The sequence below is a fragment of the Nelumbo lutea genome, chromosome 1 (assembly GCF_056320005.1).
Source record: "Nelumbo lutea isolate HS-2025 chromosome 1, American lotus-T2T, whole genome shotgun sequence".
NCBI lineage: Eukaryota > Viridiplantae > Streptophyta > Magnoliopsida > Proteales > Nelumbonaceae > Nelumbo > Nelumbo lutea.
Genome location: NC_142684.1, coordinates 209,379,523 through 209,442,988, shown reverse-complemented (window position 1 = coordinate 209,442,988; position 63,466 = coordinate 209,379,523). Strand labels below are relative to the sequence as shown.

Below are 63,466 nucleotides of genomic sequence, written 5' to 3'. Positions count from 1 at the left end.
GTTAGTAGAGTGTAAACTGGAACACAAAACTACAGACGAGACACACTTGCACCAATTAATCAAAAAGAAGACATTGTTCATTGTCTTCTACATTATGACTGAACTAGTCGAGGTGTTTGAGATTTTGGAGCAATGAAGACACCATTCATTGTCTTCTACGGAAAGAAGAGAGAACTAGGTTGGGCCAAATGACACTCTCCTCGCCAAAGAAAGGCTCGGCAAAAGGACGCTGCCCTTCGTAGTCTCAGCCGCCAAGTCAAGCTCGGTCAAGGATCACCCCACACGACCAAAAAGGGAGGCCATACACACTGCAACCCCAGACAACAGAGGTGTCAAAATTAAAGAGCTTCGGCAATGCCTAGAAGAGTTAAAGCGCACTTCCACCCATAAGAGTGCAATTCCTATTGTAAACCAACCTATGTAGGCCATCAGGCATATCACCAAGGAGACACCCTTCATCTAGGATATAGTGGACGAGGTACCCCTTGTCAGATGGAGAGCCCTCCAATTCAACAAGTACGATGGGAACTCCGACCCTTTCGACCATGTCGCAATGCTCAAAGCTCAGATGATGCTACATGGTGCGCCGAAGGGACTGTTGTACAAAGCCCTTGTAACCACACTGCAAGGCCCAGCCTTGGCATGGTACTCCTCCTTGTCATCGAGGTCTATAGCGTCATGGGCTCAACTGGATACCCAGTTCGTAGCATAGTTTACAGCTAGTCAGAAGCATTGGAAAACCTCGGACAGCCTTATGCAGGTCCAACAGAGAAAGGTGGAGTCCCTTAGAGACTACCTGGAAAGGTTTAACAAAGAAGCACTTCAAGTCAGGGACTTAAATCATCAGTCGCAGTGACGGCCATACAACACAGACTCCGCCCTTCCCTGTTCAACTTTTCCATCTCCAATATCTCCAAGAATCCTCCTCAAACGTCGGTCGCGCTAATGAGCCACGCGCAAAAGTATATCAACGCTGAAGAGGCCCAGACGCAACTCAGAGACGAGGATGAGAAGCTCGATAGAAAAAGGAAAGAGAACAACGAGCGGAAGTCCGAGAGGTCGGACAAAGACCACAAGAGGGAAGATCACCAAACCGACCATAGACCTTGCACTCCTTCGCCGACCTATCAGAATTTCATGCCACTTAATGTTCCGTGGTCTGAAGTTCTGATGCAAACCCATGACCGCAACTATGTCAGGTGACCCGCGAAGATGAAGACGCAAAGTAACAAGAGGAACCAAGACAAATATTGTGAGTTCCACAAGGACCACGACCACGGTACGGAGAATTGTTTTGACCTATGCAACCATATCGAAGAACTAATTAGGCGTGGTTATCTCAGCGGCTTCGTAGATAGAATGGAGAAGTCATCCCAAGAGGAAAGAAGAGCGGATGAAGCTCGGTAGCCTCCGCCCCGAGGCCCTCCAGTGGAAGTCATCCACGTGATATTGGGAGGAACCGCCTCCGGAGGGGAAAGCAGCTCGGGACGGAAAAGATATGCTCGGCTAGTGAGATCAACGACCGAGGTCACGGGAGGAGGCATGACACATCTATTACCTTCACTAACAACAATCTCCGAGGGGTCCAGACACCGCATGACGGAGCCTTGGTCGTCACTACCGAAGTGGCCAACTTTGAGCTACGACGGATCCTAATCGACACTGGGAGTTATGTTGACATATTGCTTGAAGATGCGTTTGAAAAGCTCGGCATTGCTAGAGAGCGGCTTGCACCAGTTAGCACTCCCCTGATGGGATTTTCAGGAGAGTCCCTCCAGCCCACTAGGAGGATAACTTTTCCCCTATTGATCAGAGACGAAGATGTGACTGTGACGGCCATGGTAGACTTCATCGTGGTGCGCTGCCCCTCCTCTTACAACGTAATCCTTGGTAGGCCGACCCTCAATGCCCTGTAAGCCATAGTATCAACATACTACCTTGCCATGAAATTTCCAACCAAGTATGGCATAGGGGTGGCGCACAGGGACCATAATTGCTATCATTTATCCTACCGAGGACCACGTCTAGTGACCAATACATTGATGGCGGAATCATATGACCTGCATGACAAAGTAAAGGCACAGTCGACCGACCCGTGGAAGACCTCGTCCAAGTCCCCCTATTTGAGGAAGACCCCGAAAAAATAGTCCAAGTTGGCTCCCTGCTAGGCGACCACCTCTGATAGGAACTTGTTTGACTACTGAGGAATAATGCCAACGTATTTGCTTGGTCGACAGAGGAAATGCTTGGAATCAATCCCGAAGCTATCACACATCGGCTAAATGTCGTCCCCCGTTACCGATTTGTGAAGCAGAAAAAGAGAAACTTCACCTCAGAACGATGGCAAGTGATCGCTGAGGAAGTACAGAAGTTGCTCGACGCTGACTTCATTAGGGAAGTCAAATACCCCGATTGGCTAGCCAATGTAGTGATGGTGAAAAGGCCAACAAAGTGGAGAATTCGCATTGACTTCACCAACCTAAATAAGGTCTGTCCCAAAGACAGCTTTCCCCTTTCACAGATTGACCAGCTCATCGACACAACAGCAGGACATGAGCTCCTAAGCTTCATGGACACCTTCTCAGGCTACAACCAGATCCAAATGCACCCGAACGACCAAGAGTGAACGGCTTTTATCACTGACCGCGGCCTGTACTGCTATAAGGTAATGCCCTTTGGCCTCAAAAACACCGGTGCTACCTATCAGCAGCTGGTGAACGATATGTTTGTGAAGAGAAAAAAGGCCGAACACCACCTAACTGACCTCCGTGAAGTCTTCTACACACTTAGAAAGTACAAGATGAAACTAAACCCAACCAAGTGCGCCTTTGGGGTTGGCTCCGACAAGTTTATGGGGTTTATGGTAACACGGAGAGGAATCAAAGCAAATTCGTAGAAGATAAAAGCCATTCCTGACATGCCATCCCCCTGGACCCACAAAGAAGTGCAACGACTTACTAAGAGAATAGCCGCCCTTGGCAGGTTTATGTTCATGTCCGCAGACTGGTGCCTTTCCTTTTTCAAAGCACTTAAACGGCCAAAGGACCTCCATTGGACAGAAAAGTATGAGCAGTCTTTCCAGGAACTAAAGCAGTACCTAAGCTCGCCGCCCCTCCTGACTAAGTTGAGCCCAGGAGACGAGCTATTGTTCTACCTTTCGGCAGGGGATGAGGTCGTCAGTTAAGTATTGGTCAAAGAAGAGGACCTAGTACAGAGGCTGATCTACTACACCAGCAAGGTCCTCAATGGCACAGAAACCCGGTACTCCAATCTCGAAAAGTTGGCTCTAGCCCTCGTCACCACAACCAAAAAACTCAGACCCTACTTCCAGGCCCACAACGTTCAAGTATTCACTAGCCACCCCCTCAAGCAGGTGCTACGGAGACCAGAAGTGTTGGGCCGCCTAGTCAAGTGGAGCATGGAACTGAGTGAATTTGACATCAAGTACGCTCCCCGGTCGGCAATCAAAGCCCAGGCCTTGGCAGATTTCATCGTAGAATGTACATTCACTGTGGAGGAACCAGCCCCACTGCCCCTAGCATGGACCCTCCATGTTGATGGCTCGTCGAACTAGCAGGACAGTGGCGCCAACCTTATCCTCCTCAGCCTAAACGACGTAGTGTTGGAACATGTCCTTAGGTTCGAGTTCAAAGCGTCCAACAATGAGGCTGAGTATAAGGCCCTGATTGCTGGCCTCCGCCATGCTTTAAACCACAAAGCACGATGAATCAAGGCCTTCAACGACTCTCAGCTCGTGGACAACCAAATCCACAACCAGTTTGAGGCTCGGACTCCCTCTATGGAGAGCTACCTATAGAAGGTGCATGAGCTTATTCAGTAGCTCGAGCACTTTGACAACCAGCAAACCCTCGAGTCAAGAACGATTGAGCCGATGCCCTTTCAAAGCTCGCTAGCTCGCCGCAGACCGATCTTAACTCAAGTGTTCAGCTAGACACACTGGCCCTACCGAGCATCACACCGCCAGTCATCCTCATCCTTCCAATGCAACATGGCTCATCTTGGATGGACCCTATAATCGAGTATCTTCGAGAGGGCACCTCCTCGGAGGGTTGGGCAGAAGCAAGAAGACTCCAACACAAAGCAACCAGGTATTGCCTGATACAGGGTCAATTCCATCGCCATTCCCACACGCTTCCCTACTTGAGGTGCCTCCCCCAGTCGAGGCAAACTATGTCCTTAGGGAAATACATGAGGGCATTTGTGGAGATCACCCCAACGCGCGCGCACTGGCCGATAAAGTGCTCCGACAAGGGTACTTCTGGTTGACGATGAAGCAAGATGCCACCCAGTTAGTCCGAAAGTGCGATATTTGCCAACATCACTCTAATCTACATCACCAGCCTGCGACCCCTTTGAAACCGATCGCCAGTCCATGGTCATTTGCCCAATGGGGAATGGACATCCTCAGCCCCTTCCCCACCGTGGTTGTGCAAAAGAAGTTCCTTCTCATAGCAGTGGACTACTTCACGAAGTGGGTAGAAGTCGAAGCCCTAGCGCGCATCACCACTCATAATGCCCAGAACTTCCTTTGGCAGGGAGTCATCTGTTGTTTTGGTATTCCACGCGTGCTCATCATAGACAATGGAACACAGTTCACCGACAAGAAGTTTGAGGCCCTCTGTACCGACCTAAGGATCGATCACCAGACTATCGTGGTACACCAACCTCATAGCAACGAGTAGACTGAGGTACCCAACCGCATCCTACTACTCAACCGGAAAACACACCTGGATCAGGCCAAGGGAAGATGGGTTGAGGAGATGTCGAGCATTCTCTGGGCTTACAGGACGACCCCGTGAACTACCACTAGAGAGATCCCTTTCAATCTAACCTATGGGGCTGAAGCCATGATCCCCATGGAGATAAGTTCCCCAACCCTTCAAACTGAGCTCTTTGACAAGGAACAGAATGACGAAGATCTGCACGCAGAGTTGGACCTAGTAGAAGAAGCTCAGGACCGAGCACATGTGAAGATGGTTGCACAACAGTAGAAGATGGCATGACATTACGATTCTAAGGTAAGAATACGCGAATTCAAGACAAGCGACTTCGTTCTGCGCAATGTCATTGTACCCACACCAGGAGAAGGAAAACTCGGACCAAACTGGGAAGGGACGTATAGGGTCACCAGAGTCCTTGGACCAAGTACTTATATACTTGAAGACCTCAAAGGTCGACCAATTCCAAAGACTTGGAACTTGGGAAACCTCTGAATGCACTACTAGTAGATCTACAAGCAATGAAAGTCTCCTTTTAAGCTACTTCTTCACCCAGAGGCGCGCCCATGACCACTGCGCACACTACACACGCACATGCTAAGTCACGTTGCCAACTGAGCTGACTCTGCTGATCCCTAAATGGCTGAGCCCAATACACCCAGCTCGGTAGCACATTGCCAAGCAAGCTACCAAACTTAGCTGCCAACGGCTGAGCCTAAACATGGAGGAAGAACGCCCCTTCCCACCAAGGCCTGAGGGCGGTCGAGGAACTCTGCACTTCTGTTGGCTTAACGGCTAGCCCTAGAAAGGCCCCAAAGGCTCCTGAGACCAGAAACTGAGCGTCCCATGGCTGAGAGCTCAGAAACTGAAAGATCTCGGACAATGACACCTCGGTCAGCACAGAACTGGGGACGCTGAGGCATAGCCCGACCAGCTACACCTCGGTCAACACAAGATTGGCGATGACAAGGCATAGCCCGGTTGGCCAACGACAACCTTGGTCAGCGCAAGATGGAAGACACTGAGGCTTAGCCTGGTTGGCCATGCCTCGGTCAACTATTCCTCAGCTAACGGATTAGAATTGCAAAGTACGAAGAGGGTGCCCGAGGCACGGCCCAACTCGACCCACACAACCCGACTTGACCCATACAGCCTGGTTCGACCCACATAGTAGATCGGTCGGCCACACCTTGGCTAGCAAAAGAAAAATTGTACAAGTAACAAGATGTTGAGGCATAGCTCATCTCGGCACGCATAATAGCCCAATCGGGCATGCTTCGGATAAAAAAAATGCACATGCACAAGTATAGCAACAACAACAAAAGGCATATATATAGTCAACATGAGGAAGAATTGATATTCAACTTAAGATGGTCCATTACATTGTTTAAGGCTCGGCATACCAAGCTAACACAAAGAAACAAACATAAAAATAATGAACATATGAGGCCGCCGACCAATCCTTGGCGACAGAATCAGCATCACCAACAACAGCTTCGGCCTCATCCACAGCTCCCTCAGTGGAGCCTTGCGGAGAGTTTGGATCAATGGCATCCCAGCCTTGTTACTCAACCAACTCCGGGTGACAGTGAAGGATCCTTCGTCGGAAAAGATTGAACCCCACCGCAAAGGAAGCCTCGGTGTACTCGTCCATGTGCAACTGCATCTCCTCCAATGCCTTGTACTCATTGATGGCTTCCTCAGCAACCTCCTGCCTCAACCTATCTCGCTCTGCCTTGAGCTCAGCGATCTCCCGCTTTAGCTCCCAAACAATACCAGCCTGCTCAGCCAATTACGCATTTAGCTCGGCCACCTCCTTCTCCAACGTGGCCGACCGCTCCCAATAGCCTAGAGCTCGGCCAACTGGGTCTTCCGCTACAGATACTCGGAGTGCTCCCGCTCATACGATGATCAAACGTCTTGGAGATGATCAACCGGTGCGACCACCGCACAAGCATTCTGTAGACAAATATGATAAGTACACCGAAAAGGAGAGCAAAACACAAGGAATAAGGAGAAGAGGATTCACCTAGGCAGCAGACCAAAGCAGTACACACTCCAAGGCTTTACAACCAACCCCGACCGATTCCCGAGCTATGGACATGGTCATGATTCCCTGCAGTAACTACTCAGGAACCCGGGCATCTCCAGATTATCATCTACACAAATGGACCACCTTGGCATGTGTAGACCCGAGTTGCTTCCTGCCTCAGTTACTGATGCACCCACGGGATGACGGACCCCTTTAGGGTCCATAAAGCTCACCATCCCCAGGGTTAGTTCAATATCGCAGACGATACAATAGGACATAAGGCCGAGCATAAACCTAAAGGAGTTCGGTATCAACTACACCGAAAACACCCTGTACCAGTTTAGCACCTTAGTGAACCCCTCGCTCATCGGGACCCTCAGCCCAGCCTCCAAGCTATGCTCATAAACACACAGCTCACCGGGCTGACCATCAGTGGCCATCTCCCTAGGTAGCGAACACCTCATTTGGCATTCTGCAGGAATGGCATACGTAGCTTGGATCTGAGCCATATCCCCAGGTGTGGTACTGAACCGTCGACCTGCCCGAAGAGGAAGCTCTGTCTCCATCCCAGAGGGACCAGCCTCGGCTTCCTCAATTTCGGCAACCATGAAGTCTCTCAACTCAGGCTCGTAGTTTGAGCCACGAGAAGAGATGGAACCAGATTTACTAGAGGACCCGGATGAAGAAGAGGACCAACGAGATGAAGAGGACATACCAGGCAATTTGCGTAACTGAAGAACGAAATCTACCGAGCTATCTGCCAAGCTATCCGCAGAGCTATTTATCGAGTTGTGTCGAACTATGTGACCGATGAATCTGCCGAGTAGTGGATGCCTAACTCTTGTAAGCGATACTAAGGATAAGGAGGGGGAAACCACTTTTCCCTTTTATAACTATCAAGGGCACAAACCGAGGAGAGATCAACGGTGCAGATGAAGCACCCCTAACAATGCCTTAAAAAGGCCAACCGACGTGACCAATAACGTATGACAGGAAACCTCATAAACCGAAGCGGCACCCTCAGCAAGCAGCGGTTGCACCCATTAATTGTGTCGGTTCAACTACTATATCGGTATAACCTTCAACGCGGGGATTCGCCATATCGGTCCATCCTTCGACACAAATCCTCGGGAACCAAAATTTTGGTTCTTATTTAAGTTCTACAGCCAACGATCGGAGAACTCCTTGGGAACGACCAACACGGCATAGACGATACGCATGCTCGAAAGTTCCTCAGTCGAGGAACAAACTTCATTCCTCGACTTCAGAACTGGGGGAGTGGTGTTCGGGTCATGGCTGAGCTGGCCCTACGAGACACGTGGCCGCCCAACTATCGCCCTGCCACGTTATCCTAACTCGGCCTCATCATCCTAACTGTGTCACCCCATCTTATCCTTCCAACCACGTCAACTACACGTCATATGGATGAGCGCAACTACGGATAAAGAGGAATAAGGAAGACGACTCCGCTGGGGAATGGGACTCTATCCCTAATACCTCGGCGGCTAACCTTATCCCAACAACCCCGGAAGCCCAATCTGTCCAGGACATGGACCTTCGGTTATAAAAAGGTACTCCATGCTCAAGGTAAGGGACCCGACTTCTGAGACCTACACCGCTACTTAGCTCGGACTGACATCCTTATAGCTCGGCTTGATCATCCCACCACCTCTTACTGACTTGATCATCGGAGTTCTTACCCGGGGGTAATTCATCAGGCTCCTGACTTCTTCCTTAATCACAGATATTGAAGCGCGACCTCGTCCTTGAAGCTCGTCTCCAACCTACCAGCGATGACTATTTGATTTCCTTCCTCGATTCGTGCACTACCTTGGATTGAGCAACATCATTGTTATATGTTGGTTTTAATTCATAACAAACATATGGACATCCAACGTAGCGCTCCTCTTGGCCTTAGTTGGAGTTAATTTCCTATATTGAATGGAAAAAATCTCATCCAAATGGCACTCTACTCCTGTCTCTCGCATTGAAAGAGATAGGAGATCCACTGTGAGGGCAGCTCCAATGAAAGGTCCAACCCAGAGGATCCACTGCAGGCCCACAAAACATTCAAAAGAAAACAAGGTTACATTACCCAGTCAGAAACATTAGAGGTGCAATTAAACTGTATAAAGGAGATTAATTAAAAGTTAAAACGTACATGGTTGTAGATGACAACGGCTCCAAGACTCCTTACCGGGTTGATGTTGGGTTCCGGTGATTGGGATGGTGGCCAGGTGAACCATGGTTACCGCGAATTCGATGGGGAGCGGCACCAAAATCTTATATAACGTAACTAAGAAATACTTGTAAATAATTAATTCCTAAATAAATTTAAGGAAATTGTCTAAAATTCATTGTGGGTTTTCAACATTCCTCTTAAACTCACCCCAACTTTTCAAAATGTCTAAAACTCACCATGTCACTAACTTGACATTAAACAGACTAATGATGTTAATGTATTATCATTTTAGCCTTCATAGAAAAATATAAAATACATACATACATATATATAGACATGAAAAAATATAAAAAAATTATACAAATTGAAAACAAAATAAAAAAATTATTTTCAAATTATAAAAATTATAGAAATTGAAAACAAAAATTGTAGAAACAACACAAAAAATTGTAGAAAAACATAGAAATTGTAAATAAATAACAAAAAATATAGTAAAATTTATAGATCGTAGAAAATAGAAAATGTAAAAGAAAAACATAAATTATAAAAAACATTGGAAATTATAACAAAACACTAAAAATACAAAAAAAAAAGAATTTGAAAATTGAAAAATACCCTTTTCCTCTAACTTGCCACTAAAGGGTAATTTGGTCATGAAAAATATTATTTATGCTAACGTGGACACCTCTATTAAGAGGTATTAACAATGCACTAATGGAAGGTGAGTTTTGGAAAACAAAAAATTACTAACATGGTGAGTTTTAGACATTTTGAAAAGTTGTGGTGAGTTTAAGAGAAATGTTGAAAACTCATGGTGAGTTTTAGACAATTTCCCTTAAATATATATTATTTATTCCCACCACCAGCGGCAATAGCTTTGTCATAATGCAAAAATAGGGGGTGGGGCAGACGAGGAGCCAACCATCGAGTGATTGGGGGAATCTGAAGGATGAGAGATCCATCATATGAATGGCCGAACCCGATAGGAAGGTTGGGTGAAATTTAAAAAAATTATCTCTCCCATTTGGGAATCACATTCCCTATTTTAGAAAACTACATTTTCAATGATCAATTTTGAAACAAACCAGACCAGATCTGAAACCAAAAGGGAGGAGATGGATATACCTAATACGGAGTAACAGTAACTCCCAATGAAGGTGTTCACGCCCAAAGAGAAAACCAAAATTTGCTCCCACTGAATATGTCACAGTGTGAGGTGAAGCAAAATCAGCAAGAACCAAATTCTTCAACAATAATGTAGAAAAAAGGGTTGGTGAGTACAACTTCAGATTGTCTCTTATAGAAAGAAGAAATATCAAGAATGCTTATTGATCACTTCCACAGGTGGAGATCAAACTGGGTAGGGGCAACGAGAACAGGAAGAAAAGAGCAGAAGACAGGAACAGTGGAACCGAGTGTTGTCTTCTCTCTTAATTCAGCAGACTGTGAGTGTATTTGGAGGTCCACCCAACTTTCCTATTTATAGCCTTAAAGATAGGCTCTCCTAGTCTTATTAAGAGTTTCCTAATCCAAATCTTATATTTAGATCTGGATTCTCTTTAAGAGATTAAGGATAATCCCTTATCTTATATGTAGATAAAGATCAGCCTCCATAATCAAATTAGGAGTTTCCTTATCCAAATCTTTATTTGGATATGGACTCTTTGAGTGGATAGGATAATCCCTTATCCTATCAGCTGATCCAAATCGCAGAACCACCCCCTTTATTTAATTAATCTTATTAAGCCAGTTCGAATGGGCTTTAGGCCCATTAAGTCTATGTGCTTACTATCCCTCTTAACCTGCTGCCCAGTTGGCTATCCTTGTATGGCATGGGACCCAAACATTGATCTACACATCAACCACATGGGTTCAACCCAATCTTTGTTATTAAGGCCTGGCCGAATTCACTGCAAGAGACAATGAACCCCTGAGTCCATCACCATGAGTTCTTAATGAGCCCAACAATTACATTAAATGGTCATTGGGTCCAGCCACCTTATGAAAACACAAAGACTGTGGGCAGATGCAAGATTAGCCCATCAGACATTACCCTCAATGGTCTTACACTTAACCTCTCTACCCATAATGATCAAACACTGCCCGACAAGAGATGACCTCTCCCTCAGCTGCAAGGAAAAGTGTTGCACTCTTTACTCACATGGATATCGGGAATTAAAACCTTTACTCACATGTCATGGACAAGAAGAAGGGGAAGAAGAAAATGAAGAAAAAAAGAAAGAGGAAGAAGAAGGAACAGAGGGAGAGAATAAGCCAGAAGAAGGGGTATGCTCGAATTAGTCCCGCAACGAGTTGTGGGGGCTATGGCCAAGAGGAACGGAAAGTAGGAAGAAGAAAGAGGAGGAGAGAAAGGGGAATGGGAAGAAGAGAGAGCAGGGGAGAGAGAGAGAGAAATGTGAAGGAATCTGAGGTTGGGGGATTACCACTGCTATTGTTCATGTATCGTGAGGTTGGAGAAGATGAATAGTGCTTTTCTCCCAATTGTCCGAATAGTTATTACAATGGTAGTATGGGGATTAAAAAAATATTGCAACGGCGGGCTTCTCATTTTTTGGACGGAAGGCTAACAGAAGGGGGTCTTTGTCTCACAGTCATAGTACAAGGGGGTCTTTGTAATTTACCCTTTTTATTGTTTTCCCCTTTTCCAAATTTTGATATGGGTATATGGATTTGAGGCAATCAAAGCTGAATATCTCTCAAATATACAAGGAACCAAATCTGAAATATGAGAGATACTCAGATCATCCCCTATTCTTTAAGAGCTTCACAAATTGTCAAAGGTAGATGAACCTATCTTTGATTCCTAATGCAATTGCATAAAGAATTTTCCTGAGATCATCCCCTATTCTCTTGCGGCTAGATAAAATGAGCTATCAGTACATAACTGAATATTATCATTGGAATATAGTTGCAGGCAAAACCTGAAAAAACAAAAATAAATAAATAAAAAGAGAATCGTGAAGTGTGAACTAGATAATAAACAATGCCCTCTGTCTTCCTTTCTCATAAAATATATTTGCAGAGCTACAATGAACAAGTGTAGATGCAGAGATGAAGAAGAGAGATAGAACTATAGACAAGAACCATCCTTCTTTTTTATCATCATCTTGAATTGTCAACAAAAATCTATTAGTCTATTTATGAGACTTGAATTGACTGGCTAGTGCAGTTGGGTTTTATTTTGAAAATATGAGGAGTAATAGAGGGCAAATTTGATGTTTCATTTTTTCCGTTATCACTTGATGATGATGTCAATTATAAAAAATAGTAGGGGTGGTGCAAGATAATGGTTAAACAATAAGGATATATAGTTAGCCAATTAGCTTAACAATGGGGGTAGTTTAAGAAATTTGGTCTATAAATTTTATACTATATATTATCATTATTGAAAATCAAGTTTTTAAAGGACATGTTTCATTTTTTTTAAGGAGGAGAATAAAGAAAGAACATATTCCATAGGTAGACCTTGGAATTGACCTCAGAAGTCAGAACTACCAAGAAAAGAATCGACCTTTAAAGGGTAGGTTTTAATTCCAAAAACTTGGAACCAACCCTATACTACCATAAAACCAAATCAAACTGACCCATGCTCACCCCTAATTGGTATAATAAAAAAAAATGACCATCAGTGGTATTCATTAAAATTCAGGGTGCTTTCATTGGCCAAAGTTCTTCCGTTATTTTTGGGAGAAAGCAAAGGAAAATGTTGGAAATATTAGGCCATATTTGGTTCAATTCTCATTCTAAAATGGTAAAGAATGGGTAAAAATAGGCAGAATGAGAAAATATTGATATGAACCTAACACTTTTTTCCTAAAAATGATTTCTTTTCAGACCGACAAGTGTCATAATTGCTCATTTTCATTATTCAAAAAGAAAAAAAATTGTGTAGGTATTCACAAACCACCGACCTAAGTCTCCAATAGTCAATGTTTACCAATTGGCATAGATATTTTACAAAAATACTTTCGTAAAAATGATTTTATAAAAGTACTTTCACAAAATTATTTTTTTAAAAATACTTTCATAAAAGTGCTTTTATAAAATCAATTTCATAAAAATGATTTCCTAAAAATACTTCCATAAAAGTGAGTGGAAAGCGGAATTAATGCCCCGAATCCGATACCCAAACAGGTTTCGTGATTCCTCCGTTTGGGCCTTTAGACGAGGGGCAGAAAAATTATAAATGAATTCAATCCCAATTCTTCCTTCAGCCTTGAAATTGTTAGACTTCTCCCATTTCCCCATTTCCACTCTCAAATTCCGCTGACTACAACGGCCATAGTTGAACTGATTTCCTTTTCCCTTCTCCCCGGTTTTCCATCCGGTGTTGTTGAAATTGGAGATCGCTCCTTCCACCTCCTCTCCTATCTCTCTGTTCTCCGATTACCGGCCACCGAGAGCGCAATATATATTTCTCTCTTTCTTTTCATTTCCCCGTTTATATTTATCAGAGTCTAGCCAACTAGCATACCAACTGAACTTCAGGCATTCCATCCCCGTCGGGCTTCATTGTCCAGTGAGACCTCTTTCTCTATCTCCCCTTTCTGTGTGTGCTTATATTATATGTACGTGTGGCAATGCCAAATCTTTTCGGCTTTAATTTAGTCTGCTTTTTCTCCTACCCCTTTCTTTTCTATTCCTCTTTTTTGTTCCTCTCATCTAGCCAATATGGCTAGACGTAAGATGCTCTATTTTCTTACCTTTTTCTTCCGTGTTTCAGTTCGTGGTTTAATTACTGAGTTTACTAATTAAAGTAACCATTGATGCTATGTTTCTTGGCATTTCTTTATTGCTAGCTGAACTCGTATCTAAGATTGTATTTGATTAACTGCTGTCTTTGCGTTGTTGCATTGTACAATTTTATTTGTAATAGGTTTACCTATGAGCTCGTGCCAAGTTTTGTGCATGAATTGTTTCATATTATGAGCCTTCTATAACGGCTTTTCCATTTTATTTTGTGTTAGAAATTTCCATGATGCATAAACAAAATCAAAATCAAATGGTATGCATGCTACTCGATGAGTATAGTACATCAGATAATTAAGAAAAATAGCTATTTTTTCAATAATTGCAGTATTTTACAATGAATCCCATTATGCGCTTATGTTGGACTCTCTAACGAATTTCTACTGCAAGACAAAAAGCTCACTGACCAAGAAAAAAAGAAGAAACCTGTAGATCAAGACAGAAGAAAACAATAAAAACTTCAGATCAAAATTCAAAATTCTTTTGATTTTCTTGATTTCCCTTTTTAACCTTCTATATTCTTTTATTTATTCCCCATCAAATACCATGTTGATCGTATTGTTTAGATTTCCAGCATTTTCTTTTTTTCCAGGATGCCACACAATACTTGGGAGAATGGTTACTGCGGAACATTGGAACTTCAACAAATTATTTTTGTTCACACATGACCTTTTCTGTGGTTACTAATGTTGAAAATTACTATGATTTTGTCTATTTATATAGTTATGCAATGAAATGCTGGGAAAAATTCAGAGGTGCATTCTGTGAGATATTGAACAAAATTGATTAAGCCATCATTAATGGCAAGTTTGTTCTATAGATGAAAAAGGTAAATGAATTTATGCAAATCTTGGATGCTTTGCCCTATAAACATGGTGGGACCCCATAAAAAGACAACTACAATACTAATTTGTATATATTCCATGGGTCCTACCATGTTTTTATGGCAAAGGAAAAAAGAGGTGCACAAAAATCATTGTTTACTAGTATTTCACCAAGGGTGTCAACGGTATTTGAAAATTCAATTTCAAATTCAAGATTCGACATAATCAAATTGAATTCAGATAATTCGAATATCTAATCGGTCGAATTCGGATATCCTATTCATATCGAATAATTAATCGGATTCGAATTCGGATATGACCTGATTCGATTCAATAAATATCCAAATTCAACCGATTATTTAACTCTTATATATAATATATAAAATATTTAAATGTTTTATATAATTTATATATATAATAATTAAATTATATAAATAATTTATATATTTATATAAATAAAATATTTATTTTATATATTTATTAATTACCTAAAATAATTGATTAATCAAATTCAAGTCGAATTGAATATTTAATCATATTCGAATTCGAATATTAATTTTCAATATCCATCGGATATCGAATCGAATTCGAATGTCGGATTTTCTAATCAGATTCACATTCGGATATTACCTGATTCGAAATTCGATCCGTTTACACCCCTATATTTCACTATGTAAAATTGCAATAAGAAGATGGGGTTCTGAGCCTTTGCTTGTAATGCAAACAATGCCTGCATGGAGTCATTGTTTACTAGTATTTCACTATCTAAAATTGCAATAAGAAGATGAGGTTTTGAGCCTTTGCTTGTAATGCAAACAATGCCTCCATGGGTCTAGGCGGTTAGGTATAATTTGGCATTGAAGCTGTATTACAGAGTAGTCTCTGATTTCTTCTTGGTGGCTTTTATTATGAACACTGCATAAACAATCCCATTGCCCAATGTTGGTCCCGGTTATTTGGGGTCTTGGGAGGGGTGGACTGGATACAATCCTAACCTTTGGCTTTGCACAAAGTGGTTTCTCTCAGACTTGAACCTGCATTCTCACACTTGACAGCCTGAGATTTTACCATTACACCAAGTAATAGTCCCTATTATGGACACTGCATGCATTTACAAAATTAGTGGGTTTTAATCTAGATATTATCAAGATAAAATCAGATATAATAATGTAAAAGTATGGGTTTTAAGGTTTCTTGTAACAAAGGTTGCAATAGTCCAATGTAAGGTGGGCCATGTGTATGCAATAGTGAATATAAATGTATGAAATTATATGGGAAGGAGAGGAGCTTGTTTACAAAATACCAAAATCTATATATTGATTACATTCTCTTAGAAGAACAGACATGCCATGTGAAGGTTAACATTGAAAAGCAATGGAAATTTATTAGCCTTCTCTCCTTGATAAACTCATTTGCACACTGTATAATGTCTCATAATATTTTGCCTTTTCTTACCTCAATTACCATGTTTGAAGAACTTGTCCCCCTTCCCCCTTCCTCTGTGAAGAACTCTGCATGCTAACATTGTCTTACTTTAAAGTCCTTGTTTCCATCGTATACCTATCTCTTGGGAATCTTGAATTCCTTGTTAAATCAAAATTTGCTTCACTTTGGAAATAGATTGAAATGGCAGAATCTGGGATCTTGTGGAATTGGTTTCCTGGTTCCCTCTTCCAATTCCATTTCCAGCAGAATCCAAACACATTGTAGGTATTTGAGGAAAAATTATCATTTGAAGACCAACAACCATGTTCTGTCCTGAATAGTGTTATACCATATTGTTGGGATGCTGCATTTTGATTCTCAGCTCTGAATGGATCATGAAGCAGTTGATGTTAGTTAGCACCTTCTTTTTGATAATTTTATTAGCATGGGTTTGTTTTTTTGCAAGAGAAACATTTATGAACCGATGCATTCAATTTTTTTGAAATCTTTAGTTCATAGCTTTATAATAATTCAGCAGGAAAATCCAGAGCCATTTGTTATAGGAAAGGCGGAGTTTTACTTTACCTTCTTAAAAAAATCACTTTTACCCCTCCATCTTCAGATTTAAAAGACCTTAGCTTCAGAAATTTATCTGATCATTTTAGTGATTTATGTTTGTATCAGTAAAAATGGTGATAAGTTGTATATTACCGGAGCAGAGACCCTTGCCTTTACTTTTTATTTAGATAATATCATCTTTACCTATCAAAAATAATATTGTTCCTTGAAGGCCAGCAACCATGGTATGTTTTGGATGGTGCTATAAGCCTGTAATGTATTCTACAGGCTTCTGAATTTTCGGTTTCAGCTTTTCATACTTAAATTGATAAAAAGTACTTTGTTTATATTGAGAAAAAAGGTACCCTATGTTTAGTAACACTTTTTTTCTGTTAATAAATTTGTTATTGGATCTGGTTGTTGTTTTACTAGATATTTATGAATCAATATGTTCAACTTCCTGAAATCTTGTATTGCACAAGAATTGACAAGTGATAATCAGAAAGCTTGAAAAACTTCTGGTTAGGTTGGAGTAATTTGCCTTTTCTGGAATAATGTGGTTTAGGTCTTTTACTTTTTATAAAACAGCAATGACTTTATAAGGATTATCTCTTTATGAAGTCATTAAAAATCTAAACTGTTTTGGCTTGTTAAGTTGTAAATAAGTTGGACTTATTTGATAAATGAAGGAAAAATTATAGAACATCAATGGCTTTATAAGGATTATCTCTTTATAAAGTCATTTAGAATCTATACTGTTTTGGCTTGTTGAGTTGTAAATAAGAAATTCCATTTGTAAAGCTGATAAAGAATTCCATTTGTAAATAGTCATTGATAAATCTACTGGTATTGAGTTGTTTTTTGAGTTATGTGGTACTTTGTTTGCACTTACATTGTAATGGATAACGCTACCATTTGATTCTCTTTGGCATATGGATCTTCATTAATTGGGATGGATCAAATTTCCCATATTCAATCACGACGATATTTACTTCTCTTTTATGTGTTTTTGTGTTTCAGTTCTAGTTGTTATTATGTAAATACACAAGATTTAAGTTTACTTAAAAGATGAAGAATATTTTGAGGGGTGACTTTTGAATTTTGATTGTAGTTTGAATGGGACTTCCTGTATATATATTGTTTGTATTGATGAATATATTTATGTTATCAATGAGCTGGACAATTAGAATGGGAATGTGATTGCTCCTAGATACCATACTCGAGATGGTCACATATAAGGATTTCTCGCTTCATTAACTATAAATGGATGGTAATAGGATGGACTCATCTGTATTGCCACTATGCCAGAAGAGAGCAATGGTGGAAGATTGTGAAGAAGAGGAAAGGCATGAGAAAATCTTTGTGAGTTCCATTATGCTTCTAACGACAATGGCAGCATGGTACCATCGGAAGTCTATTGTGAAAGAAATGCCAGCTGACAAGGCTGAAAAGGATGTTGAAAGGCAGTCTTCTTTTGAGACTTTATTTTCAGAAACATATTGCATGGAGCGATTACATATTTCAAAGCAAAGCTTCTTAAAGCTGTGTACAATCTTATGTGAAAAGGGTGGATTGGTTGAGACAAAAAATGTCCCAGTAAAAGAAGCTGTTGCAATGTTCCTGCATATCCTTGCACAAAATCTGAAGTATAGGTTGATTAAGGTTACTTATTGTCGTTCAGTTGAAACAATAAGCAGGCAATTCAATAGAGTGTTACGAGCTGTGATGAAACTGAGCAAGGATTTTTTGAGATCGTATGAACCAAAACTTCAAGGCCAGGAGGCTGAAAAATGGAAATGGTTTGAGGTATTTACAAACTATATATACTAAGTATAATGATGTGTATCTACAATTAACTTATACTGCCATTTATCAATTTGTTAGGGTTGCCTTGGAGCATTGGGCAGGACATTTATCGCATTAAATGTTCCTTTGGAAGACCGACCTAGATATAGGAATAAAAAAGGTGAAATTTCCACAAATGTCTTGGTAGTTTGTTCTCCAGAGATGAAGATCATGTATGTATTGCCTGGGTGGGAGGGATCTGCTTCAGACTCTCAAGTATTACAAGATGCCTTGACAAGACGCGACCACCTTCATGTTCCATCTGGTATGTTAAAAGTTTTTCCCAATAGTATTGCAGTTGGTGAACACTAGGGCTATTTGAATTACTTAGATTTTAATTTTATGTTGTAGATAAATATTTCCTTGTGGATGTGAGATATGCAAATGGGCCTGGATTTTTAGCTCCTTATCAAGGGACACGGTATGACTTGAAAGAATGGGCTGGAAACGTTCCTACAAATTATAAAGAGTTGTTCAATCTTCGGCACTCAACTGCAATGAATGTAATTGAAAGAACATTTAAGCTTCTGAAAAGGCGGTGGGGTATATTGCAGACAACATCTTTCTTTGATTTGAAGACTCAAATTAGGATTATTAGTGCTTGTTGTATCCTTCATAATTTCATACTAGATGAGCAGCCAGATGATCCATTATTACAAGATATTGATCATGAGTTAGAAGCTGAGCTGGTTCCTAAAAATGCAGATGAACCTGGCGATGGGATTGCATGTGTTCAAGCAACAAGTCAATGGACAGAATTTCGAGACAAATTAGCTATGGAGATGTTTGAGACTTTTCAAGGCCAACAATGCTATGAAAATGAATTTTGATATTTATTTCTCTTTTTATTGTAGCGGAATTGTTTGATCCATATTTTGATTTTTCTATGCTTTCTTTTCATCTATCTCCCAACAATTTTTTTTTTGGTTGTAGAGTTTTCATATTGTAATTTTTGTATTCATCTTAATTGTAGAGGTGACATATATTTTGTATTCATCTTATTATGGTAGGTTTTTGAGTAACATGGTACATGAGCTTGTACTGAAGTTAATACTTGGGACCTGTTTGGTTTGCACGAGTAGGGGTCTGGAAATGGAATAGGAATGATTCATTCAGATTCCAACTATTTGGTTGGGCAGAATCAGAATCCCGTTTCCTTTCCTGGTGAAATGACATTCCCCCATTTGAGGGAATGGCCATTCCCTCTCCCTTCAGTGGAATGAAAATCCCATTCTTGCATTCCAGCCGATGATTCCAATTCCCATTCCGATTCATGTCTAAACCAAACAGACTATGGGAATAGACCAGACCAGAACCAAATGGGTGTAATGTGGTTTTCCCATATGGTTGCTCCTTTTTATTTTAATGTGTAGATGACTTTGAATTCATTCTCGTTTATTTACTTTATGGTGTTTTTTATTCAGGTTGTTCAACATGGCTAAGAATAAGAAGCTACCTGGATTGTAAAACAAAAGGTTGTGCATTGCCTTCCATCCTCGTTGAACTACTTAACAGTGGCTATAACAGAGATGAGGGATGGGAGCGAATTGTGCTTATGGTACTGTTACTGAGGCAATGAAGATGAAATTTCGACATATTTTCATTACAAAAAACTGAAGAATCATCTTAAAGTCTGGAGGATACATTATGCTTTTATTACTGACATGCTTAGGCGAAGTGGATTTGCATGGGATTAGACCAAGAATACCATATTGTTTATTCAATAGAATGTATGGAGAACTTAAAGTTGAGGTGTATGCTACAATTTTTTTAATTACATATTATCATGTCCACCACCACCATCATCATCATCATCATCATCTAAGTCTTTTCCTAACTATATGGGGTCCCATTACATGAATCCTGTTTCACCATTTTATTCTGGTCAGTACCATATCCAATTATCCATCATCAAATCATGGAAGCTTAAATCGTTTCTTATTATTCTACTTAAGTCCTTTTCAATCTGCCCCTAGTTTTTCTAGTTCTTTCAACTAGTAACAATCATTTTACCTAACTGGTGTTGTAGATAGTCTTCTATGCACTTTGTAATAAGTTATGTGGAAGCAAGAAGGCGGATGGGATGGGGCTATAGGGGATGGTGCAGGTGATACAAACTTTGTTAGTATGACGTTAGTATGTTACCTCTCTTAATGGTCTTGGACTTGGCAAGAAAAAGTATGATCATCTTCCATGTTGCTTAACCCACTATCAAGCAATAAAAGTAAACCTAAGAGCACGCTTAGGTCAAGAATGGCTGCTTCACTAGAGGAATATGTGCTTTCTTCTTCTAAAAAGGAGCTAAATTAAAGAGTGTATAAGAAGTCTGTAAGATTCCAGAGCTCAGGCTCAGGCAAATGCAAAACCCTAAAGCTTGTCAATGGTTTAAAGGATGACATAAAAGCATTGTAATGATAAAAAAAAAATTGACATGAAAACGTAGTTCATGCTAAAGACCCTGTTGACAAGAAGGATTGGATACCATTAACCAATAACCATAAGTTGCCACTTGGGTCTTAATTTCTACTTTTCATTTGGAAGAATCTGTTTTAGATTAACTTCTTATTAAAAAGAACATGTGAATGTAAATAGTGGTTTTGTAGTTGAGCTGTGTATATACAAAATCACTGTTTACACTCGGACATTTATTTACTTTTTGTAAGCCCTCTTATATATAGATTAGTGTGAGAGCACGTGTTATACGCATGTGTGCAAGTACACTTTCTGGGACTCATTGTGATATACTTGATGCTACTTTGCTTTTAGGGTTTCTACAGGTTGTACATATCCATGGCAATGAGATGCGCCGCGCCATTATCATGTTGATAACATTGTGAGATTCATCTTATCCACGTGAAAGGTTCAAAGTATTGACACCTACCGTTCTAGAACCCTTTTGATATGCCCCTATGGTAGCTGTATCGGGGTCTGACCGATTCAGGGTGTGGAGGAGACCTAAATCGGTCCCCCTAAATCCGTTTCGAAAAAAATAAAAAAACATAAAAAAAGGAATATCGATTCGCTCGATACACCCATACCGACATATCCATGTATCGATATTTTGAACCTTGTCCATATAGAGTTCACATCTACACTCCACAAGGGGTGCCCCACATCTCTTGATGATGACAATTATTGATTCTAGTACTACCATCGGGAAATGTTCTCAGTACAGTACATGACAGAGATGTGGGACGTTGTGGGGCACATATCTAAACTCATCCAAGTGAGGCCAATGGGCCACAACCTACATTTATGATTTATGTTTGTTTAATCAATTAAGCCTAAAAATTTGTCAAATTCGATTCCATTTCCAGATATGATTTCAAATGGGTTGAATTCAATTTTCTGGAGTTCAATTTCATTTAATATCAATTCTTTAATTTCCCACTTCGATCCAAACCAGTACAAGAATCTGTTGTCTACACTTTTGGGTTTGCCGTCTAGCAAATTGAGAGCTTTATATTTTATAGTAGGGAAATGTCTCCGAAAGTTCAGATGTCAGTTGTCAAACAACTCATCTCCGGAACAAAAATACAACAGAGATGGGCATTCTGGCCTGATACACGTACACTTACTCCGTCCTCATCCCAAATATATTGACAAAGCTGCCTTTGGATGGAGCTGACTAGCCACTGGGCTTACTGAAATACTGATCGATTTGTCTAAGGGCTATCCCAATTCGGTCCGTTTGTAATTGAATGATTGAATCAATTTGATGAGGGGTGTAATGTGTATTTCTTGACTAAAATACCATCCGGTTCGAGATTGAATTTGAGTTCGATTCAATAAAATATTTAATGGGTTCAAGTTCGATTTGAATGATTGAAAATAAATATATTTTTTATATTTTTAAATATATATGATATATTTTTAAAACATACAATATATTCTTATATTATATATAAAATAAAAAAAAATATATTTTTTCATATTATATGTTATAAAAATATAATTTTCTATTCTTTGTCTTAATAATGTACTACCCAGTTAACTGTTTGAACCCAACCGTCAACATACAACATTTCGGGTCGGACCAACCACCTAAACCGTTAGGTGAATCTTCGAGGAAGTTGCACGTTGCATCCTAACCTAATGTTTGCAAAACGGGTTGAGTCTTGAGTGGGCCATCCCTTCTCAAATAGCCCGATAAGGTCCTACCAAAGAAATGCCAACGCTGGGATGTGGACAGATCAGAGCTGTCCTTCAACCAGGACCAACTGAACGGTCCTGATGAACGAATTGGCGAAGCGACTTCTGGAATACTGCGTGAGATCCATCGACAACGATAGAGCTTAGCTCCATTGTTTTACTTTTCCCTTTTCTCCTTCCATTTTTAATACTGTTTCCTACTCTTAAAAACGTTGGCCGGAAGGATTTTTAAAAGTTCATTGATGCTTCTATCCATGATATAGAAGAAAGTCGAAACCCTAGATTTGCTGGAAGCATTGGATTATGGGCAACTGGAGTTATGCTGTTCTGATCGTAAACTAGCTTCTACGGTACATGCTGATGCCCTTCTCTCCTCGATTTTGTTTTTTAATTTCAGATTCTCCATTCGAGCTCGAGATCGGTTTAACTCTGAAGTAAATGGGATATTTTTAAGGAATGCCTTTAAATGTCAAAGTTTTGTTAAGAATCCAGCATAGACATGATTATGAATTAGAGGCGAAATGTGAAAGATTGGAGTATTTGTTCCATCATAAAATTTTTCCTGAAATTTGAATGGTGTCCAATTGACACCTCATAATCATGTCATGTTTAAAAGGACTCTAAAATACCTCTGCTTCCAACTTGGCAAATCAGGGATTCCCTTTTATTGTTCTTTCTTATTGAAGGCATAGATGGAATATTTTCTCTTTATCAATGTTATTTTGCTAATATTGTTTTGTCTATGCAGTCTTGTGGCAATCTAATGGCCTACAGTCAGAAAAAAAATGTCTTCTCACTATTTGGCATATTAAAATTCCCATGGAGAATACGAGTGCTCTTATATTCATTAGGAACATGATAAATATAATGATCAGTTATCCCTGAAAGATTATAAAGTACATCTGTTATAATCTACTCATATTTATCTCATTCATTATTTTGATCAATTATAATATGTTTAAGGATGCAGCATTCTCAGGCATGGGGCCAATCCATTTTCAATCTCTAATAATTAAACTGCACTTATAGGCTGTAGCATGCCCAAACTAAAGGCTTTAACACAAGCACGATATCCTGCAAGCTCACAGTTCCTATTTCCCAACTTAAGTGGTTATATTTCCAAACACAGCCTAATCCATTGACTGGACAGTCCATCAAACTCAAGTCAAACCCTTCTTAGGTTGTTTATTCTTCATGGTAAATGCCCAACAATGCAGTTTCATCTATCAACACTAAGGGGCTGTTTGATAACATTTGAAGTGGCTGAACTAAATGAACTATTGGTTTGTCTTTCAGTTGATAAGTCATTAAGTAGGTTGCAAGCTTCTTAATAGATGAACGGAATCATTGTTCTTAGAAAAGGAAAACTTCACAAGAACTTTTTGTTAATGGTAGGAATGCGTATAATATTTTTCAACTAGTACTTCCTTTATTATTCTTAACATATTAAGGGTTTTTTTTAAAGCATATACCAGATTATTGAAGCTAATGATCACTTAAATGTTGTTTGGGATTTATGGGTACATAATTCAATTATATATGGATTTTGTGACCATTTGTTCAGAACCAAAGCTAAAAAATCTACTTAACACTGATATGAGTTCATGTGAGAACATCGATTTTCTTTTTCATTATGTATGTAAATGCACCAAAAGTTAAATTGTAAGGCACTTGCTTTCCCTCATGCCTTTGCCTTTTAAAACCCCGTTTTTGATAACTTTTAAAACCCCATTTGTGGTTGTGAATTCTTCTTTCAGTGGCAATGATTTGCAACATTTGTTACTATGACCTTGAGGGACCTTCCATGACAATGATTATGGGTTAGGGCATGGAAACATGCATAAAAGGTTTTTTAATCGGGTCAGGTAGGGAAGGTCCTTAGACATCCCTACTTATTTATATCTCAGGGAGGAAGCCTGTTACCAAACCTAAGTACTTAACCATCCATTAGATAGATGATGCTCTGGATTATTCATGTGACCAATGCTGTGGATCCCCTGTTTGATGAACACTCTGGATATCCCACAGGACCACTTGACATGGATGAACACAGAAATAGGAGGGATTGCGTAGGGAAGCTCCCAATTTGATCTGATTAGAAAACCTTTTATCCACACAGTCACACACACAGAGCCCTGCATCTACATATGGGCCTGTGGAAGAAAACTAACCACTTGACATGGCAGAATGAAGACATAGGAGGGATTGTGTAGGGAAGTTCCCAACTTGATCTGATTACAAAACCTTTTTCCACACACACACACACACACACACACGGCCCTGCATCTACATATGGGCCTGTGGAAGGAAACAAAGAAGATAAAAGAAGCATGTTATTAATGTGATGAAGTGATGATTATTTGTTTTGCTCTCTAGTTGATGTGATGACTAGTTGGTGCCTAGGTGCTAACTAGTTAATAAAAAAGATATTTTCCAAATTTAAGATATTAATGCAATCTCATAAATAAGTTGGTATAGGCTACAATTATGCAAGAAAAGAATGGGATTGAACATTTAATTTATTTTCTTTGTTTTGCAAACAAAGAAAAAGTTATTTGGATAGGGAATCAAAGCCTTTGTTTTCCAAATAAAGAGTGCATCTTTGACTATTTGGTGTGCCTTTTGTTTGTGGAAACTCTGTATCAACACATTACTGATTGGAAGAAAACTTAAAATAAATCCTCCGTTGGTGTCTTTTCTTTTATGCCTTCTTTCTTATTTTATATGCCATCATACAATGATGTTCCATCACAAACATTTAAGCAACAATGTGAATATAACAAAACGTAAACATCTTTTTGTACTTTTTCAAATAATTAGAGATATAAACAAACAAATAAAGCTTTGAAACGACTTTATGGTTGACTAGGTTCACTAGCTGACCTAGTTGATGCTTAGTCTTCCTATCTAGGTGATTATGAGTATTAAGTCAATTAGTCAGTGATGCAATGAGTCTAGCCCTCTATTAACTAGTTGGTCAACTAATTAAGCTTGGATAACACTGAATAAACTAATTGATTCCCAAGATTAAACCTATATTAGTTTGTTATCTAAAGGAGATCATAGAGGGTGGGCCTTGGTGCAATGGTTGGGTTGCTCCATTGTGACCTGGGACCTGGGTGACAAGGTTCAAATCTTGGAAACAACCTCTCTGTATGTGCAGGGGTAAGGCTGCATACATCTGTCCCTCCCCAAACCCCACATTAGTGGGAGCCTCATGCACTGAGCTGCCCTTTATATAATGGAGATTGTACCATCTATGAGGTCAACTAGTAAATGTTGCTTTAATCCATTTTAAATGGCAGTTTTATAACATTGTGGAAGCAGTATTGACTTCACTACAAAGTCCAGACTAGTGGAATTTTTTAAAAAGACACTAGTAATTTTTAATTGTTTAGAGTGCTTGGACAGTGCTCATTGAGCCTAATCTATATGACTCTTTTATTTTTTTATTTATTATTTTTTCTGTGAAAGTTTTGGACACAAAGGATTTCAGTCCCACCACCAAGTCTAGGCCAGAGGGATTTCTTCAAATGTCATTTGGAATACAGGACATCTGATGACTTTGATAGGTCATGAACCATTAATATCAAGGTTGTACCATTCATTATTTTCTGGTGATGGTGTTTTTTACATCCCTTTTGTGGCTTTGGCCCCATTTTCCACTATTGCATTATGTGGTTTTGTTTTCAGTTAGATATCCGCATCTTAAAGATATGATACCTAGATACAGCAAGGAAATAGAATTTACACTAATGGTATCAATATCATAGTCTTCACGATTGCTACTCGATCTTGATTTTTGTACTATGAGTTTGACTACCAAAATAATAAAAAAACTGTTCCTTTTTTACAGGAGAAAGTAATTACTTTCCATAGTCCAACAAGCACATTCCTTTTCTTTTTATTTCTATTGTTAATTCTGTAATTTTGTGCTTCTACTTGCCTGTCTACTTAAATTCTTTCCTTGTCGAGTGAATGCTAAGCTTCTATTTGAAATCTGCTTCCATACATGTTGCCCAACAGGCTTGCTACCCCGCTAGCCATTCATCTAGCTGAACTGTCTATTTGATCCGATTTGGATCATGGCAGACTTACCAGGTTATATGACCACCTGCTTGTACAGTGGAAAACTTGCTTTCTTGGCAATTTTGGTTTCTGCAGGAATTGTAATGCAAATTCTGGTCAGTGCTACTACTTACTGTCTGATTGGCTTTTTGCTTTATGCAGATGGATGTGCACTTTCAGTTTGTTACTTCTGAAGTTACCATTTACTTTCTTTGCTGTGTTTGATGTTGCAGGCATGTGCTTTGTACAACAATTGGTGGCCAATGCTAACAGGTAATATAGGCTATTAAACTTGCATAGTCACAAGCTTTAGTCCTGAATATCTTTTAGTGAGGGATATTTTATGAGATCTTTTACTTTCTTCTGATATCATGTCACCTTGTTATATTTTCTAAATTATTTTCTTGTACGTGGAAAATAACAAAAGAAAAATGAATATGGATAAAATAAATTATTTAAATAATATATTCCTTGAACTATTAGAAAAGGTCCTCTTATTTAAAGTTGAAGGCCAGCGTACTAGAAATTCAATTTTCTGTAAGGCTCCCCATTTGTTTGCAATGCAATCTCCTTTGCACTAGTACACATGAATGGAAGTACAAACCATAAAAGTGTAAATTGTGATTCACTTTTATTTTAGGTTTTAATTTACTCTTCTAAGTTTTATTTTTCTTCATTTACATTGCAAACAAACAAAACAAGGTAAAGTTTGCATTCAACTTGTTTGCAGTCTCATACTTCTGCACCCAGGTTCAAAATGTCGATACACCTGATACGCCGGTAGAGACGTATCGGGCAGTATCAATAGCTTTTTTTTATTTTTATTTTATTTTTTTTCAAATCTGGTTCAGAGGGGCCGGTTGAAACCCTGATACACCCTCTGTAGGGGCGTATCGGCTGATACAGCCCGATACGAGTTGATACTTTGAACCTTGTTTTGCACCAATGCAAATGGACTAGTTTTTTTTCATGGTGGTCTAGACTAGACGTGAAAACCAAAACAAATATATACAAACGCAGGACCTCCTCTTGAATATGTTTAATCAACTCATCCATGGTTGATGCAAATAAATAAGGTGCTGAGCGCCTGAGCTTTGGTAAAGACCCATCATATCATATGAAGATCTCTCTTTTTTTCTCTGAACTTTTTTTTAATCAATTGTCTCAACAGAAAGATGGATTTTATGGTTGATTTCTCTGGTTAAACCCAACTTGGTTTTTCTGATATATTTGCTAACTTTTGCTTAATTATTCTCTTCCAAAGTTTCATTGTGCTCACGAATTTAATCCAATGGTACAACTTTGTATATATCATCTTTGGTTTTGAATATAGGCACCGTAAAGCTCTTTGTCCAGACCATTCTTCTGGCATTCAATAATCAAACAATGATTAAAAAAAAAAAATCCAGTTCAGGTCACTATGTGGAGATGTATAGTCGGTTTTGGATATAGCATTCTTCTGGGTGCATTGGTTTTCAAAGCAAAAGGTAGATTGGTTTGTTTTTGCTGATGTGCCAGTTTTTGTTTTTTGAAAACGAAACTAACCATGTTGTCAAAAACCCCCTAGGATTTCAGTCGTTAGATCTCTGGGTTATTGTTTGAACTCTCTGGGGTTTGTCAACTGAAAACCTGGATGGAAAATTTCGTACCCTTTCCCTGATCAATAGCTGATCAAGAGAACTTTATGAGCCAGAAGAATTTCCTTTGCCAAATTTGAACATTCACTAACGTGATTTTCTTCTTCTGCAGTATTGATGTATGTTCTTCTTCCGATGCCTCTGATATTTTTCATGGGATCTGATACCTCTCTTTTATTGGAAAGTGGGAATAGGTCAGCCTTTTATTATCTCTTAGTTAATTCACCTGTAAAATTTATCTAGTCAATTTTAATTAAGATAGTAGAGATCATTTTTCATTTCTTATTATTGTTTTCAAAACCTCTGTAACAGCTGGGTTGATGCTACAAAGTTCCTGACTGGAGCATCAGCGGTAGGAAGCATTGCAATACCGGCCATCTTAAAGCATGCTGACGTTATTGGTTGGGGAGCACTGGCAATGGAGCTTTCGTCCTTTCTTATTTTTGTTATAGCCATAGTCTTTTACATTCAAATGAACAATGAATCTGAGTATAGCATGTTTTGAGAATATTGAAACAAGAGTTCCCATTCCGGTTTGTATAAAAGGAAGTTTCTCATCGATTCCATTACATAGGTTCTCTCATTGTTTGTGTTTTGCCTTCACTCTTGTGGTTTACAAAAGCAGCGCATGTGCAATTTCTGTTTAATGGAATGAAATTAGGTGTGCATTTTGATTTTATATTTCCTTTTCCTTTTGTGCTTTTCTCGCATTAACCATGCTGGAGTTGTATCTAGAATTGCTTCCTGTCAAATAATGTATAGGAACAATCTGAGGGTGCTGAGGAAGAAAGACCATATGATAGGTTCAGCCGCTCAGGTTCAGCATTTGAGTTCTGGTGAAAAAATGAAAATTGGTCCTACTCTATCCTACTCTAAGTCCCGAATTTCCTTTTCCTTTAGTTTGTTCTGATACTCAAACTAAATCAAGTCTTGGGGGGAATTTTATGGTTAGATTCAGAAAATGAAAGCTATGACCGAATTGAGAATACTGATTACAGAAACGCAGATTTATTCAGGATTCTGGGTATTTTGGAAGCACACGAGCAAATTCTAGTATGAAAATAACAAAATTCAAATGCTCGATGTGTTTACAGTTTACTGTTTAGTTAGAATCTTCGAATCAAGCAAGATTTGTGTCAAAAAATTGAAAAAAATAATGAAAAGTTAATATTTAGCGACATGTACGTTACAATAACTAAGAAATTACTAATGGTTGGCATCAACAAAAAAAAAAAAAATGATAAAATTCAAATATCTAAATGTTTAGGCTCAGTTTGGATGGAGTACAAATACAAATATGTAGAGTGTAAATCCTTATATAAAAATATGCATTTGTACTCTTTCCAAACTAAGCTTAGCAAAAATTTATAAAATATATTTTTACAAAAAATAAATTCAATACCTACTTCATTTAACTTGGAATTTGTACATATATAAATACATATATTCATGGGAAATTATCATCTATAACGAACTGTCGCAGATAACATTTAAAATTAGAAGTGAAATACTTAAGTATGGGGGGGTAATCAAGAGAAACCTGAGGGAGAGGCAGATTAAAACTAGCTAATCACGCATGATTAATCATCCAGGTTACAGAGACTGAGAACATTAGTAAATAAATCTAGAATGAAAATAATTGTCAGTTTATAACAAAGGAGTTAAGTTTAAGCCAGCAGGGAAACGGCTAATAACATTTAAGAAGATGAATAGGTAGGGGCCGCGCGAACGCGTACCCCCTCTACCACAAATTATGACGTACACTCTCCCACATGGGGAGATGTTAGGCGGGCACCCCTCCTAAGTGCAATGGAGGTCACCAACCTAGGTCATGAGCCTTCTTGCTCACCCATCGACCCCGTCCAGGTAAGTATGTTTTGTCTAATTCTCTTCTCCTTATTTATATACACTCTCCCTCATTCCTTCTGTCGCATCTAACCGATGTGGGACTAACGAAAATAAAGAGAATGCCTTCAGAGCTAACGAGAGTAACTACCATCCCATTCCATACTCCTAACTCCCACCCCGGCCAACACATTTGCAGCATGGAATGGAATGATAGATCCACTGATTTGGCCACCGTAAAAAGTCCCACTCCCACCCTTGCCAAGCCCGAAGCAATTTGTTAATGTCAGTCAACCAGCTGTAGGGTCAAATAGATTGCCTACTACTGATTATTTTCTGGTTGGATAGGTGAGAGGTGATTCAATTTCAATTTTCAAATTCACCCTAAACAGCCCTTTGGGTCAACACAGTTTGATTTGATAGTCGACAGTATTGTGTTGCTTATCTTAGAAAAGATGAAGATTGCCTATTCGTTTGAAGCCTTTTCCCGAGGATTTACAATATTACCAACCTTTTTGATCCGTATGTTGATCTCACCCAATCTGAGCACAAAATACTGCACCTTCGCACTACTACGATGTGGAGATTGGAGATATGCGTTCCTATTTTGTCCTTTTGTGCGTGTGTGTATCGGTGTCTGATAAAAGATCCTATCGTATATATTGTTTGTTGTCTTGAAATTTTATGAAACTGGATGCAGTTTCCATCTTTCTATCTGGTTCAATAGTGAGCTTGAACAGACTGCTCTGTTTGAAACTCTTTCATTTGCAGTCAATCATAACCTAGACAATATTGTGTTTGAATCTGATTACAAATGTTTGCCATCAAGACATTTACTTTTTGTTCAAAGACCTAAAAGTGTTCTGCTCTAATTTCAAGTTCCTCTGGTGTTCCAGGGGGGCAAATTCAGTAGCACATCGTGCAGCTTCCCTTGGCTTGAAAGGTAGTTTTCAGAGTTTTGAGGCAGCCCCCTTTGGGCTTTCTTCTGTGTTAAAATTCTGATTTTACCTCATGTTCTTCTTTCTTTCTTTGTCTGTTGGCAGATCTTTCTGCGGTTCTCTATCTTTGTTATAGTTTGTTTTTCTCTTGTGTTAATGGAATTTCATGTTTACCAAAAGAAAAAAGACTGCCCTAGATATGGTTTTTGGGCGACCCAACTAAAAAAGTAAAGAAGATAAGAAATCCATTACTCACCCACGTCCACGTTGTTTGGTAGGGAAGTAGGGTTGATCACAGTTCACAGGCCGGGCTTGACCTGTTTTTGATGCGTGTTAAAAAGGCCATCCAGGCCTACATGCCTAAATTCATGTTCTGAACTTGTGATGGTGACTAAGTTCAGTGAGAACTACTTCCACTGCATATACAGTTGAACCAGCTCGCACTTTCGCACTTTCAGTTTTTCTTTTTCTCAATCTCATGGTAGCCCATGTGCTTGCTAAACCACCTCTTTTGTCCCCCTTTCCAGCCAATGTCTGGTTTTGAATGGCGGTCCTTCTACGTGATGAATTTTCATTGTAGAAAAAAAAACGGGCGGGGAACAAGAACAAAAGAACATAGATAGCCTAAAGACTAGTGACACTGGGGCAAACATAGCTTTCATATGATCATTTCAGGAGGCTTCATATTCCTTCATATCTCAAAATGCAATGAGATCATAATAGACATTCTCCATACAAAGCGTCAAACAGCCACATAAAAGCAGATATGCAATGTTTTCACCATTTATGCTACAATTCACTGCTTCAACTAATAAACAAAAGAGAGAAATAAATCACCAAACACTGGTTCTCAACAAGCCATACAATTTATCTCTTAGAAGTACTTGTACACTAATGATCAAATATCGCAAGACATGAGTTCTATAAGAAAAATGACATTTTTTAGAATTAATAAATACAGAATGAATCTATATCATTCTTGGTATATAAAATATCCAAAATGCATACAAGTGAGATACCCAAATTACTCAATTCCAAGGTGAGGTATTAGGTTTCTCTTAACGAGATTGAGATTCACTTGCAGAAACAAACGGTAAAGAAATATATGATCCTGCTTTACTTCTGTAACTTGGGTGTCGCCAATTCCATACAACAATATCATTATAGGTTACAGTAAACTGATCAATTAACACAAAAACGGCTTTCAAAAAGAAAAACACAAAAAACATTATAAAAATTATTTCTATATGCATTGCATATTATAACTGTCTGTTTCATGTCCTCAAAAAGGAAAACAAAAAAGAATTTGACCAACTGACCCAAAGACATAGCATGTATATGTGGCAAATCCGTACCATCCATCAAGTAGAATCCCCCTAGATTGGTCAGGTGATTTATCCTCCAGTTATTAGCTGTACGAAATTATGACTTTTTAATATAAAACTTGCCCACAAAGAATGACTTATTTTTGAGAAGGCCATTACCCATTAACCAATGTTGGTCCCAGGATCCCAGCTATCTGGGGTCTTGGGAGGGGTGGACTGGATATGGTTCTATCTGGGGTCATGTGACTGTAGGTATGAGTTTGTGCTGTCAGGAAGGAGCCCAGATCTCCTGCAAATAAAAACTCCACACATAGCATCCATCTGCACATTGGGAATGTCTCCTGTACATGTGTGTTAATTGTTAAATTCATGGGGAGATGTTCCCAATTTGCAGCTGGATTCCCATGCTTTCACAGTGTGTGCAGAGTTTTTGCTTGCAGAGAATCCCATCGTGTCAGGAAGAAAGGTTTTCTACACCCCAGATTGTTTGGTTGATATTCTTGCTTGGTGCTTGGTAGGGTGCAGTTTGGGCCAGGTTAGCCAAATCCAACCTGAAATAGTCAGGTTGGATTGTATTGAAGTTAGGGTTACGGTTGAAAAATAACATGACTTAACTTTGGATATGTGTATATGCAACTAGCCAACTATGCATCCATTAATGTATAAAAAAATTTGAAGTTGAAAAGGAAACATTTTCTACTGTAACATAAGAACAATACCCCTAAAGCATCATAATTTTGTCCTTGTTCATATGATAATGATTAAGTCAGTTAGCCTTAATAATATGTTAATAAAGTCTAAGAAATAAGAATATCTTAGCAAAAAGAAGTAAATAAATCAGGCCAATTTGAACCCAACCCAAACCCATCAGGTTGGGTTAGGGTTTAGGATTGAAGGATTGAAAGCTCAACAACTCAGAATGGCTAGGGTTGATTCAACCCAACCTAATCCAGCCAGACTTGCACCCCACCCCTATTGCTGCTGGGGATGTTTCTTTGGCTTTCAGTAGAGGCTGGTCAAGATGTTTGTCAAGTCGTAGTTGAATATGAGTTTGTTTTGTTTCAGTTGTGCCATCAGCTTTGTTTGTTCTTGTCATGGTTATTTGGTCATTTGTGTTCTGTTTTCTAACAAACAGATTTCCTTTACTGTAATTAAAAAAAAGTAAAAAAAAAAAAGGAAAAACAAATGTAGGCATAACGAGAAGAGGAAAGGCTGAGAACATGAGATAGTATTAAGAACCACAGCGAAAAAAAGAGATAATTCAGAAAAATTACCAAAAAAGACAAATGTAATATATTCCTAACAGAAAAAAGTTTGAATGATAAAAAATAGAAATAAGACAGACAGCCATCCAAGAAATCAGGGTGGAACTAATCACCTTCGCCATACAGAGACAATTGAGTGTTTTTTTATTTGGTAAAAAAGAGACAAATAAGTTTAAATAAACATGCTTGAGATGCCTAATGATGACTTAAATGTACAACACCATTACCAATAATAATTACCAATTTAAGAAATGATATTGTTACTCTGGTATTAGTTGCAAGTAACAGAATGAGATATCAAAGCATAAGAAGGTAAGCAAAGTTCTATTTCCACTGGTAAAGGAAAGAAAGATCAACCATATCCATCTGTAATTTGTCATAGAATAGAAAGAACACATATAGTTATCTATAGTATATAACCAAAATGTTACAGTGGTTGCCCTCCCTGTAGTTCATACTGATCAATGCTTCCATTTGAAGGGTCAGTCCTAGGGGAAAAACATAGGTTGGCCTAACCTTGCCATCTTGGCCTGATCATGAATGGAGGCATGGGGCAGCAGGGATGGGGAGTCTCCTTAGAGCATTGTCTAAGCAAAAAGACTTTACATCTCGGCAATATAATATGTACACTCTTGGCCTGATCACTCTTTACCTACTTATCAGCAGTCATGACCTAAACATATGCCCTTACCATTCTATAACAACATGATATAGGTCCATGGGCCATGGCTCTATAAGATGCTTACCATCCCAAGCCCATCATTCTCTCCTCTCTTCCACAAGCTCATTACAGTTGGACCAGTTATGAGAGAGTCTACTGAAAAAAAAATATAAAGGATCATACTTTTTGAATCATAAAAAAGGGAACACCTTTTTAGTGTTGTTTTGTGTCTATCCTTTTATTAGGTTGTTTATGCTGTAAATTATGCACATCTTCTTAAAAGACCTAGACTAGCATTTTCCATGGAACTTGACAGTCATCACTAAAGAGCTCTTCTCATGTTGTGATAGATTAAATTAGACAATGTTGCCCTCATACAACAAGGACTAAACTCATGTAAAGCATTTTCCACATAAAAAAAAATTAAGATTCAAAATAAGTTAGGGCAGGGTGATTCTTATGTCATGTATATCCCAGTATTGTAGATTTAATGTATCTCTTCATATAAACTATTAAAATGCACATTTATTATGTGTTTATACCTTATTCATAGTTATTTCAACCTCAGATTTAGTGTTATTTAATGCATTTGTGGGATTTGTAAGAGTTTCCCTGGACCCTGGTTTATCCAAGCATATCCAATCTTTCCACCTATTCCATGTGCATCCAAGTGTATCCTTACCCATATCTGTATCCAAACTTTCTGATATGATACTTGATACTGATATTTTGAACCTTGGCTCCACTCGCAGCTGCAATGAAAGAGTCTAGATTATAAGGAAAAGGAGTTGGGGGGGGATAGGTGGTTCCTTTGCTGAGAGCTAATAAACTATGAAATGAAATCCTAGCCCTCCCTCTTCTCAATAACTTTCATTCTCTTCACATGTTAACCTTCTCTTTTTGAATTTGAAATCCATGCATTATGAAATGCAAGGAACATAAATTCTCCAATAATATCTAAAGGGTCAGCTCTCCTAACTTGCCCCACATAGTGCATGGAAAGACATGCCACCATCATTAAAATCCATAAACCTTGCCTCTTTAAATCATTGATAATCATGGACCTAGAAAGGCGATTCAGAAAATGCAATAGTCACCTTCATTGATCTTTTGGGCCCCAAAGGACCCAGATCTTGATTCTTGAGGACACACCCACCAAAGTGCAGCTTAACTATTTAAGAACTAACAAGGTCTCTGCCTCAACAAACCAGTACACAATATATCAGCCAAGGCTTTTTCATCTTCTCTAGCCACAACAAATTGTCAATATAAATCTAAAAGCCTATTATCTGGTTCAATATTCAAATTTTACACAAACATCACCAAGGAGTATCTTCCTAGGGATTATAAACCATCAAAGATTAAGCAGAACCATCTTCGAAGTATGTAATTGTCATTTGCATCACCAAAAGAAGACAACAAAGGCACATAAAAAGCTAGATAAAACCCTCTACTAGGTTCTAGGGTAGATGCAGCAGAAGAACACCGATAGTCACTTCAGCAGAAAGACACAGAAAAAACACTATAGTGATGAAAATGTGTGTAGTTGAAAAAGATTAACTAAAGATATTATCAACCATTAAAGGCAGCACCTTAATAGGGGGCTAAGAGAAACCAATTCCATTCTCCCACAATGAACCTATATTGGGCCCTTTACATATCTTGGGTGATCAACAAAAAGAACTCCATACATCCCATCAGAGAGCCTGTTGTTAATAAATTATTATGTAAAACAAGATACAAGTATAACAGGATTTATGTAATAGATTTAGTAATTTTTATGGCAAAGCCACTGAACAATTCAACTGATGGGACAGTAAAGATGCCTTCAGAACTAATTGTTTATAGCACTATGTGGTTCAACCTTGTAAACAGTCCATCTTAACCACTCATTAGAAGACAAGCATGGAATGCCCCGTGAGATGCATGGTGAGATTATCTTGCACTGAAAACAGGTTCAGCATCTGAGGTAGGCTGCGTTTTTCGAGTGTACTTTAGAAGCAATCCTTCTGATGAGAGACCTGGTATACGCAAATCTCTATAAATACAAAACCAGAAACAAAAGTTAGAGCAATCAATTCCAACCAATCCAGTAATAAATATAAGGAGAACAGTTTCAATAAATTAGCCAAGAAGAGGAGGAGAAAGGAAGAGGGAGAGAGGGATCCAAGCAAACCTGATGTATGGCTGTAAATCCTTCCATTCCCACTTCTGTCGCTCCCGAAAGAGCACTGCAAAACGATCAGCAGGAGTGGAGGGCAGAGATGAAACACTGAAGGCACGGATCCATGTCTCAACTCCAAGCCTCTCTACCAACACTTCCCCTTCCAACATCTCAAAGCTTGCAGACATCCCAGCAGGAATTTTCTTCATCCACTCATCCATAAAACTCTTCATTTTCATCTTCCCTCCTTTCAGAACCACTCTGGCAAAATGAATACAAACCCGCCTCTCATCCAAAACCCACGCTCTACCGTTGCTCCCATTCCCCTCTCCTACCTCGCCTCCATACACTTCCAAACAATGCAGTGCTAGCCTGCGGGGAAACCCATCAGCCTCCAGCATGCCCACAACTTCATCTTCCTTAAGCGCATTTAAAGACCATCCATTCAACACCGCATTGTGCAAAAGCATACTCAGAACAATATCCATATACTTCTCATCCATGATTCTCCAATAGCCATCAATCTCCACAGCCGAAAGAGCTCGCAGACCAGCTCTCAATTCCTCATCACTAGCTTGTATCCTGTCAACTAAGTCCTCCCATTGAAACAAACCCGTTTTGTCTTTCTCAATCTCCTCCAATTCCTCCACATCCATCTCATCTTCTGGTCTGTAGGGGTTCTCCATGAGGAGCAATTTAAGCTTATCCAGCTTGGGAGCAACTTCCACAAGTTCCATAATTCCAAATGCCACTTTGAGTACCGATGCAACCACTGGCTCATCGCTAGCAGTCTCACTCGACTCCAACGGATCTGATGGAGGAACGAGGAACACAGAATTGGAGGTTCCGACGAACTTGACGGCATAAGTCTTGGACGGCGTACAAAGAAGAGCTTCTTCGTCGGACTGACCTCGTAGACTCACTCTACAAATAAAGAACCCTAGAACTGAATACTGAATCATAACCCAAGTCGAAGAAATTGCAGAGATACAGAAAAGAAACATGGATGAAACCTAAAAAACCGAATTTGAAGAGTTGAAAATTCATTGCGATTACCTGTTGTGAAGGATATCAGGAAGCAGCTTGTCGTCGATCTCAAGAAGCATAAGATCATCATGGGGCCCAAAGTGGGGGTGATAAGCGATCGAGATTGAGGAGTTCGGTTGAAGATTTAACACTGCTTTAGCTCCTCCTCTGCAACTTTCGTGTTCCATCTCTCCCTCTCTGAGCTCGCTCTCTCTCTCTCTCCGTCTGTCCTTCCCGCGCTTTTCTAATCTTACCTTAATGGTAGTTCCATCTTCCATGCTTAAGATGGGCCTGTGAGTTGATTTTGGGCCATCTGTGCAAGGCTTTTACTAGTGAAGCCCATACCTATCTGGATCTGATTTTAAAGTGTGATTGTGACAATGGGTTGGACACAGTGTCAAAACCCATATCTGTCTCGTGGGTTGGGCGCAAGTCACGCAAGAGTCTGGTTGAAGATCCAAAGCATAGTGGATACAGCAGATCCGGGCTCACATGGGTTGGAGTTGGACGCAGAGCCCATATGGCCATCTCGAATAATCTGATTCCAAAGTGAAAGTGAGATTGCATAGTTGAACTTGAATGTGACAGTGCTGAAGAGGGAGGAAGACTCCGGCATCCGGCCAGTGGTGAGGCTTTGTGGAAGATTTTCTATTTGAGAGTTTGTGTCAGTGCTGCTGCTTTAGTCGATCATGGATGAACAACAGAGAGCGGTTCTCCTCGAAGCGGCCTCTCGTTTCCCACGTCCTCAAGGTCTGTAAAAACCGCATTCGCAGTCAGAACGAATGTCTTTAGCTTTTTTTTTTTTTTAATTTTTTTATTCTGAAATTTTAAATACAGGGGTGAAGCTTTCATATGGAACGGCTGGATTCAGGGCAGACGCTTCGATCTTGTCGTCAACGGTGTTCAGGGTTGGGATTCTGGCAGCTCTGAGATCCTTGAAGACTCAGGCGGTTATTGGATTGATGATCACTGCTTCTCACAATCAAGTTTCCGACAATGGGGTCAAGGTGGCTGACCCGAATGGTGGCATGTTGACCCAAGAGTGGGAGCCATTCGCTGACTCCCTCGCTAACGCTATTGATGCTGAAGATCTCGTCCGGGTCAGTTTACAGCCTTTTGGTTTTGAATCAATTGGTGTTGGTTGTAGTTTAAAAGCTGTTGCGCCGATTAAAATTCTGATCCCGGGACTTGATTTTGACTCTGGTTTGTTTATTTCGTAATTGGTATAAAAATTTTGTTCATGGCATTGAAATACTGAAAAATCTAGAAGGGCCCCTTTTATTTTTAGTATTGATTTTCCCACTATTTCTATTTTTTTCTTTTGTAATAATTCAGTATTGCTTGAGAGTTCAACCGAATGAGTGAATTTGCACTTTCTGGTGGACTCTCAAAACAGTTGATAATCGAGTTTGTGAAGGAGGAAAACATTCAATTTGGAGTGAAGTCTGCGGAGATATTGTTGGGAAGAGATACAAGGCCTAGTGGAGAATCTCTCCTCGAAGCGGCAAAGCAGGTAAGAATAACCTTATCCACCGTTAACTCCATATTGTCTTATTTTAATTATTTACTATCTTGTATAACTTAGTCGTAATCTCCTTTTTGGATTAAAGGGAATCAATTCCATAGTTGGAGCTGTTGCCACTGACGTTGGGGTTGTCACAACTCCACAACTTCACTGGATGGTTCGATGTAGAAACAAGGGAATGCAAGCATCTGAAGCTGCTTATTTTGAACAACTCTCGAACTCTTTTGGGTTAGTTCAATAGAAACTTGTTTGGATGTAGCATGCATATTGCATTTAAACCCTTGGTTGCTTAACATGCATATGTTATTAATTAATATAGGTGCTTGATGGATTTGATGCCCAAGGAAACCACAGCAAATGTGATGGATGATAAATTGACTGTGGATGGAGCTAATGGTGTTGGTGGGGAAAAGCTTGAAGAATTGAAAAGTTTTCTGAAGGAAGTAGTTATTGACATCCGGAATTCTGGCAAGAAGGGCGGTGTTCTTAATGAAGGAGTTGGAGCTGATTACGTGCAGAAGGAGAAGGTTGTTCCACATGGTTTTGGTCCAAATGATGTTGGGATGAGGTTAGCTATCTAATCTATGTGTTCAACTTCAAAAGTTATGTTAAAGTACACTTCTTTTCGAAGGTTTCCATTATCCTTTAAAATACAAATACGGGATAAAATGCTAAAACTCAAAATTCAGGCAAATCTTTTTCATTAATTATTTGTTCAGTGGCCATAGAATTTGAGCTCAATTAGGCCTTTACCCCTACTATTAGGGATCAACTACATGAATCTTATTTTGCCATTTCACCCTGTCAAAGGCCATGTTGTTTTCTAAGCCATGAGTATCTGGTTTGTTCTTGCTACTCCAACCCACCCCTTTCTTACCTTTGCTGTGGTTTAGAACTTTCAATTTGCATTAGATCACCCCTTATGGGTACAGGTGGTGGTCTTCTAAAGATTGGCGTTTTACAAGTGACAAGTGCAAAGGATTCCTAGAGCTTGAGGTGCAAGATGCAATGCAAAGTATGCGCCTGAACAGAGGGGGCACCACTTTTGGACAAGAAAATTAAAAAAAAAAGCTTAATATTTTTTTTTGAAAGGAGGTAAGGTAAATTTTATTCATGAAGATAAGATAATCATACAAGGGTGGGGGAAAAGCACAGACCAGTTCACCCCCAAAGGATATGATCATAGACCCCACAGACTAACTGAACTAAGCATCAAAAACAAGTTTTGATTACAAAACTCAGGGATGATAGAAAACCAAGAAGCAAGTCTGGACACAATACACTGGATTAACACCTCAGGCTCTTTCTTCTATTTTCTGAAAACTCTGCCATTCCTCTCTGACCATAGCCCTTCTAATAGTCAGATCATCAGCAAAAGATCTAACCGAGAACTTTCCATCAGCAGTCCAATTCCAGATCCATTGGTCTTCTGACAGGGGCTGAAAGGAAAATGTATTTAGGCTACTCAGCAAGTTCACAACTTCATCTACCTCTCAGTCTTCTTCACCTTGGACTAACTTGAAAGAGTCAGCAACCATTGCCTCTTTATCCCCAGCCACTGAGAATAACAGAGGAAATTTCTCTTCCAAAGATACATCATCAAGCCATTTATCCTTCCAGAAGCGGATTCTTTCCCCATCTCCTAACTTGAAACTCACTCCTTTTAGGACACTAGGAAGTGTTTTCATTATAGCTTTCCATAGTGAGCATCCATATGAAGGCAAGTTGATAGTAGTTGTCCATCCCCTCGGTTGAAGACCATATTTGGATGCAATGAGTTTCCTCCACCAGCAGTTTTCTTCCACTCCAAATCTTCAGATCCACTTTTCCAATTAGGCTGTGTTGAAATTTTTGATTCTTCTCAGTCCCAAACCACCTGAATTCTGTGGAGTGCAAATCTGATCCCATGCTATCATGTGGATCTTTTTTTCATCTTCCCACCCTTTCCATAAAAGTCTCTTTGTAATTTTTCTATTCTCTTTGCTATTGTGCTAGGGATGGGGAAGAGAGACAGAAAATAAGTTGGCAGATTCGTAAGAGTTTTTTTAATCAAGGTTACTCTTCCCCCTTTTTAAAGGTACTTTGCCTTCCAGGAAGTGAGTTTCCTCTCAAGTCTTTCCAACACTGGCTCCCAGATTGCTGTAGAAGAGCACTTTGCACCCAACGGAAGACCAAGATAGGTAGTTGGGAGCTTGTTCACTTTACAACCTAGAGCTTCTGCCCACACAACTATGTCCTCAATTCTGCCCACCGGAATCAGAGAAGATTTTCCCAGGTTCAGCTTTAGCCCTGTTACCACTTCAAACCAAAAAAAAATTCTCACTAGTGTTTCTAATTAAGCAAAAGAAGCGTCAATGAAACACAGTGTGTCATCAGCAAAGTGAAGCACACTACCCTTTCACCCCCTGGATTAATTTCAAAGCCCTCCCAAGGACCAGCCTGTCCTGCCCGAATTGGGTCAGGACTTCCATCACACAAAGGAAAAGAAGAGGTGACAAGGGGTTTCCTTGGTGAATGCCTCTTGAACTTTTGAAGAAACCAGAGGAATTTCCATTAATTATAACAGAAAATTTTGGTGTGGAACATACCTTCATCCAGTTTCTCCATTTCTAACTGAAGTTCATTTTTTCAAGATTGAAATTTAGGCATCTCCAATTCACATGGTTATAGGCTTTTTCAAGATCCATTTTACAAGAATTCCTGGTTTTCCTGCCCTCATTCTTGAATCAATCACTTCATTGGCAATTAAAGCACTGCCCAAGATTTGTCTTCCCCTAATAAAAGCACACTGATTTTCTGAAATTACACTTCCTAGATTCTTTTTTAATCTTTCAGCCAGCACTTTTGCAAGAAGCTTGTAGAAGCTATTCAGCAGGCTTATTGGCCTGAAATCTTTAAGGCTTAATGCCCCTTCCACCTTTGGAATTAAAGTAATGAAAGTGTCATTCAAACTTCTCACCAAAGAAGTAGAATCATGAAACTCTTGAAAAGCCTTTTATATATCAACTCTAATAACATTCCAGCATTTCTTGTAAAATAGATTTGTTAATCCATCAGGCCCCAGGGATTTATCAAAATCCATTTTCTTAGTAGCTTCCCAAATTTCTTCTTTGGAAAAAGGTTTTTCCAAATCCTCTTTTTGAGCTTCATTTAAAGTTTTAAACTGTATCCCTTTTGGCAGAGATCGGCTCTTCCAAGGCTCTAAAAACAGAGATTTGTAGAAATTTGTGACAATAGTTTGAATTTCACTCAGCTGCTCCCCTATCTGACCATCAAATTCCAACCTGTTGATATTGTTTACTTTGTATTGTGCATTAGCCATCCTATGAAAAAATTTGGAGTTTTTGCCCCCCACCTTTAGCCACTTCACTTTTGCTTTCTGCCGCCAGCTTATTTCATCCTTATAAGCTAGTTTATCAAAGATGATATTTGCTTCATCTTTCTTTCTTCTCTCTTCTTCAGAAAGCACTCTCTGTTCTTCTAGTTTATCCAACTCCTTGATCAGCTCCAGGCACTCTAACTTTTTTTGCTTAGTTGAAGCGGCTTTTCTTGTCTCCAATTTTTTATGACAACCTTGATTGCCCCTAGTTTTTTTGGCCAGCACATAAGAACTTGTACCCCCCACATGACTTCATCTCACTTCTCCACAATTAAATTCCTCATCTCCTACTCTTCAAGCCAGATATTGTCAAGTCTGAAAGGAGTATGTTCAATGATTTTTCTGCAAGAAGTCAGCTAAATAGGGCAGTGATCTGATAGTGGACGTGGTAAAGCTTCTTGTTTTGTGCCTAGAAAGCTATCCTCCTGTTATGTCCTTAAATTTGCTAGATGGGGAGTAGGTTATTAAGATACTCCCAGTCACAGCTTAAAAAAATAATAATAAAGAAGAGAAAAGGGCTTTCTTATAAGCCCAACCAGTCCTATTAGTGGGCTGAAACATTTTAATAAAGAAAGGGGTCTGCAATCTAGTTTAGGGAACAACAAGCCCCAAGTTATTTGAGCTTATTTGTAATACAATAAGCATTTAATGGGCCTGCAGTAGAGCCCATTTAGTGGAACAGCAGGCCCTAAATCCATTTTGATTAATTAATTGTGAGGTGTCCCACTATTTTATGAGGGGATGCCACTTGTCCTATTCTAACAAGAGGACTATTTTCCCTCCTCTAACCACTTTAAGTGGGGGGACACGTGTCACCCTAGGGAGAATGGTTTATTTTTTCTCTTTTAACCTCTTGAAGTGGGGGGACACATGTTACCCTAAGGGAGAGAGAGTTATTTTCCCTCCTCTAACCACTTGAAGTGGGGGGGGGGGCACATGTCACCCTAAGGGAGAGAGTTATTTTCCCTCCTTTAACCACTTGAAGTGGGGGGACACTTGTCACCTTAGGAAGGAAGAGTTTTCTTTTCCCTCCTTGACCCATTTTAAATGAGGTGACACTTGGCACTCTAAGAAGAGAGGAGTGGGGAGTTGCTTAACCACCTCCCTCCTCTACATAAACCCCTCTCCTACAAGGAGAAGGGGCTAATGCCTTTTTGTTGGCTATTACTAATTTATCTGCAGGATTTCTAGCACTAAGAAACAAGTGGGAAGAGAAAAGAGAAGAAGATTAGTGTGGAGAGCATAAAAGAAAAGGAAGAAGAAGGTAGGGAATCTGGTTTCCTTCCTACACCTCTTCAATATGATACTCTTTGTGCTTCCCACATGAGATGGAAGACCATATTCTATCTATTCCTCTCACTCCTTTCCTTCTTCCTTTTATTTTTCTTTTCTTCCTTGTTTCATATTGAAATACATGTAAGGAGACAACCATCCACAGCCTTGTTCATGAAACTTGGTTGATTATGGTTCCTTACAACCTCTTAACCTATGTGTGAGGGGAAAAACCATCTACAGCCTTGTTCATGAAACTTGGCTGATTATGGTTCCTCACAGCATAATAATGCACACAACCACAATTTAAAGGCCATTTGTAGCCTTATTGGTGAAAGATGCTTTTTATGATGCCTATTTACTTGTTATGCATACAATGTTTGTTTCTTTATATGCTGGTTTTCTCTCAAACAAAGAGGGAATATATACCAGAATTTTCAAAGGAAAATTCTGTAGAAAAATGATACTTAGTTTAGTCTTTTTTCATTGGTACTTTTGAATCAGAATCAAAAGGTTTTCTCTACCCCTAGTACATATGTAATTAAGGGAATATCTACGTGATTTCCCAAATGGGGTTTACCCAAATAACAAAAAACCCAGTTATTGGTCTAATTGGGTGAATTATGTTATGTGAGAAATTATGCTAAAAAAAATTCCACTAACACCTCCCAATTGGCTGAGATTAGGAATCTGTCAAGTTTCACTAGAATTGGGTCCTCTTGATTGTTGGACCAAGTAAATTTTGCTAGGGGTGTACAATCGGTCGGTTCAGTTCGGTTAGAATCGAGGACCTAACCGACTATTCGGTTTGACCATTTTCTCCGACCAAACCGAACCAAACCAAACTAGAGTTCAGATCTGAACCGACCTTAATCGAATTCGGTTCGGTTTTCGGTTCAGTTGGGCCCTAATTTCACATAAATGACAAACATTGATCAACAACTAATAAATAATTTATAATTAATAAGTGTTATGCCCAAAACCCAATGGTTTTAATTAATTGACCATTATTGTTAATTAAGAGTTAGAATGCCCCAAAGCCCAATGGTTTTAATTAATTAGCTATAAAAGCTATGCCCAAAGCCCTATGCCAATGGAGAATTGGCGAATTGGGCATTTTTCAAAAACAATTAATAATTAATGATTAGTCTAGGTTTTTTTTTTTTTGAAAAAGGTAAAGCAAATTTATTAACTGAAAACAGAATCATACAAAGAAGCCCCAAAGGAGCAAAGACTGAGAACAGACTCTCAGATTACATTACAATTCAAGCTCACTTTTAGACCTTAACTGAGTCCCCAATACCCTAGGATGGAAACCTTTCACGTCTGCAGTCCAAGAATTTTCTCACTGCACAGGAAACAAGACAGTCTGCCTCCTTTGCTTTATTTTGAAAGATTCTTCTGTTTCTCTCCGTCCAGATGGAACTGATCACAGCTGTAGGGATAGCCCACCACACACTTCTAGCCAGCTTAGATAGACCTTGCAGATCCCAACTCCATAACAGCTCTGGTACCTGCTTTGGCATGACCCAGGAAATACCTTCAGAAGAGAGGAGATGGCTCCATAATACTGCCACAAAAGGGCACTGGATGAAAAGATGGTTATTATCCTCCTCTGCTTGACCACACAGCTCACAAAACATGTTCTGAATCAGAATTCTTCTTCTGACCAGATTCTGTTTAGATAGGTTTTTATCCAAAACTATCGCCCAAAGCAGAGCATTCACTTTGAAAGGAGGAATCTGAATTCAAATTTTAGCAGCAGGAAAGTTTTCATTTCCTCCACCAGATAATCTTTTGGCAAATGAATTCACAGTGAACATTCCATCTGCATTCCACTCCCAGATCCAAGAATCTTCTTCCAAGGGGGTTCAAGATCTGGCTAGAAAGCAAGTCTAACAGATCCTCCACTTGGTGCACTTCCCTGTCTTGGAAAGGTCTTCGGAAAGCAGGACTCCAGGCAAGACTATTTCCAATCATTTCACAACAATCTGCCACCAGTTGAGGGAACAGTTCTTCAAAGGACCTGTTGTTGCACCACTTATCTTTCCAAAGTTTTAGACGATGTCCTGAACCCAACTTAGGGGATAGATCATTATGGAGCAGAGGGTAGATTTCCATGATTTTCTTCCAAAGAGAGCATTCCAGGGAAGGAAGATTCAAAGTGGTTAACCAGTCCCCTCTATCTGTTTCATACTTGACTACAATTAAAGACCTCCACCAACTAGTTCTTTCTCTAGCAAATCTCCAGATCCATTTTCCCATTCAAGCTCTGTTAAAAGTTTTCAGACTTCTCACCCCCATGCCACCTTTTTCCTTTGGAGTACAAACCTATTTCCAACTGACTAGGTGGATTTTCTTTTCCTCCTCCCAACCCTTCCATAGGAACTCCCTCTGAAGCCTTTCTAATTTATGCGCCACTTTAGTGGGTATTGGGAAGAGGGAGAGGAAGTAGGAGGGGAGATTAGAAAGAGAACTTTTCAGTAGAGTGATTCTACCCCCCAAGAGCTTCTGCTAGAGTTTCAAGATTCTCTATCTTCCCCACTGGAATTACTCTACTCTTGGCCCAGTTAACCCTCAAGCCTGTTACACTTCAAACCAACTCAACACCCCAAGCATGACCTCCAGATGATCTAGATCCGCATCTATAAAACACAAGGTGTCATCTGCAAATTGAAGTAATTGAACCTTTTCTCCTCCTAGTGCTGACTCAAACCCCTTCCACAAACCTTCTTCACCAACTTGGTTAACAAATAGAGACAATATCTCCATTATACAAATAAACAGAAGAGGGGACAGGGGGTCCCCTTGCCTGAGGCCTCTAGAGCTTTTAAAGAAGTCTGCTGATTCACCATTTACTAGTACTGCAAAATTGGGGGAAGAAACACAAACTTTGGTCCAGTTTCTCCATTTCTGTCCAAAGTTCATCTTTTCCAAGACTAAATCCAAGCATTTCCAGTTGACATGGTTGTAGGCCTTTTCCAGATCCAATTTACAAATCAGCCCTGTATTACCCTCCCTTTTCCTTGAGTTTAACAGTTCATTTGCCACCAGAACACTGTCTAACATCTGTCTACCCGGCACAAATGCAAACTGATTCTTTGCAACCATAGAACTCAGAATTGTTTTCAATCTTTCTTCTAGGACCTTTGCCAGATTTTATAGAAACTATTTAGCAGACTGATGGGTCTAAAATATTTAATGTTAGTGGCCCCTTCCACCTTAGGAATTAAGGAGATGAAAGTGGAATTTAGGCTTCTTTCCAGAGCTGCAGTTTGGTGGAAATCTTGAAATACTTTCATTAAATTGCCAATTAGTCTAGGTTTTAATTAACAATTATTAATTAAAAGTTATTCATAGACAATTAAAGCCCAATGAGAAATTGCCAAATTGGTCATTGGGAAATATAATGATTAATTAGCATAAAGTATTAAATAGATCACATTAAATATTTAATATACTTCATTAAATAAACACTAATTCAGTTTTTGGTTCGGTTCGGTTGAAAATCTCAACCAAACCAAACCAAAACCGAAAACCGATTTTTTTTAAATACAAAAACGAAACCGAACCGAACTTGCTTATTTGGTTTGGTTCGGTTTGGTTTTCGACTTATCAACCGAATTTGAACACCCCTAAATTTTGTAGCTAAGAGAGGTAAATCTATCAGCTCAAAATTGTTTATAAAGTCTGAAAAGTCCTGCACGAGGTTCAAAGTATCGTTACGTATCGACCGATACGTATCGTTCCGGGACCCTTCCGATATGCCCCTATAGTGGGTATATCCGGGATCTGACCGGTTCAAGGGATGGAGGGATCCTAGACCGGCTCACCTGAACTAGTTTTGAAAAAAAAATAAAAAAAAAGTAAAAAACAAGTATTGAAACGTATCGATATTTTGAACCTTGGTCCTGCATTGCCCTTGTTCCAACCTGACCTCCTTTCTTTTCTTCAACAAACCTGGTAACATTGAAGTCGCCACCAATTATCCATGGTAATGTCGAGTTTCCTCTCATCTCAACCAGCTCCTAGAAAAACTGTCTTTCCTATCAGTATTGGGCTGTAGACATAGACCTGTAAAACGAGCCGTGCTGGCCCGCGAGCCGTCCTGGGCCATTCTTCTGTCCCTGGGATAATTTGGGGGGTCAACTTGGCATGGCCCACGGCCTGAGCCTATACAGGCCCGTGCTGTGCCGTGTTGTGTTGTGGGCTTGGGCTGGGCGGGCTACAAACCGTGTCGTGGGCTTGGGTGACTGGGCCATGCCGGACTAGACCACAAGCCGGGCCTTGGGCCTGGGCCTGGGCCGAACCAGGCCAAATTGTTAATTTTTTTGACATTTGGATTTTTTTTTTTTACTTTTTTTGCTAAATAAAACTAAAATACTTACCTTTCCATTGGGAACAAATTGAAAAAAAAAAAAGAAATCTAACAAAGAAATGAAAAAATACTTAACCAAATACAAAGTGGACAACAAATTGGAAAAAATAAGAATTTTATTTCATTTAAATTTGAATAATACAATGGTCGGATGGATGAAACATGGAAAATGGAATAAATTAATAAAATATAGAAAAGTACAATACAATTACAAATTGAAAATAGAAAATTACATTGTTGAAAAAATATCAAATAATTTAATTAAAATTGAAAACACAATTTACAATAATTTGAAAAAATGCTACACAATTATTGAGTATACAAAAAATATTGACTTCATCATTTTCTTTAAATTCCACTTGCACCTCCATCTCCTTGACTTTGATCATCTGCTTCAGGTGAAAGATCAGGTGTAATGTCATGCCCTCCTTTGTCTTGTAATCTATCCTTAATATCCAACCAATCTTTAAAGCAGATGCACATCTCCAGATTTTCATCATTCATGCAGCTTCTCTTGTCGTCTAGCACCCTAATACTTGCACTAAAACAAGACTCTGATGGAACTGTAGACACCAGGGGGGTTAGTAGATCACGTGTCATGGCAACAAGGATTGGATAATTTTTTTCATGTCCACTCCACCAGGCTACAAGAGAAGCTTCAAGTTGCCTCCTAGGGACATAAGATATTTGATCAGTGACCTTCCAACATCCGTCCTGCAATCCAATAAATCCTTGAAATATTGTCTCTCTATTTGCTTCCAGAAAGAGAACCATATCACCTATAAGTTGAAGGTGAGATATCTGAGCCCTTTCCCTCCCTACTTGGCATCTATAAATCCAATCTCCATCTTTGCTTTTCTTGGCTAGGTGACAAAAACATCTACACAAGAGTAACAATAAGTGGAGACAGGGGGAAGCCTTCACCATGACCGAGAATGAAGCTTTAATTACTGTTTCACCCATCTGACCATTTATTCTTTTTAAACCGTATTTGACAATAGGTGGAACAAATTATTGGAACTATCTGCTTATTGGTTTTGTTATTTATTTTTGAAAAAGATGGTAACTTTATTAATGAAACAGTGGGTACATAAGAAGATGTACACAGAAATTACAACTCAAATGTTAAGTAGGAAGAAAGCTATCACTAAACAAGAAATCCCTGTGAGCACCAGCTTTTGCTAGGCCATCCACATCAGAGTCTAGCTCCCTAGGGATCCAACCCAGCTGTGCATTTAAGTTAAAAGAGGATATCTCTAGCTTCATCCAAGAAATGAGCTAAAGCCAATGGACCACTACCACAGTCAGCTAGCCACTTGATGGTATTTGCCGAATCTCCTTTTATGATCATGTTCTGATAGCCCAGATCTCTTGCAATCCTGATTCCGGTTAGTGCTGCCATGATTTCAGCCTTTGTTGAAGAGGCTATCCCTATTGGTCCACTGAAAGCCCAATTTACTGTACAATCTCTTCTTCTAAAAATTCCACCAATTCCTGCTGCACCTGGGTTTCCAAATGCACTTCCATCAAAGTACATGGTTATCTCCCCTTCTGCCACAGAAGAGTGGTGGTTAAGGACTGGTGTTTAGAAAACAAAAAATCTGCAGCATTTCTTTGAAGATCAGAAAAGGAAACTCCTTTAAAAAACTCTGAGTTGGAAATCCAAAGGAAAATTCTATAAGATATAATAGACAAAAGCTCCTCAGTTTCTTTTTCTGTTGTTGAAAATTCGGTTATTTCTCTCTTCCCAGATGCTCTAAAGGATAGCATGTGCTACAGAAATCCATAAAGTCCTTCCACTTTTGCTTAACCCTCTTGCTGTCCATTATCTGAGACAGTCTATCACATGTTCAGGGAAAGCCCAACTAAAATTGAAAAGATTGAGAAAGAAAATCCAGAATTTTCTAGTTTCCTCAGTGGATCAGAATATGATTGGCTGATTCCCTGGCTTTTTAGAAAAAACAGCATACATGTGGGGATATATAGGACCTTCCTAGGTTCTAGTTGAACTGAGAGTGATACAAGGATAAGACAAGGGAGATGGGAGCTTCTTTGTTTTGAGTAAGGCTGTCGAGGCGAGGAAAGGATACTGCTAAGGTTGAGTCACCCCACCAAACATCAGTCCAGAATTTTATTTTATCCCCATTTCTTTCCCACTTTGCACCTGATAAAGGGAATGCAAGTTTGGTAGGTTGAGTGTATACCTTTCCAAGGGTTTATGTCCTTGATCTGGTTCAAGTGCAAACTGCAGTCACAACCATTGGTGTGCTTCCCATACTTGCTGCTGATGATCTCAGTCCATAGGGCATTCGATTCCTGAGGAAATCTCCACAACCATTTACTTAGAAGAGCTGTATTTTTTTCTCTCAAATGACCTATTCCCAAGCCTCCGTCCTCCTTAGAATTGCACACCTGGGAAACAATTCACGAGATGAGATCCCTTTTCCCCACTTCCTTCCCACAGAAAATATCTTTGAAGCCTTTCAAGCTGATTGGCAATTTTGGTTGGCATTCGAAAGGTCAAGAGATAATATGTGGGCAAGTTTGCCAAAGAAGCTTTAATGGGGGTGAGTCTCCCGCCTTTGGACAAGTAGTCTCTTTTCCATGTGGCCTTTCTTTTTTTTTTGCATTTTTCTATTACTGGGTCCTAGAAACTTTGAATCTTCGGGTTCCCTCCATGAGGCATTCCAAGATAGGAAAAAGGAAGGCTTTCGACTTTACAGCCCAAAATTTCCTTAAATTTGTTTAGGGACTGAATATTTACTATGTTCAGCCCTGCAATACTGCTGTTAGAGAAGTTAACACGAAGCCCCAAAATCCATTCAAAACAGATTATGACCCTTTTCGAATTGACAAACATTGTCTTCTTCAGCCTCTAAAAACAGCATAATGTCGTCTGCAAATTGAAGGCGCGTCATTTGAATTGAATCTCTGCCAACTTCGTAACCCCTCACCAACCCTATCAGATTTACCTTCTTCACCAGTTGACTGAATATTTCCATTATGAGAGTGAGGAGTAAGGGGGAGAGGGGGCAACCTTGTCTTAATCCCCTACTAGCCTTGAAGTAACCTTTAGGTTGCTCATTGATCAGTATTGAGAACCACATGGATTTAACACATCCCTCCACCCATTGAATCCATCTTCTTCCAAACCCCATTAGCCTCGTGATTTGTAGTAAACACTCCCAGTCCACTTTGTCATACGCTTTTTCCAAATCTGGCTTCACAATCACCGGCTTGCCCTTCATTTTTCTCTCTTCCACACATTCGTTTGCTATCAGAATGCTATCAACAATTTGCCTCTCTTTAACAAAAGCAAATTGATTAGGCGAAATGATCTCACCTAGAACTTCCTTCAATCTCCTAGCCAACACCTTTGCTAGTATTTTGTAGACACTTCCAACTAGACTGATAGGTCTGAAATCTTTTACTTCAAGAGTGCCTAGCTTTTTGGGAATCAGACAGGAAGTTGGAATTGTTCCCCTTATTTACTATGGTCGAGTGGTAAAAGTCTTTGAACACCTCTAGCAGATCTTGTTTGATAGTATTCCAGCAAGTCTGATAGAAAAAAAGTGGAAATCCATCTGGCCCTGGTGCCCTATCACCGTCCGTATCGAAGACTGCTTCCATCACTTCTTGTTCTTGGAATTCCCTTTCTAACCAGATTTTACTCACCTCTGAAATCTTTGAGCCTTCCCAAGAGCTTAGAAAAGTGTCTCTACTTTCAGTCTTCGAATAGAGATCTTTGAAAAGGCTTACAAAGGCTTCAGAGATTTCTTTGGGGTTCTCTGTCTCTCTTTGCTCAATTTTTATTTTTGAGATGTGGTTCCTTTTCCTTCTCCCAGAAGCATATATGTGAAAGAATCAAGAATATTTATCTCCCTTTTTCAGCCATCTGATCGTTGATCTTTGTCTCCAATACACTACTTCACGCCTTACCACCTTTTCCCATTCTTGTCTTAAGTTGATTCTCCTTCTTCTTCCACTCTCCTCTAACTGGCCGGTTTGCTCCTTTTAGTCTAGGTCATCCAATTCTGATAATAGTGTTAATTTCTCTTCCTTGAATGCTTTAAATTCCTCTTTCCCCCATTTTTTTAGATTCCTTTTTACATACTTTAGATTTTCCAGAAACCTGTAACTTGGCCAGCCTTCCACATACTTTAGCTTTTTACATACTTTATTGGATTTATTCACATCAATATATTTCTTCCTGTTCAGATCTGGCATTGATTATGCTTCAATATCTTGTTCTCAAATTAAGATTTCTTATTGTCCTGGTCATATGATCATTTGAGGAAATGGTGATGATTAAATAACGAAACTCTGGCTGAGTACCAACTTACCTATTCCTGAAAAACTGTGCTTTGTTGCATCATAATCAATTTGACTTTACCAATAGTTAGGGTGAATTTTAGAGATTTTGAACACTATTCGTTGCATTTAGAGTTGCTAAGTGTATATTCTAGTGTTTCAGGTGTGCAAGCTTGGATGGAGATGCTGATCGACTTGTATATTTTCGTGTTCTTTCAGAAAGTAACGAGATTGATCTTGTGGATGGAGACAAGATATTATCTCTATTTGCTCTATTTATCCAGGAGCAATTAAGCATTCTCAACAAGGAAAATATGGAAGCAAAAAATGGTTATCCAGTGAGGCTAGGCATTGTTCAAACAGCATATGCCAATGGAGCATCGACAGATTACCTCAAAAAGTTGGGCTTAGAAGTCATGTTTACTCCCACAGGAGTGAAGTATCTACATGAGAAAGCTGCCGAGTATGATACTGGAATCTATTTTGAGGCAAATGGGCATGGGACTATCTTGTTCTCAGAACATTTTGTATCATGGTTGGAGGGAAAAAATGTTGAATTTGATAAAACATCTAAAGGTTTATTTTTGATATGGTTTCAAGTTTTTGGCAGTGTTTATATTACTATAAGTATTAAAATTAATTGACAAATAATTTTCTTATTTCAGGTTCAGAGCAGCAAAAAGCTGCTTTGAGACTGTTGGCAGTGAGCAAGTTGATCAATCAGGCAGTGGGAGATGCTCTGAGTGGATTGCTTTTGGTGGAAGCCATCTTGCGACATAAGGGATGGTCAATCCAGAGATGGAATGAACTATATCAGGATCTCCCAAGTAGGCAACTTAAGGTATGCCATAGACTGCCAATTATGGAAATTCTCTTATGTTATTCCATCCTCTTTGTTTTGGTACTCTGGTTTTCAAATTGACTTGAGACCTATGATACAGGGATACTGCATAGACACTATGTATCCTATAGCATTAGCACTTTTGAAATATGTTTAATGGTATGTTTTAACAATCTATACTATAAAAACGTCTATACATGTCAGAAATTTAATAAAATTTGGCAAGACAATCTTGAGAAATGATCTTGAACTCAAAAAAGCCAGATACAAAAGCACAAGATAAGCATATTATATGGGATACCTGTACCCATGTCTGTGTGACTGTGTGCATGTCCGTATCTGTATCTGGGAATCATAGGTTAAAACACTTGAATATACTTACTGCCTTTGGGTTGCACATTTTTGGAGTTTGAATACCCCTGAAAATATCCATCCATTCTTAGGGATGACAATTCATGCCTGAAAACTTGCTGATCTGAAAAAAAATACATGCCTGAAAACTTGTACCTCATGTATCTATTTAGAGAAAATAATGCTGTTCTTGTTTTGGAAGTTAATGGTTCAACTGCTTTCTGCTTCTACTCTCAGGTAAAAGTTGCAGATAGAACTGCTGTTGTTACAGCAAATGCAGAAACAGTGGTTGTGAAGCCATCTGGACTTCAGAAAGTTATTGATGCTGAAACTGGTAACCACATATATTGTAGCCTGATTTCTTAAACTGATTCCAATCTTCATCTATTTGCTGATATGGGTTCTCATAAATGTGCTTCAAAATGTCATCAATCTGGCCTGTCCAGATGTTGGCCATCCTTTAGATATACTTCAACCAATGAGCCAAAATTCATAGTATTTTGGAAATACTACTTATAATAGCTTACCTTCAAAAAAATATTAGTAAAAGGGTGGTTTCCTTCCAAAATCAAGAGATTGTGAAGTGTGAACAGAAAGATGCATATACCATGTTCAGCCAAGATGGTCACTGTTGGCCAAATTTGGGAATACTGGATCAATTACCGGTTCTGTAACCCTATTAGAAATCCTTACAACTGGGAATGAGGCCTGCACATTTTGTCTCTGATAATTTTTCCTTTAGGACCAAATCGGTTGATGTTTATACTGCTCTTTGCTTGGCATTCTTCATGCAAAGGATGGGTAATTACCATTTTCTTGATTTATTTTTAATGCAGCAAAATACCCTCAGGGGCGATCATTTATAAGGCCATCAGGTACAGAGGATGTTCTACGTGTATATGCAGAGGCATCCACACAGGAAGCAGCAGAGAACCTTGCCAAATCTGTAGCTCAGCACGTGGATCAATTCCTTGGATTGGGCAGCAACTAACAATTTTGTTTTAGACTAAATTTCATTGGAGACTGTCCTCTTACAAAATGAAAGCAGCCATTTCTATTGGTAGAGTTTTATTTCCAGAGTTACAGAATGCTTATATTTTCTTTCTCTGAAATTTGGTTTACATGAAAACAAAAATCAAGTCTATTTATAATATATGAGTTTCTTTTACAGTTTCAGTGCAGTTTCTAATCCGGTCTGGGCCATTTTATTGAATTTAACCTAATAATAATAAAAATAATATATATATATATATATATATATATATATATATATATATATATATATATATATAAATCAAGTCTATTTATAATATATGAGTTTCTTTTACAGTTTCAGTGCAGTTTCTAATCCGGTCTGGGCCATTTTATTGAATTTAACCTAATAATAATAAAAATAATATATATATATATATATATATATAAATCAAGTCTATTTATAATATATGAGTTTCTTTTACAGTTTCAGTGCAGTTTCTAATCCGGTCTGGGCCATTTTATTGAATTTAACCTAATAATAATAAAAATAATATATATATATATATATATATATATATATATATATATATATTATTAAAATGCGCTAAGACAAATACTTTAACATCTTAGGATCATTTACACTCTGTTTGGTTTGAAAGAAAAAATAGGGAAAGGAAAGGAAAGGAAATGTAGGGAAATCTTTACAAACCTTATATAAATTTCTTACCTTTTTCTTCAAACCAAATATAACCTTAGTGTCGGCTTGAGGAACTTGGACCTACATGAGTTGAAGTTGTGAATTGTAATTGGTCGGGGTATTATGAATAGAGCAGTTGCCCTCTATGTCTACACTATGTGGAAAGTGTATCAGTTCCAATGCTCAATGGTACAACCAGTAACTTCAGAACTGATGATACTACTAAATTAATCCACCATTGTATTTCTATATGGTTGGAAATAGATAATGATGAGGGGTAATTTGGTACGACCTAGTAAATAAAGGTCACGTGGATGCAATCTGCCTGTATGATGACAACTCAGTAAGCGGAGCCTAGTCAGCAGTATGTGGAGTTCGGATGTTTGGCCACCTCGATGCGTAATTGAGTTCGGGGCCCAGGAACCGAAGTGACACGTAATTAATTTTAGTAGCTTCCCACCAAACTCCAAATATTACGGGATCACACCGCATAACGGCAAGCCTTATCTTCTCCCCGCCCGGATCGGGCGGCGACAATAAGGTTCATTGATTGATACGTTACTCCCTGATTAAAGCAGAAACGAATCTTGTCCGTTTATGCCGCAGATCTTGGAATTGTTTTGGAAAACACATGATAGCTCAGCTATATAAAGGCATCAATCCCTCCATGGTCCAAATACGCACGATTATTTGCATTTAAGCTCTCTAGAACTCAAATTCTAGCTCACAACCACAACAGAATATTGACTTAAGCATTAGAGCGACCTCCCCGAGTCATCCACCCCAGTTACTCTGATATCTATTTTGCAGTTTGCTCAAACTCATCATTCGAGTATGTCCAGGCAACCCTCCAACTAGGAGCTTCTAGATCGCTCATCATCAATTGCTGTCGTCTATGGGAAATGATCGAAAGGTCATCCCAATTTTTTACAATCTCAAACTCAACCTCAACCTTAATGGCATCATCCAGCCATTAACATGAAATCACTAGGGGCAAGAGCAGCAGATAGTCGCTCCCCAAGGACCCTCGGTAACAATCGGCCAATTCACCATTCCTTTGACCGCATCTGGGGTCCCATCACTGCCTGCGCCCCACGCTACCTAGTAGGTGAGTGTCTCGCTCCCCCAGGTGAGCACCACATTCTCAGAGCCTTCCGTGATTCCCCCTAAGATAGGGCACTCCCAGTTTAGTGACCTCATCCAGAGTATTCGGACAATGCAGATTCAAATGCAGTAGATTCATCAGTTCCAGCAGTATTATTTTTATCAATAGTATCAACGGTAGTTCCCACCACTGCAACCAAGCTAGCCGGTGAACAACCAATGCCAGTCTCCTCCCCATAGGGAGAGAACTTCGCAAGTACCGGTCCCTTATTCAGGACGAACCCCACTGTAGGGTGTTGTAGGTGACCGACGTACTCCCCCTGCTTCCCGAAGAGAAAACTCGAGGAATAGGCCTGAACCCATCCAGCCCGAGTGACGCAACTAGCAGATTTCCCATGTGGAGCATCTGCCTGAGGTCCGAGGTGCGGGCTCCAAGGGAGACCCCTCGGTTCCTCGCAATAGCCAACATCGAACGCACGATGAAGAGGAAGCGGCAAGGAGAATCTCTGAACCAGCTCACCCTACCATTTGAAGTAAGACTAAAGTGCCTAACAACACGGATGACGATAGTACAAATGTCGCTCCACCAAAAAAGCAGCAGCGGTGACGTTGCAAGACTCGCCGTTCACCAGCAATGAATGATCCAACAGCAAAGCCCAGCCATTCGGGGGATCAAGGTCGGGAAAGAGAGGAGGTGAGCTCGGTGGCCACAGGAACAACGCCTTCTCTTTTGAGCCGACCTTCCCCCTATCACCCGAGCTCCTAGCAGCCCCATTGTCGAAAGATTTCAAGGTCCTACCGCTAGACAAGTACGATGGGTCCTTTGATCCTAATGATCATGTGGACACATTCTAGTCTTAGATGCACCTCGTTAGGGCCAACGAGGCTTGTATGTGCGTGGCTTTATCCACCACGTTCAAAGGAGTAGCTCAGACTTGATACAAAAACCTAGCGCCCTGTTCCATCAGGAGCTGGGCACAGTTTGCAGATATGTTTTCGGCCCACTTCATCACTAGTAAGAAGTGTCCGAAGTCACAGGAGAGCCTTCTGAACGTGGTGCAGAGGGAGGGAGAGTCAATTTGCACTTATATCAAATGCTTCAATGAGACATTCCTGTAGATACCGGACCTTGACCCAGCAGTATGTCTCACCGCAGCACGCAAAGGCATCACCCACAAAGAGTTCAAGTGACACATCGCGGCCAACAAACCAAAGAACATCACCAAGTTCCTCCACTTGGCATATCAATTTATCAGCACTGAAGAGGAGATAAACTAGAAAACTGACAACTAGCCAGGAGAAAAGAGGAAGAGAGAGGAAGAAGGGACGAACAACTAGAAACGAAAAAAAAGTAAGTCCCCCAAGTGAAGAAGCAAGTCCCCAAGCTTGAGAAGCAAATCCCCCTCGCGAAGTTATAGGTTGGGTCAACGTTCTAGGACCCCTCTAGTGGAAAGGATGAACTATACTCCCTTGAAAGCCAAGCGAGGAGAGATCTTAATGGCAATCAAGGACTTCTCTATCGTCAGATGGCCACCCAGACTCCATGGAGACCCGACCAGGAACCCGAACATCTATTGTCACTTTCATCGGGACCATGGTCACAACACAGAAAATTGTAGAAACCTCTGTGATGAAATTGAAGAACTGATCGTTGTGGGTACTTGAAAAAGTACATTCTACATGAGGAAAATGAATAGGGGAACTAATAGGGAGATCGGAAAAAAGACGCCCCAAAGAGCAGTAAACAGAACGAGCAACCACCTTGCCCGCTACCAAAAGAAAGACCGATCTGTGGGGTGATTAATATGATCACCGAGGGATCTATTGTAGCGGGGTGCACAATAGCGGCTGGGAGATCATCATTCCGAGAACTAAAGCATGAAGCAGAGAACCCATCCAAGCGACCCCGGATCGAAGAACCGATCTACTTTGCCAAGGATGATGCCCGTGGGATCCAATATCCTCATGATGACGCCCTGGTCGTGAAGATGGTCATCAATGACTTTGAAGTAAGGCGGATCTTGGTGGACTTAGGTAGTTCGACCTATATCCTCTTCAAAGAAGCCTTTGACAAGCTGTAGTTACAACAGAGCGACCTAAAACCAACAGATGCCCCACTAGTAGGATTCAACGGAGAGGAAGTTAGGCCTATAGGTTGTGTCACAGTACCAGTGGAGGTGGGCACATGGCCAAATATTGTCCGGTTCGAGCACACATTCTTGGTGGTCACTATTCCATCCCCATACAACGCAATCATAGGTCGGCCTATTACGCATGCTTTACGCGCAGTAGTGTCAACTTACTATCTCGCGATGAAGTTCCCAACGGATTGTGGAGTGGGAGTAGTACGAGGCGACCAACTCGAGTCTCATAGGTGTTGTGTGGTTGCCCTCAAAGGAAAAGCAAAGTTAGTAGAGGACATCGAACTGGAGCGACTAGCAGACTACAGCGAGGAGCGAGCTGCCCTGATGGAAGAGACGATCCACATACCGGTGTTCGAGACCAAATCGACCAAGACTCTCCAGATCGGTGGACTCGTAAGCGAACCGCTCCGAAATCAACTAGTAAGTTTTTTGAACATTTGATTAGCAATAAAGTGGAGTGTTATGTTGATGACATGGTTGTGAAGACCCAGTTCTCTAAATATTTAGTTAACAATTTAGACATTGTTTTACAAATTTTGAGAAAATATAATATGAAATTAAATCCGAATAAGTGTGTCTTCGGAGTCACTTTGGGAAAATTTATAGGCTACATAGTCAACCGACGTGGTATCGAAGCTAACCTAGAAAAAGTAAAGGCAACTATAGATATGAGACCACCTTGGAAAATAAAAAAAGTCCAGAGGCTGACTGGCCGGGTAGCAGCCCTAAGCCATTTCATGTCTAAGTCGGTAGATCGATGCCTCCCCTTCTTTAAAGCAATTAAAATGAATGAGACTTTCGAATGGACTGAATAATGCCAACTCGCATTTGACGAGCTGAAAAGGTATCTAAGTACCACCCTAGTTTTAACCCGACTTGAAGAAGGAGATGTTTTGAAACTGTACCTCTCCATGAGTGATGAGGTAGTCAACTCGGTACTAATCAGGGAGATAGACCGGGTTCAACGACCTGTCTACTATGTAAGTAAGGTACTGCAGGATGCAGAGACTAGATACCCCGACATCGAGAAGCTGGCGTACGCGCTAGTGGTAGCAGCTCGAAAATTATACCCATACCATCGCCGTCCTTACGGATAGACCTCTGAGGCATATCCTACTTAAGCCCGAGGTGTTCGGGTGGTTGACGAAGTGGTCCATCGAGCTTAGCGAGTACGACATTCTGTTCGAGCCATGACCAGCGTTCAAAGCCCAAGTTTTGGTGGACTACATAGCAGAATGCACGTTCAGCGCACCGGCCCCTGAACTGACTGGGCCCGCTCGCACGTTGGAGGCATCAACCAGTGCGACACAGGTCCCGGTTATAGCAATACCGACCTTGGACGAGGAGTCCTGGATCCTCCATGTCAATGGCTCATCCAACCAGCGAGGAAGCGGTGCATGACTAATACTGTATGGCCCGAGCGAGGTGAAGCTAGAATATGCTCTCCTGTTTGGATTCGAGGCATCGAACAACGAGGCGGAGTATGAGGCGCTAATTGCCGGGCTCAACTTAGCAAAGGAAATGGGAATGAAACACCTCATCGTCTGCAGTGACTCTCAACTAGTAGTTAACCAAGTCATTGGTAACTACGAAACTCGTAACTTGACTATGGCAGCCTACTTAACTAGTGTTAGAGAGATCCTACCGAGCTTCAACTCCTGCTTCATCAAACAAATCCCAAGGTCCGAGAATGCCGAGGCCGACACCCTATCATGACTAGGGCTTCAACTCTTGACAACACTATGTGGACTATGTACATAGAGGACCTACCTCAGCCCAACATTCTCAAGGGGGCAGAAGAGGCCACTCCCATGTTGCAAGCAAAACCGAGTTGGATTGACCCGCTCGTTGATTATCTTCTCCACGGGACCCTACCTACAGAATGCAATGCAGCTCAGAGGGTAGAGCGTCAATCAACCAAGTACGCCCTCATAGACGGACGGCTGCACAGGAGATCATTCATGCTCTTCAACCTACGTTGCATGCGATCCACAAAAGCTGAGCTTGTACTTCACAATATCCATGAAGGTTTATGTGGATGACACCTAGGGGTAGGGCCCTTGCCCAAAAAGCATTAAGGCAGGACAACTACTGGCCCAGAATGAAAGAAAATGCACTCGAACTCGTCAAGAAATAAGATAGATGTCAGAGGCATGCCAACATCCTCCATCAACCTGCTGCCGATTTGAAGTATTTGACTAGTTTGTGGCCCTTCGCATAGTGGCGAATCGACATCCTTGGTCCATTTCTATCGGCAACCGGGCAGAGGAAGTTCTTAGTCATGGCGGTAGACTAGTTCACGAAGTGGGTGGAAGCCGAACTGCTAGTAAGCATTACAAGTCGGAATGTGCAAAATTTCTTTTGGAAAAACATCATGTGCCGTTTCGGACTGCCCAAAGTCTTGATTTCAGATAATAGGAAGCAATTTGAAGATATTAAATTTCAGAACCAGTGCACTGAGATGGGGATTCAGCAGAACTTCACTTCGGTAGAACATCCACAAGCAAACGGGTAGGCTGAAGTAACGAACAGAGCTATCCTCCGTGGGCTGAAAGCTCGTTTTGCATGAGCTAAAGGGTTGTGGGTGGATGAGCTACCCAATGTTCTTTGGGCCTACCGGACTACCATCAAGATAGCGACAGGTTAGACCCCCTTTAACCTCACATATGGTACAAAGGTGATGATCCCGACAGAAGTCGAAGTGCTCACATTGCGACTTGAGGCTTATGATGAGGAAGCAAATAATGACGAGCTTTTTACCAACCTAGACCTCGTAGAGGAGGTGCGAGACCTGGCCTACATCCGAACTACGGCATACTAGTAGAAAGTGGCTCGGTACAATAACACTCGGGTCAAGAAGCGACAGTTTCATGTCGGCAATCTAGTCCTACGAAAAGTTATGGTACCTGAGCCCGGTGTGGGTAAGCTCGGACCGAACTAGGAATGTCCGTACCATATAAGACATGTGTACAGGGAAGGCATGTATGAGCTCAAGACTTTGGAAGGGAAGTTGGTACCTTGAGCATGGAACATCGACAACTTAAGAAGGTACTACGTATGAACCCACAACTCTAGGTATAAGTTACTCATGAGATCACCGAACTGGTCAAAAAGATGACGAGCTGGAGAGAGGACTATAAATCACTCCCAGAAGCCTAAGAGCTATGGTCCCGAGTTGATAAGAGACCTCGGCACGATAAAAGTCATAGTCGCCTCTTCGGCATAGGCAGCTTAAAACCCAGTCGCTTTGGCATGGGCAAGGCAAAGTAACCTAGGCACAGACAGGTCGGGTATGTACCCTATGGTATCTGTTCACCCTGGCATACAATGACAATTAAATTATTCCTACTATTGTTGAGCTTGCCAGCTCGGGAGTAATCTATACTAAGAAAAAATTTCACTCCTATTTGGTTTATCTCGCCAATTCGGGAGTAATCTATACTTAGAAAAAAATTCACTTCTATTTGGTTTAGCTCGCCAGATCGGGAGTAATCTATACTTAGAAAAATTTGCACACAAAGATTGCAAAATACTTGTATTTCATTGATAAAGAACTCCGAGTACATAAAAAAAAAGAGAAATATTACAATTGCCTAACCGAGCTCGGAGGCTCAGAACATCGAGCATTACAAAAAGGGGGTCCAAGAAAAGAGGCATCAGTCTGTTTGGGGCTCTTCATCCTTAACGGAGACTTCAACAGGAGGATCTGTCTCCATATGTTCCTCAGTAGCACCGGTCTTCTCTCCCTCGTCATCAAGAATGTTGTCATTGCTCTCTGCCTCGGAGTCCAGATCCTTGGTGGCTTCAATGGTTATCTCCTTGGTGATCTTTGACGTGGTGATGGCGCTGAGGTTGAGGTGGGGAAATTCACGCCAGATCAACCACCTATTGAGCTTGAACCCCTTGCGGTAGCCCACTGTTCCAACCTCGACCAACCTTTTTCGAAGCTCCACCGAAGACTTGTACTCCTCAACTGCCTTAACCTTGGCCTCCTCCATTGTTTGAAGCAGGATTTTGGCCCGTTCCTTCATGTGGGCCTCGATTTTCTCGATCTCCCTCTTCAATGCCGCTTTACGCTCTTCGAGCTCCTTTTTCTCTGTCATCGGCAGAATTAACAGCTCCTTCTTAGCTCGCGCATCATTCTTTAGTTGGTTGATTTCGTTGCGAGCTAAATTAAGTTCAGTGTGGGCATTTTGGGAAGACTCCTCAACTTCGAGAGGCCACTTTAGATTCACTTCGGACTGGTAGGCCAAGGCGTGGATAGAGGAGTTCACTTGCCAAGGGAAGAAAACAAGCATCAGTATACGAAAATCTAAGTATAAGGAAACTTGAAATATAAGTTCAAGAACATACCACCATACAATGTGTGGCCGCTCGAGCCCGGAGCTGAGCAACTGGCAAGTCTGCCCAACGAGCGACCTCCTCAATAAACACTGTGTCCTTGCTCTTAAGAAGGCCAAACTTCGGAGTCAAAATACTCCGGACTGGAGCATCGTTGCCCGAAGAGGTTGCGATCATTGGAATAGGCTTTGAAGACGTAATCTCCTCGGGTATGTGGGGTGAGGTGGCCTTGACCGGGTCCTCCTCAACCAGATCGATTACGGGAGGTTGCTCGGTGACAGGTGGGTGTTCGGGCTTAGAAACAACGACCTCAGTGGTGGTAGCTTCAGTCTCGACGTAAGCCTTCTTGGAGGCTCTCTTCTTCTTCTTTCCTTTTTTCATGCTCCTGAAGAGCTCGTCGGTGGGGATGTCATCCATGGAAACTGCGATAAGAAAGCTAAGTCAGATACAATACTGAAGTAAAACGAATGGAAAAAGTACAAGTAACAACCTATAGGAGGACTTAAGCCGGCTTGCACGAGTTTCTCCTCGGTCACAAAGTTTTTGAACTTCAGGCCGAGCTTCGCCCAAGATCGGACCTCCTCCCTTGTCTTCAGGTCCAGTCTAACGTCGGGGTCCTAGACGGCTGCCCTCTAGTGAGTTGGAAAAGGCCACCCATTGGTGTTGCAGACCACAAAGTAGTGCCTCTTCCA

General features: G+C 40.2%; 3 protein-coding genes, 1 long non-coding RNA gene and 1 other non-coding gene across 7 annotated transcripts; 3 read left to right on the top strand and 2 right to left on the bottom strand.

Annotated features, from left to right (window-relative positions):
- The first annotated feature begins 22,610 nt into the window (after window positions 1-22,610).
- Window positions 22,611-28,801, top strand: LOC148880720 (Vacuolar protein sorting 55 (VPS55) family protein). Its single transcript, XM_088962720.1, has 5 exons — window positions 22,611-22,877; window positions 26,554-26,711; window positions 26,829-26,868; window positions 28,345-28,426; window positions 28,545-28,801. The coding sequence occupies exons 2-5, from the start codon at window positions 26,613-26,615 to the stop codon at window positions 28,735-28,737; spliced, it is 414 nt and encodes a 137-aa protein (XP_088818846.1). The 5' UTR covers window positions 22,611-22,877; window positions 26,554-26,612; the 3' UTR covers window positions 28,738-28,801.
- Window positions 28,802-29,946: 1,145 nt separating this feature from the next.
- Window positions 29,947-30,106, bottom strand: LOC148880719 (U1 spliceosomal RNA). Its single transcript, XR_016106036.1, has one exon. It is a non-coding gene; the product is annotated as a U1 spliceosomal RNA (small nuclear RNA).
- Window positions 29,963-31,172, top strand: LOC148880718 (uncharacterized). Its single transcript, XR_016104637.1, has 2 exons — window positions 29,963-30,098; window positions 30,974-31,172. It is a non-coding gene; the product is annotated as an uncharacterized LOC148880718 (long non-coding RNA).
- Window positions 31,173-35,860: 4,688 nt separating this feature from the next.
- On the bottom strand, window positions 35,861-38,095 carry LOC148880717 (zinc ion binding protein). Of its 3 annotated transcripts, none has more exons than XM_088962717.1 (3): window positions 37,487-38,095; window positions 36,443-37,354; window positions 35,861-36,304 (listed from the first exon to the last, which is right to left on the bottom strand). In XM_088962717.1, exons 1-3 carry the CDS (start codon window positions 37,732-37,734, stop codon window positions 36,202-36,204), a joined length of 1,263 nt encoding a protein of 420 aa, XP_088818843.1. In that variant the 5' UTR covers window positions 37,735-38,095; the 3' UTR covers window positions 35,861-36,201. The 3 variants fall into 3 exon arrangements, with proteins under 3 accessions (XP_088818843.1, XP_088818844.1, XP_088818845.1); XM_088962718.1 differs by having other exon boundaries at window positions 36,443-37,376; window positions 37,487-37,713; XM_088962719.1 differs by having other exon boundaries at window positions 36,443-37,370; window positions 37,487-37,697.
- Window positions 38,066-54,689, top strand: DRT101 (phosphoglucosamine mutase-like protein). The gene is made up of 9 exons (XM_088962716.1): window positions 38,066-38,206; window positions 38,294-38,556; window positions 38,853-38,969; window positions 39,067-39,209; window positions 39,301-39,549; window positions 52,485-52,897; window positions 52,987-53,162; window positions 53,751-53,847; window positions 54,350-54,689. Exons 1-9 carry the CDS (start codon window positions 38,146-38,148, stop codon window positions 54,502-54,504), a joined length of 1,674 nt encoding a protein of 557 aa, XP_088818842.1. The 5' UTR covers window positions 38,066-38,145; the 3' UTR covers window positions 54,505-54,689.
- The last annotated feature ends 8,777 nt before the right edge of the window (window positions 54,690-63,466 follow it).

Coding starts and splice junctions, on each gene's coding strand:
- LOC148880720 (XM_088962720.1), top strand. CDS start 26,613: ATGGCAGACTTACCAGGTTATATGACCACCTGCTTGTACAGTGGAAAA. Junction 26,712..26,828: donor GAATTGTAATGCAAATTCTG/GTCAGTGCTACT, acceptor TTGATGTTGCAG/GCATGTGCTTTGTACAACAA. Junction 28,427..28,544: donor TTATTGGAAAGTGGGAATAG/GTCAGCCTTTTA, acceptor CCTCTGTAACAG/CTGGGTTGATGCTACAAAGT.
- LOC148880717 (XM_088962717.1), bottom strand. CDS start 37,734: ATGGAAGATGGAACTACCATTAAGGTAAGATTAGAAAAGCGCGGGAAG. Junction 37,355..37,486: donor CCTGATATCCTTCACAACAG/GTAATCGCAATG, acceptor CTTTATTTGTAG/AGTGAGTCTACGAGGTCAGT. Junction 36,305..36,442: donor GATTTACAGCCATACATCAG/GTTTGCTTGGAT, acceptor TTGTATTTATAG/AGATTTGCGTATACCAGGTC.
- DRT101 (XM_088962716.1), top strand. CDS start 38,146: ATGGATGAACAACAGAGAGCGGTTCTCCTCGAAGCGGCCTCTCGTTTC. Junction 52,898..52,986: donor ATTTGATAAAACATCTAAAG/GTTTATTTTTGA, acceptor TTCTTATTTCAG/GTTCAGAGCAGCAAAAAGCT. Junction 53,163..53,750: donor TCCCAAGTAGGCAACTTAAG/GTATGCCATAGA, acceptor TTCTACTCTCAG/GTAAAAGTTGCAGATAGAAC.